Consider the following 72,089-nt stretch of genomic DNA (forward strand, 5'->3'; position numbering starts at 1 on the left):
GAGATAAAAGAAATAGAGAGAAGAGAGCTGGACGAGAGACACAGAGAAAAGAGAGAGAAAGACAGACAGAGAAAAGTGATGAGTGAGAGAGAGAAAGAGAAGAGTGACAGAGACACAGAGAGAAAGAGAGAGACGGACAGACAGAGAAGAGTGACGAGTGAGAGAAAGAGAGAGAGAGAGAGAGAGACAGAGAGAGATAGAAAAGAGAGACAGAGACACATAGAGAAAGGAAGAGACAGACAGACAGAGAAGAGTGATGAGTAAGAGAGGGAAAGAGAAGAGAGACAGAGACAAAGAGATAGGAAGATGAAAAAATGGGTGAAAAGAGAAATGTTCAAAAGAGTAAGGCGACGTCGTTTATAATAGATCGATAAATCGAGAATGAGCTCGATAAATAGAGAAGATTGGAGTAAGAGAACGAGCAAGACGAACATAATGAGGGAGAAATAGACAAATAGACAAGTAGACAGAGAGAGAGAAGAGTGATGAGTGAGAGAGAGACAGAGAGAGAGAGAGAGATAGAAAAAGAGAGAGAAACAAGAGATGAGCGAGAGATAGACAAAAAGAGAGAGAAATAGAATGAAAAGAGATGAGCGAGAGAGAGACACAGAAAAAGAGAGAGACAGAGAGAGAAGAGAAATGAGCGAGAGAGATAGAGAGAGATAGAAAGATAAGAGAGAGAGAAAAGAAATGAGAGAGATAGAGAGAATAAAGATGAACGAGAGAAAACAGATGTGAGAGATAGAGAGAAGAGAGATAGACGAGAGACACAGAGAGAAAATGAGAGAGAGAAACAGACAGACAGAGAAAAAAGAGTGATGAGTGAAAAAGATAAAGATAAGAGATAGAGATAGAGACAGAGAGACAAGAAGATGAAAAAATGAATGAAAAGAGAAATGTTATATCAAAAGAGTAAGACGATATTGTTTTTTTTAATTTTTTTTTGCGATAGAAAAAAGTACTAGAATTTATTCAAACCGTTTTGTGACTGTATATATATGAAGCTGTCTCAAAACCACAATCACTATGCTAGGTTAGAGTTTTCCAAAAACTCTTTTGAGAAAATTATATTTTCTTGTTTTCCGTGTTATATTGTTTTTATTGAATTTTTTAAATATTTTAAGTATTTTTTTTAATTTTTAGACACACCTAACATAAATACACCTAAAAATTTTAAAAATTGTAAAAAAATCTTTTAAAAATTTCACTAAATACCAAAAATACAATAATTCAATACATTTTTTTTTGTATTTTTATATATTTATTAATTTTTAAAAATATTTTTCATAATTTTTTTTTAGATACATCTAAGTAAGGTGTATCTAAAAAAAATATTTAAAAATTTAAAATATTCACTAAAAACAAAAAAAAAAACACAAAAGTCACTTTTTGCGACGGCAGAAAATGCCGTCTCAAAAAAGCAGAACATTTGTGACGGCACAATTTGTCGTCTCAAAAAATGAGAGTATTTGCGACGGTATTTTCTGCCGTCGCAAATACTCTCATTTTTTGAGACGGCAAATTGTGCCGTCGCAAATGCTCTGCTTTTTTGAGACGGCAAATGGTGCCGTCGCAAATACTCTGCTTTTTTGAGACGACATTTTTTGCCATCGCAAAAAGTGACTTTTTGAGACGGCAAGTGTGCCGTCGCAAATAGTTCCGTCTCATAAACCCACTTTTCTTGTAGTGTTTTATTGGTTTCAATTTAGCTTTCATTGTTGATTTTGGTGTGATTGCTGTGAATGTTCTCAAATTCTTAGACAAATTGAGTAAAGAAACCTTAGTGAATCATATTCTCTTGGTTTCAATTTGGGTTTCAATCTGAATCAATTTGAATAAAAAACCCTAGTTAATCATATCCTATTGCTTTCAATTTAGGTTTCAATGTTAAGTGTGGTACCATTACTGTCAATGTTCTCATATTTTCAATCAATTTGAGTGAAAACCCTTAGTAAATCATATTCTCTTGGTTTCAATTTAGCTTTCATTGTTGATTTTGGCACGATTCCTGTGAATGTTCTCAAATTCTTAGATAATTTGAGTAAAAAACCTTAGTGAATCATATTCTCTAGTTTCAATTTAGCTTTCAATGTTGATTTTTGTACGATTCCTGTGAATGTTCTCAGATTCTTAGAAAATTTGAGTAAAAAACCTTAGTGAATCATATCCTCTTGGTTCAATTTGGGTTTCAATGTTGATTTTCGTACTATTGTTGTTAATGTTCTCAGATTCTTAGTCAATTTGAGTGAAAACCCGGACTTAATCATTTTTCTTGATTTCAGTTTAGGTTTCAATATTGAGTTTGACATGATTGTTGTGAATTTTCTCAAGTTTTCAATCAATTAGACTGAAAACCCTAGTTAATCATGTTCTCTTGCTTCCAATTTAAGTTTCAATGTTGATTTTTGCTGCGATTGCTGTGAATGTTCTCATATTCTGAATCAATTTCATTGAAAAACCCTAGTTAATAATCTTCTCTTGCTTTCAATTTAACTTTCAATGTTGATTTTGTTTTTATAGCCATGAATGTCATCAAATTTAGACTTCATGAGAATGACATTGGATTGATTCTTTTAGGGCACATTCTCAATATTTATATCTTGTCTATGTTGATTTTCCGTGCAGGAAAGCAACTTATGAAAACCCCAAGACTAAAAGTAATGCAAAGAAAATGATAAGAAAGTATAAAAAATCAACTTCAACGGATAAAAAGCAAAAGGGAAAGCGTAGAGAATGGAGATTAACTTTCAGATCAAACATGGGGACAATAGTGAAGCTATTACAGCACATCAAACTCAGGAATGAGCATATTAATGGCTTGAAGAAAATATGATGACAGTGCCTTGAAAATAATTCAAACATACCAGCCAGGCAGCAGTGGTTCTTTCCAGTTAGGACCAGAAACTGTAAATCTAACAACAGAAGACATCAAGTCCATCTTCGGTATATCTTGTGGAGATGAGTCGATATATCTTGGTTATGGAAATAAAAGCAGATCATCATTTCTGACAAGAAGATGCATACAAACTGAAAGGCTATCGAGCACAACCATCACCAACTTGTTGCAAAAAGCATTGAAAAGCAAGAAGAAAGAAGACAATGAAGATGTGATAAGGATGCTGTGTATGTATACTTGTTTGAAGCTTTTTTCTCTACATTAGGAACAACAGTTGGATGGGTATTTCTTAATTACATGGAAGACACAAACTCAATGAGAAAATACAATTGGGCAGAAGCAATAAGGAACACACTGATGTCTTCAATTAAAAAATACCACAAAAATCCAGCAAAAGTCACAGGATGTGTTGTGGCTCTCTTAGTAAGTACATCTTTACTCTATTCTATTAGTTTGTTGTTAATAACCAATAGTATTACTTCTTATTCAAATGACAAAAATTCTTTACATTTGCTTTGCAGTATTGGTTGTGTGAGCACACATTGATCATCCACCCTGAAGTTAGCAAAGCATGCCCAAGGGTGATCAAGTGGAATCTTACCAAATTACATAAACGTATGAAAGTCATATCACTACATCAGCTGACAACAACACAGGTCACATCCTCATCTCATTTTAAATTCAATTCAAGTTGGGAAAAATCCCTATTTTTATACACTGAATTATTACTGAGAAACTTTTTAGTTTCCTAAACTTCAATTATTTCAAAAACTAATATCTATTGTATGTTGACCTACAGGTAACTAGTGCTCAATTGAATGAGGAAAGTGATGAAGAACTTGATGACACTGAAGAAGAAGAAAAAGATGATGCTGAAAATGCTGAAGATGAAGAACAAGAAGATACTGAAGAAGAAGAACAAGAAGTACAAGAACAAGAACAACAAAAACAAGATGCTGAAAATACTGAAGAAGAAGAAGAAGATTCTGAAGAAGATGGTCAATATGCTGAAGAGTGCCACCAAGAACAAAAGCCAGCAAATGAAGACTTTAATGACTTCTGCAACATTATACTCAATGATGCACCTGAGGGAGAAGAACAAATTCATCAACAAACACTTGAGAAACTTTAAACTGAGAACAACAATTTGCAACTAGACAACACAATGAAGACCATCTACATAAATAAACTTGAAGAGGATAACAGGCTACTCACAGCACAAATATAACAATTGAAAGATGAAAATTCTCGATTGCATAACCAATTGGCTGAAAAAGAGGTCCATGAGATAACCCAAGAAGTTTGTGTAGTAAAACATTCTGGGACAGATGCAAAGAATGAAGGTCATACAATAAACGATGAAAATTCTCAAGTGCTGTAGAAAGAGGTCCATGAAAATTCTAAAGTGGTGGACAAAGAGCTCCATCAGAAAGAGGTCCATGAAAATTCTGAAGTTGTGGACAAAGAACTCCATCAGAAAGAGGTCCATGAGATAACGCAACAACCTTTTACAACAAAACATTGTGAGACAAATACAAATGTGAAAGATTGTCAAAATTCTCAGTTGTAGAATCAGTTACTGGAGGAAAAAGTCCATGACTTAACCCAACAAGTTTGTGCAATAAAAGCCGATGATCTGACAGAATCAAGACAAACAAATCTACAGAATTCCATGATTAAAAATATCAAAGCTAAAGCAAGGAAGACTACTGAGGTGTCAGATTATGAGTATAGAGGCAAGAAAGTTAAAGTTGAGAAAGAGAAGGAACACAAAGATGAGGCAATTTCAAACAAGTATGCTGTGGCTCAATTGCTACCTCCTGAAGATAATTATAAACTACAAATTCTTTAGAAAGAAAAGCAAACAGAATCAAGGTATAATCTTACATAAATCTTTCAATTTTTCATGTAGTACAAATATAAGAAATGAAACTGAGAAATAGCTCTGTTTTCTAAAAATATTCTGACTTAATTATTAACACATTTTTTATTGTTTTGTAGTGCTTGTATATGGTTTGGCGCAAGATATGAAAATTGTGTGTTTATTAATGATATCAAGAACTTGGTAAAAGGGATAGACATATCCAGCTGTGTACGTATAATATTTGTAATATTTTAACACTGAAAAACTTCTCATTAATTTGTTAACATCACTTTTGTGTTTCAATTTGATAGACAATTGGTGCATATGCTGAGATTCTTCAAAGAGAACCATAAGCATAGAATTCTAGTGATGGAGCAGAGCATAATGGCAAGTCTTTCATACTGTCAAGTCTATATTGGGTAAGGAATCAATGTGCATGTGCCAATTCTATACTTTATCTTCCGTTCAATTTTGGTTTTAAAGTAGATTTTTTGTGTTTGTTATCATTCTTGTGAATATTCTCAAATTTTGATTTTGGTATTATTGCTGGGAATATACTCAGATTTCAAAACAATTTGAGTGACAAATCATAGTTAATCATGTTTTGTTGCTTTTTATCAACATATAAATATTGAGTTCGTACCATTACTGTGAATATTCACATTTTTTTTTTTGTAAAAAACAGCCAATGTTGAAAAAGAAAACTTCAAAACAAAGGAAAAAGATTTTTAAAAATACTTTGCAAGAATCCCTCCCATGTCGATACATCTATATCCCCATCCACAATTTCAATCATTGGACATTATTTGTTATCGACAAACACTTGGGGACTTGGAAACATTTCAACTCTTTGAGACCAAGAAAAGGAAAGGACAAGCACTACAACGTTGCAAATCAACTGGTAAGAACAATCTCAGATTAGCATTACAATAATCAGATGTACATCATTACATACTTTATGTTGATGTTTTTTACAGCAAAAAATCATCCATCAATACATGAAGGATACACCTTGTCAAGCAGAAAAAGCCTGGAATCTTAATGTCAAGATTGAATCAGTCAAAGACAGCCCTCAACAAGAAGCAATGACGTATGTTAATTTATTCTAACTAACAAATTTTAATATCTTTTTCAAAAAAATTTCTTTTTTCCCTAACTGTGTCAAAAATGATTTCTGTAGGAATGACTGTGGAATTATTGTTTGCTACATCATAAGACAATACATGAGGCATTAACCAATTCCAAACACATTACCACCAGGCACATCCACAAGACTCAGAGCAGACATGGTACATGAGTTCCTTAGTGATCCACAAAGATCAATCAAAGTCAAGTAGAGTCAAGATTGCAACCTTCAATGAAATCTTTTTGACGTGTAACTCAATGAACTATTTTTTGTAACACTCTGATACAATGACTAATGTTTTTGTTAATAGTTCCAAGCATATTACCTAACAAACATATTACAATTTCTAGGATGTGTAATGGAATATTTTGTCATACTCTCAAAGGTATATGCACCCGAGCTTTGTTGATGTTCTTGTCCATCTTCTCAGTTTCTATTATCCTGTTCCTCACACTACTATATGGCAAAAGCGAAAATAGTATTACATGTGAAAATAGTGGACACAAGACTTTACTGCATCACAATCAGTGCTTTGTTGATGTTTTTGTTTATATTTTTAGTTTTTATGCAGTGTTTTGTTGCCTCACAAAACACTGCATAAAACTAAAATTGAGAATATTTTCAAACTTATTGTTGTTTCAATCACTTATTTTCAAACTTAGAAACTTTAAAACTGAGAATATTTTCAGTTTTATACAGATCACTCAATTTTCAAACAACAATATTATCACAACAATTTATTTGCTGCCTCACAATATTATGACAACTTGAAAAACTAAAATTTGAAACAAAGAATATTTTCACTTAACAGTCCACTGTTACTCTAATCAAAACATAAAGCATTGACCACATCTATTTAGAATATTAATTCACATTCATTCAATTGATCACATTTATAACTAGTTCCAATTTATAACAAGAGCCTCACACTATTATCACAAAATCAGCTATTTTGAACTAAAAACTTAAACTGAGAATATGTTCACTTTTTATACAATATTCACATAATCTGCAAAACAAACATTCAACAGTCAAGTTTATTTCCGAAAGCCAACCAAACAATGTTATCACAACAATTTATTTGCTGCCTCACAATAATATGACAATTTGAAAAACTAAAATTCGAAACAAAAAATATTTTCACTTACAATCCACTGTTACTTTAATCAAAACATAAAGCATTGACCACATCTATTTAGAATATTAATTCACATTCATTCAATTCATCACATTTATAACTAGTTTCAATTCATAACAAGAGCCTCACACTATTATCACAAAATCAACTATTTTGAACTAAAAACTTAAATAGAGAATATGTTCACTTTTTATACAATATTCACATAATCTGCAAAACAAACATTCAACAGTCACGTTTATTTCCGAAAGCCAACCAAACAATATTATCACAAACAATTTCAAAAATTAAAATCTGAAACTAAGAATATTTTCACTTTCAATTCAATGTCACTTTATTAAAAAACATAGAAGATTATTACTCAGCGCTCAATAGCACAAACTGTTACTTCAAGAAATTTATGAATACGAAATTTTTACAATCACAAAGCAACTACAAAAAATCACAAAGCCTCCTTACACGATTTCTTATTGTGATTGCCAACCTTCCCATATCTACTACAAGTAATTTGCCTCACTTTCTCACCATTTGAACGAATCCTCTTCTTATTTGGCCTTCCTGGTTGCGTCTTAGACAAAGGAGGAAGAACAACTTCACTATCACCATCAACATTACAATCTGGTTTCCAAATTAAAGGAACATAATATATGGGAAAAGAATATGACTCTTGATAACTTTGAACATAGAAGTATTGATCAACAAATAAACTCAAATCATGTCCACTCTTTTGTATAGCACCAACTGCATGTGCACATGGAAACCCTTTCAACTGCCACTCGCCACAAGAACATATTCGTCTACTAATGTTAATTGAAACAGATGGATGTGAATGCACCTCATAGACATCATTTCCAGATGAACTAACAATCCATGGCCTCGAAGTATTAAAACCATCATGCAACTTGGACTCCATTTTAGGGCAAATCAAACCATTCCATTTATTAACAAGTTCCCTCCTCTTAGCAAATTAATTCCTGACCCACCTTCAGTCTTTAACTCAACCAAACATTGATGAAATGTTTCTTCAGTTGGAGCATATGCACATTTCCCAAACAAAGTGATCAGCTTTTCTTTCAATCCATGAAACATACCACGTAAATGATGCCTCAAGTTCATCTTCAAATGATATAAACAATAAACATGGAAAGCCATTGGGAAAACCTTTGGCAACATTTCAACTAATCCAAGGTTACGATCTGACACAAATGTAATATTTCATTTTGGTGAAACAATTCTACTCAAATGCTCCAAAAACCAGTGCCAATTATCTTGATTCTTTGAGCCAACAATTGCAAAACAAACAGGAAAGAACCCTGCATGTACAAAACAGAAAAAATGAAAATATTATATTATTCTTAGAAAATGGTAACACTTTAACATTCAAAATATCAAACACCAAAATGAATAACTGAAAAAATAAAAAATGCATATACAACAACAATATTATATACAATTTAAAACATTCAATCATATTTCTAAACTGAGAACTTTCTCAATTTCAGAACAGAGGAAACAAATTTCTTATGTACCTTGATTTCCATCTTTTCCTGTAGCAGCAAGTAAATTTCCTCTAAATCTTTCCTTAAAAAATGTGCCATCAAGGAATAAGAGAGGTCGACAATAATCAAATCCACTAATGGAACCATGAAAAGAAACAAATAATCTCTTAAACCGTTTAGTATCGTCGTCACACTCAAACTCAATGTAACTCCCTGGATTGCAACTCTTTGCAACATCCACATGCCATCTTAACTGGTCAAATGACATTAAGCAGTCTCCAAAAATCTCACCTTTTGCTTTCTCTACCCCCAACCAAGCTTGACGATAACTAACTCTCAGCCCATACCTCAACTTAAAATCCCGAACAACATGAATTTGACGTGTCAATGGATTATCACGAACACCTTCAATAAGCAAATCAGCAACTAAATCAGAACTCATACGAGAATGAGTCATCGTACGTACTTCAGCGCCACATGTGTGGACATTGTTCAACTTCCTTATATAAAAGAACCCATTAGCATTCTCCACTCTACCATGAACATTCCACATACAACCTTTTGTCTCTCTAAACAAACATTGTGTAGTAACACGAACTTTATCATTCTTAACAAATATGAACTCAAATCCACACTCAATAGAAAACTTCGACATTGCATTACGAAATTCAATAATTCTACCTTCAAATTTCTGTCCTACATGTGTAATACTAACTGCCCAACCAGCAGACAACAGTACTTTTCCCTTGTGTCGACAAAATGATGATAACATATCAACCTCTTCTTAAACCTCCAACCTCGAATTCCTTTTGGAGGATGTAGATGCTCTGTTTGACAAGTTCACAGACTTACTACTGTCATGAGACAATGTAATATCACAAACTTCAAGATCCAACATTGACTCTCTTATTCTCATTATTATGTCTTAATGATGGCTTAAAAATGCCTAGGTGTAGACACCTCATTTTTGACCGTCCTCGAGACTTGGTTGTGCTTGCAGGTACACCCAACAACTAGTTCGATTGCTCGCTGAGTACTCGACTGTCGCGGCGGAACGTCACCGGTTCGAGCTTCCCGGACCCTGTATCCTTTTTGCCTTTTTTTTTGGACCTTGACTAGGTCCTTTCAAAGTGACCTTCTTGGTGCACTGACAGCCATGGCATGGAACTGCCGGCCATTGCCTTGTTCCTGCCGACCAATGGTGATGCCCTGCCGGCCATCAGTGAGCCACTGCTGGCCATTGATGATGGCCGACACCCCCCCTGTCTCAGCTGATTTTCCTCCAGATCTTTTGAGCCAGCTGGTTTGTTGTTTGCTCCCATCCATACACATATATGGAGGGATAAAGCCCTTGTAAAGCTTCTTGAAGAAGCTTTGGCTTTGCCTTCCTCTATACACAAACCCATCCATACACTGGCTTTGGCTTTGCCTTCCCATCCATACACAAACCCCGATTTTACCGGGGCACCCCTTTTGACCATTCAACCTAGTGCATATTCGGAATCCATAGTGACTAATTCAAACTAGGACAGGTTGCTTACCTGATATAGGTTGTTTGAAACTACTGAGTGCGTAGTGAAACCCTAGCTCCTGACAAAATAGGACAGGGAAACCCTACCCCAACATAGGGGTGTTTTGGCTCTCACTTGTTTGTTATGTGCTTTAGAGTTAGCATCTACAGGGAATGCACGTATCAGTTTGCAAATCTGAGAACCAGGCCTGAGGGCACCACTATCAGTATCTAGGAATCAGTTATATCTGCGGGTATCAGATTCAGTTTTGGGGCAGCGACTTTGCAGAACAGTGATCAGTAGTAGAGTACAGTGATTTAGCTATGCTTATGTCTGTTTTACTTGGGCTGAAATGCCGTGTGTTTTCTCTTTCAGGAGGGGTTCAGAGAGTTAGTTCAGAATAGCTAGTATTCCCCCTTGCTGAGGCAAGACAAGTATCTGATCCGTCAGTCACCAGTTGCACCACCTCCGTTCAGTTCAGCAGATCTATGATGACGCAAAATTCAGAGGAAATCGTGGTTATGTCAGCCGCATTAGACCAAGGAATCATACTGCAAAGCGAGACCAATGTTGATGTGCCACATCCACCTAGGTCGCCCGTTGCCCGCCCAATCTGGGAGCCCCAGTTGTTTCAGGCCCATGAACCTACCACGTTTGAATTAATGGGAATGATTGGTGACCTTCAGAGGTCCGTGGTGGATCTCGCTTATGGAATGTCAGCTTCGCCATCAACTGCATTAAATGCCAGAAATTTTGTACCGCAGGAGCCCCCGCTATTGGGGCGAATTGTGATCGAGCTCAGCCAACCTGAGGTTGTCCCGAGCTATTGCAATGACATGTCAACAGCAACCCAAACCCTTGATCAGGCTGAGGCCAGAGGTAAGAACAAAATGAAGGCAGACACCGATCCCATTGAACAACTGCTGTGGGCAGTCGAGGCTTTAAAAGCCGGGGGGATGAATAAGCAGCAGGTATTCGCAGTTGTGGCCAAGACTATAGATGATGCTTTCCCCACTCCAATCGAGGGCAGTTCAAGCCAGATGGAAAACCGGGATAAGCCCCGTCATGCCAGAACAGTTCCTTCCACTCATAACCTTGCACCTGGAAAAGATCAGAAAGCCAAGGCAGTGCCTGCTGACCCTTTCGCTAGTGCGTCTAGCAAGAATCCGCAGACTTCGAAGTATTTGCCTCGAGGGCGCAGACTTTTTCACGCCCTCTACATGCCTCTGTCTAAGGCACTTCAAATCCTGGCTGAAAAGGGGCATCTTAAACCCCTCGAGCCTAGGCCTCTCCCTAGTCATCTTCTAGCAGGCCATAACGCTACTCAGTACTGCGCGTACCATCAGCAAACCGGTCATGCCACCGACAACTACTTCCGTCTTCGCCATGAAGTACAGGACTTGATCGACAATGAGGTCATCCTCCCACCTACCTCAGCAAAGTCTGTCATCACTGAGCTTTTGGACTTCAAGGATACCACGAGTATGTGATCAGGGGTTGGACCACCTGCGGGCGGCGCTCGGTATATTTCAGATGTGGCGTGTGGCACGCATTGTTTTGAGCATTTACGAATGCTGGTTTTTGTAGCCTCTGACTTGGGTGTTGAGTCAGTTCTGTGGTTTTGTTTTGAGTCTGTCTCTTTGTTTTGAGTCAGTCTTTTTGATTAAGGGTCTGTCTTGTTGTATCAAGTCAGTCTTGTTGTACAGAAGTCGGGTGATTCCGGGGGTGTTACTTCAGATATCACTATTTTGTTTTGTGTTTGTCCTTTTGTTTTCTTTTGAGTCTGTTACTGCCGGGGAGCCAGTTGTGCCAACAGATCTGAATGAAACAACAGTGATTTCCATACTCTTGTGTTTGCTTCTGCCTTGCGCCAGTTGTGCCAAAAAGTTTGAACGGAACGGCAGTGCTTTTCACCTGCTTTTTCTGTGCCTTGAAGTCATTGCATTGACCTAAGTTTTTTAAAACTTTTCGAACACTATGATGAAAACGAAGAGGGAGGAATTCCTCGGGATTTGTAAAAATTGGATCAATTGAGAGAAATAGAGGCATGCTAAGCCCTTAATGAATGAGATCATGTTTGTTAATGTGAGTACTGAGAAGGATCCTGGCTTGATCCAGATTAGTTTTACATTGTCTTCAGCGCGAGCGATTGGTTGCTTTCTTAAAAGATTTCAAAAAATGTTTTGCGCCATCCTGCGAAGACCTGTGTGGAATCGCTCTTGAGATTGTGTAGCCTAGGATCGCTTTCAGCCTCGAGACTCGACCCCTCATTTTCAAACCTTGGACTTAAATTCAGAGTGTTCAATGATCAACCATCAAAGGAAGCCCATGTGGCCAAATTTGAAGCAGCCCTCGAACAAGAGGCACGGAAGTTAGATCAAGAAGGTTAGACGTCGTCAAAAGAAGCTTGCAAAACTAGATCAAAAGCACCCCTCGAACTAGGGGCAAAAAATATTAGACGTGCTCGAAGTGCCGAAGATGGATCATTCTGCAAATCAATGAAGACTGGCAAGAATGCCAAATCCCAAAAGGGAGGAAAGAAGAAAGTTTATGCTGAAAGACAACTGAGTTCCTATCCACAACACTAGGGGCAAATTCAGTCCCCATTGGATGGACTTCTACATTATCAGTGAACATCAGCCATTCTCCTGGATTTAGATGACTTCAGGATCTCAAAACCATTTGACATGGACAAAGCTACACTTTTACCCTTCAAAGGCTCGCTGGGCCGAAAACCCGGAAGGGCGACCCAGGCAAAAGTTAGAGCAAGAAAAAAGATGAAAAAGAAAAAGAGAAGAAAAGAAATGAAAAAGAATTGAAGAACATAGCTCGCAAGGTTGAAAACCCACAAAGGGCGGCCTTGGCAAAAGTTAGAGCGCAAAAGGAGAGGTTAATACCCGAGTATACCTTAACCCCGAACTACGTAAGGCTTGATTCCCATGTTTGGGATACGTAGGCAACTTCATTCTGAAGTCCAGCAATAAACACTTCCAATTCAACTGTGTCCATGTGATGGTTTTGACCATCTTTGCCTTCTCTGTATCCGAGAATTTGGTTGTGTTCGTCACTCTGAGGACTGACTACAATGCGCTGCGGTGCCATTCAGACAAGGGGCAACTTTCCATTGCCATTCAATGCGCTGCGGTGCCATTCAAACAAGGGACAACTTTCCGTTGCCATGCAGTGTCCTTCAGACAAGGGGCAGTGTTCCTTCTGATCTGAGGTTGTGCATCTCAAGTGTAGGTTCCGTGCTCGTTGAGCATTGGCTATTTGCAAAAATAGTTTTTGAGAATTTTTACTAAGGTTGACTGATTCTCTCGAAAATTATTCCATTTTTCTTAAAGCTAGACCATTTCTTGGACCTGAAAAAGGAAAATTTTCAGTGCTCATAACCTGACTTACATGATTTCAAATCAAAAAGTTGAACAAGCATGTTAATCTAACTCTCATATTAGTCAAAATGTTTTAGTAGAAAACAAAAACAAAAAAATGGTCAAAATGATGAATTAGGGGCACGGTTGAGTCAGGTTTTCTGTCTTTTCCCCTTTATCAACGCACTTGCCAGAAAGGGCACCGTATTCGCCAGAAAGGGCACAGCGGAAGCTAACAACAAAGGGCTGAAAGCTCTCACATCCTCCGAGCAACGAGGTATTAAATCAAGTGTGAAGCACGAACTAGAATAGATCAAGATATTCCACTCCTTCATTTGGATAGATCTGATCACGTCCAAACTCCCTAGCAGAGCATCGTCAACCAATGTCGGTTGCAGATTTGCTATACACCCAGTTGTAGCGCAACTCCTCTGTGGAAAAGTTCACTGTTGTGAACAGAAGAAGAGAATCTAGCAGCATGCTAGGGGCAAGAGCCCGCAACTTCTTGTTTATCCATCAACCACCCTGGGGAGGGATAAAAAATGAGAGATTAAAGAATAGAGAGATGTGCGCTAAGAGGAAAAGCGAGGAAAAGGTTTTGTGAGAAAAGCCAAGCCTGAGGGCCGAGTGATGTAAGAATCACAAATAAGAAAGGGTGGGAAACAATACCCGGAGAAACTGGCTCCTCGTGCACTGAGAGGTCTCTTGCCATTGAAACACGTCTGTGTGTCGTGTCAGTCGTTTTGTTTGTCTCGATTCTTACTTTGAGTTGTTCCAAGCGTGTCTCGATGTGTTTAGGCTATTTACCTTTCGTTTTCCATTGATGAGTCATTTTGACTGTGGTCAGTTGTAGGCTCAATACCCGGCTGAGACCCCTTTTCTCAATTTCAAAAATAAATCGTTTTATGCTTAGAGTGCTGTGCCATTCTCCATATTTGTGCAAAATAGAATTTGTTCTTTCATAAAGCCGCAGGGTTCAACCCAGGTCATGTCAGAATAGTAAAACAAGGACCTATCTGAAGCTATTTAGGTTCCAGACTACAAAACAAAAGAAAAGAGGGAAAATTTGGAGCATCTTAGCATGTTTCAACTTCGGCAATTCTGAGACTGCATTCCAGGTGCACCTTCTCAAGCCTCGCCGTTTCTCTAGAGTATGAGTGTATCTCAACCCCAAGTGTAAGCCTGCTTCAAGTCAGAATGGCAATTAAAGCAGCAGCAGATGTTATCTTTCGCCAATATAGACAGGGTGTCCCCTTTTGAGCTGAGCGTGTTGCCAAGTCCTTCGAGAGATAAATCGGAGGCACCAGAGTACATATTTAATGCTCCTCTATTGCATAGAATGTCAACTTTCATATATACTTCTGTTGCATGCGTGTTGCGCATTGTTATGATTCATGCATAGAATATGCTTGCTTTCAATTCTGCATAGAATATGCTTGCTTTCAATATTGCATAGAATATGCTCCTGTTTCATACATGGAAAATGCCCCCATACTTGCATAGAAGATGCATTTTATCGCACTTTCTTGTGCATTTTATCTCACTCGCACTGTCTTGTGCACTTACACTTTGTATCTCACTAGCACTGTCTTGTGCATCTTGTGGTTGTATCTCCACTCGCACTGTTTTGTGCACTTTTAGTTCGCACTGTCTTGTGCACTATCTGGTCTAGGAGACCTTAAATCCTTTAAAGGTGCAATTCCTTTGGTGTTTGTCGTGCCCGAACGACTTCCGGTGGTCTGGTATAGCCACTTGCCTCTGTTTGTGGTGAGTTCCTAGGAGACCAACTGAGACGGTGAAAACTAGAGTCCGAATGGCTTACGCTTAGAACGCAAAGGTTCGGGATTTTCGAGACTAAAGTTTGGTTTAAATACCCAGGGGTATATCCTCGGCTTAAAATCTGTATGCCCTATAGATTGAGATAGCATATGTATGCGCCTCAATTCTGGATACCGAATCAACCTAGTTTGTCACCCTGTTGGAGAATAGGGAAAGCTGCGACCATGGCTAGGGAGAAAAGTAGTACCTGTGGTTCAACCAAGAAGAAGTGAAAGATCCCTAGCGGCATGAGGTGAGTCATCGTCAATTGCCCCTGCAAGGTACTTTCACTTCCCAGCTACATTGCATTTTGTTATCTATTATGTCTATTACATTGCATATAGAATCTATCGCATGCATTTACTGCATTATCCACCTATGGTTTGTACCTTTCCATGTTGAGCTTGGTCTGGTATGTGCCCATACTTTTCACGTTAACGCACGGTTATGATATTATGTGTACGCACCCAGTGCTGAGGGTGATGACACCGTTTCCGTGTTAAACGTGGTCTGTATGTGTCCATGCCTTTCCTAGGCAAGATAAGGTTTGGCCGTGGGCCTTATCCATTCCATCCATTGCATTTAGCTATTACATTGCATTTGTACATAGGTTATATTGCATGCATTTACTGCATTATCCACCTATGGTTTGCACTTTTCCATGTTGAGCTTGGTCTGGTATGTGCCCATACTTTTCACGTTGACGCACGGTTATGATGTTATGTGTACGCACCCAGTGTTGAGGGCGATGGCACCATTTCTGTGTTAAACATGGTTTGTATGTGTCCATGCCTTTTCTAGGCAAGATACGGTTTGGCCGCATGCCTTATCTGCTCCATCCATTGCATATAGAATATATATTGCATTATAGTTTGCATGCATTTACTGTATTATCCACCTATGGTTTGCACCTTTCCATGTTGAGCTTGGTCTGGTATGTGCCCATACTTTTCATGTTGAAACACGGTTATGATATTATGTGTACGCACCTAGTGTTGAGGGTGACAGCACCGTTTTTGTGTTAAACGTGGTTTGTTTGTGTCCATGCCTTTCCTAGGCAAGATATGTTTTGGTCGCGCGCCATATCCATTCCATTCATTACATTGTAGTGTAGTGTTTTGCATCCAGCATTTAGGATCACGATCTCTCCTGAGCAGAGCATTCCCCACTTATATCATCCCACCCAATTACTTGTATCTTGTGTTTCGTCTACACACTCATAGTTCTGCATGTGTACGCGCCTATTCCACTGCTGGTATTGTGGTTTGAGGGTGTCGGCACCTTTTCTATGGTAGACGGACTTTGCATCTCCATCATCTTTATGATATTTGTGTGGTTTTGAACTGCTTATGGTTTGATCATGTTTCAATTGCATTGCATATCATTTGCATTATATTATACATAGTTTTGTAAATATTGCATATCATTTTGCATCTTACCCCTGAATTACGTTGGTTTGATTCCTTGCAAAGGGATACGTAGGTAGCCTATGGGCGTAACCATTTATTTATCCGTATTTTTGTTTGTTTGTTTGTTTGTCCAAGTCTTCGACCTTGTCAAAAATGGGTCGTCTCTGGGCTTTGACATTCACTCCCGTCACTTCTTGACTTCCGAGTTCTGTCAAAGAGGGGCAACTGTAGACACCCCATTTTTGACCGTCCTCGAGACTTGGTTATGCTTGCAGGTACACCCAACAACTAGTTCAATTGCTCGCTGAGTACTTGACTGTCGCGGCGGAACGTCACCGGTTCGAGCTTCTCGGACCCTGTATCCTTTCTGTCTTTTTTTTTGGACCTTGACTAGGTTCTTTTAAAGTGACCTTCTTGGTGCACTGCCGGCCATGGCATGGAACTGCCAGCCATTGTCTTGTTCCTGTCGGCCATTGGTGATGCCCTGCCGGCCATCAGTGAGCCACTGCCGGCCATTGATGATGGTCGGCACCCTCCCTGTCTTAGCTAGTTTTCCTCCAGATTTTTTGAGCCAGCTGGTTTTTTGTTTGCTCCCCTCCATACACGTGTATGGAGGGATGAAGCCCTTGTAAAGCTTCTTGAAGAAGCTTTGGCTTTGCATTCCTCTATATAAGCAAGAGACCCCCCTCTTTGCCAGGGGTTCTGCAACTTTGGAAGAAAAAACCTCTCTTTCTCTCTATATTGTTTGTGTCTTGTGCTTTAGAGTTGGATTCCTTGCACTTTTACACTACAACACCTAGATATACACCACCACCATTGGACAAAGCTTTTTGGGAGGTCTTCTTGAGGTCTGAAAGTGGGTTTCTACCCCCTGAAGTTGCTGGTTTCGAAGAGGGTCTTCAAGGGTAAGTATTTTTCCCATTTTTGCACTTTCTTGTACCTTGCTTTAGCCCTCTTTGCATATTGATTTAGGCTTTTCTTATAACTGAAAAAAGTCTTGTATTTAAGTCCTTTTAAAGTTTATTTAAGGTCATTTTGCTGTTAGGGGTGTGTAGCCCTCTTGCATGGTTTGTTTGGCTTTGTTTTAAGCCATATCTTGGAACCTCTGAGCTAGCCTTGGTTTGGCCTTCCTACCACTAAAATTCAGCGGATTTTCAGTGGTAAAGGTGTGGTTTTGAGGTCCTTAATCAGAGGGGGTGGCCCCCTCTCTTTTGGTTCCTCTTTGCTTGCATTTTTGGCCTTCCAAAGGACCGTCCTTCTATGTATTTTTAAGGCTTGGTTCAGGCCTATTTTTGTGACTTTTAGGACCTGCCTTGGCCCTGTCCATGGCTGGTTTGGTCATATTTTGCATGCATATAGTATGTGTAGTGTAACTCCATCCATAGCTCATCAAAGTAGCATGTGTGCTTAGCTTGTGTTGAGTCCATTTCAGTGGATTTTTGGTGATGTTTTACCATGCCATGAACCTGTTTTGGGTTGGTTTTGTTACTCCATGCTTGCATGATACACTTGTAGTGTAAATCCCCTAAACTAGCTTCATATGCTCTATGCTTTGCCATGTCATGTTAGCTTGTTTGGTTTACATTTCAGCATGCATTTGGTCATCATTTAGCATGTCATGACTCTATCCACAGTTGGTTTGATCATCCTTTGCATGCTCCATATAGGTGTGTAACAAATCTTGTTTACTAGCCTCTTGTGCATGATGTTTTGACTCATCATACTAGCATATTTTGGCTTTGCACTAACATGATTTTATGCTTATTTTGGGCTGTCCTAGGACTGTTTTGGGCTGCCATGGCCATATCACTCATGCTTTGTATAGTTATAGTGTAAATGCTTAGGCTAGTTTTGGGTTTTGAGGCCCCTATCATGCCATACATGTGATGTTTGCATGCTTTGCCCTCATTCTATATGCTATTTCAGTCCATGAAATGTTGTCATACACTTGCATTTGACATGCCTTGAATGCTTTATAGAGCTTGTGCTTTATGCCTCAAGAATGAGCTTTTGTGCATGCCATTAAGCTTAAGCCTTTGGCTCATCATTTCAGTGCATTTTGGGTCCTATTATACCATGATGTAACTCTGTTTTATGTCGCCCAAGTCATGCCATGTTTGGTTTCAATAGGTGTAGTGCATTGCCTTTTTAAAGCCTTGCATGCTCCATGTTTTTGGCTTTGTGTTCTAGCCTTTGTTGGCTAGCTTTGAGCTTTTTTGGTCTTGTTTGGACCTACCCTAGGACTGTTTTAGGTCCCCTCGGCCCCTTGGGGCTTGCCTTGTATGGCCGTGGCTTAAGTCCCTTTGCTTACCTTGAGCTTTGAGCATCATGACATGCTATGCTTGCATGGTTGATTTGATTTGGCATCACTTTACATGAAATTTCAGAGCTTACCTCATTGTCATACATCCGTGTTTGTTGCTCCTTAAGGCCCCGTTTGTTTTGGGTGAAAGAGAGGGTATTGGGATTGCTAATACCAAGGTATTAGTATTAGCCTTGTTTGTTTTGGGAGAAGGCCTTGGGACTATTAGTCCCTTGGTATTACTAATACCCTTGGAGAGGGGATTGGTAAGGAGGAGGTAGAGATGGTATTAGAAAAATAGTGAGGGGATTAGAAATTTTTTTATTTTTTTTATTTTTTATATATGGGAAATTTTTTTAAAAATATAATTTTTAATTTTTTATATTTTGTTATTTGTTTTATTATTTTATATAAAAATAATTTAACAATTCCTCACTACTAATCCCCTCACTATCAATCCCCTTACTACTAATCCCCTCACTATCAATCCCCTCACTAATAATCCCCTCATTATTAATCCCCTCACTATCAATCCCCTCCATTCTATCTCCCAAAACAAACGGGGCCTAAGTGTGCTTAAGAGTTGTCCTCTTTGTGCCTTAATACTTGAGCCACTTGGCATACATGTTTGCCTTGCCATTTCATGCTTTTCATGCCATCAATTCATCACTTATGGCTACTGATTTGGACCTATTTGAGAGCTGTCCATCTTTGGTGTAAGCCCATCTTACCATGTTGTCGCATGCTTGTTTCATCTTGTATGTTATTGCATACTTGTCCACCTTTGCGTGCCTTGCATGTTTGCATATCCATGTTGCATTTTGCCATGTTGTTCAAGGTTGTCACCTGACATCATGCCTATGTGCTTGTTGCATGTCATTAGCCTTGTTAGGTTATTCATATTGCATGTTTGCCATCCTTACGCGTTGCATTGTTTGGATTAAGTGTTAATCCGAACACGAGGAACGAGGGGCGTTTCATACTCCGAGTGATGGAACGTGTCTCAATTCTCGGTCATCGAAGCTCTTGATGATTCATCATAGAGTTCTAGGCTTTACTTGCTTTATTTGTGCATTCATTTTCATATTGATTTGCACAAGTTGGATCTTTGGCCATCATGCATCGAGATGCGTGATTGATGGTCGTGGATCCGACTAGGCCTCTCCCTTGATGTTTTGAGGTGATTTGGGGTGGCATAGTGCGTATATACCCTTGGGAGACCCTCCCATTCCTCTATTTTGTGCTTTGTTGCAGTTTGGTGTCACAGCACACCAGTGGCCGGCAGTGTCACACCCTTGGCCAGCAGTGCCCTGTTGTTGGCCGGCATCTCTCTTTTCATGGCTAGCAGGCCACTGGTGTATCCCTCCAGCAGTGTTTTGGTAAGTTCCATCAATAAGCACTGGAAGACACCTTGCCAGCAAAGCCTCTAGAGAACAACCGGAAGGCGTTTCGAGGCGAGGAACCGAAGTGAGCATGCATACCCTCCTCTTCTTCAAACAGAGCTGGAGCAATTCTCTTTTACTGCTTACTAGTTAGTTAGCATTTGTTATTTGTAATAATTAATTTGTTGATTAATTAAGTTGTGTAATAATTAGTTGTAACCAGTTATTCATAGGGTTTTGTAATAATTAAGTAGCTTGTTAGCTAGTTAATTAGGCTGCTTGTATTATTTATTCGGACCCTTTGAGCGAGGGCACAATTGTAATAAGTGTGCGTGCGTGTGATGTATGTCTTCCAACCCCACGTCTTTCTCCCTTTTATTTACCCGCTTATGATGGTTAAATTAGAGCATGTTTTGATTAGCATACTTATGCTTGCATGTTTGCATCATTCATCTGTATTGCATGCACCGGGCTCGGCGCATCATACTAACTGCATTGTATTTCAATTCCAAGTTGAATACTTGTTAGTTGTAGCATTTCACATGCCATCCTTAGAGTAGCCGAGCCTACTATAGTTGCATTTTGCATGTGTTGCATTAAGCATTTTTGTATATTTAGGATCATGCATGATTTCTAATCAGCTTCTGTTTTGGCTTGGAATACTTGGTAAGTCTTATGCTTTAGCATCCTTGCATGCGTATGAGTGATTGCCATGATAGCATGCTTGCCATGAGGCTAACTGCTTATGTGATATAACTGCCTGAATGCCTGTGGGTGAAGGTTGGGTTATTTGGATTGGAACAATTCATCGATTGTGAGTTTTAAGCCCACTTGAGAGTGGCAAATCATCTTGTTTTCTAAGCCCACCCGAGGGTGGCAAATCCACGTCTTAGCCTACTTACGAGTAGCACCATCAAACCATTTTCAAATAAACAAACATGAGATGTTTTGTTCCAATTCAGGCAATCCGGTCTATATTTGTATGCAGTGCGCATCACATAGTAAATCTAGGCTAATAATCGGAATAAGAACGCATAATGTTTTCAAAACTAGATATCATGGTTAGTAGAGGCCGATCTTTGATCAGGCGAGTGGGGGTGCTCACGAAGTGACCTTCCCCAATCGTACCCAAGTTCCCGAGCCGAGGCAACTTTGGTGATGACGGACACGTGGCCTTAGGCAACGAGTCAGGGTTTCCTAAATTCCCCAAAATAAAATATCGAAAATGGCTAGTAGCTCGAAAGTGAAGGGTCGAATGGGTCGAAAATATTCTCTTACCGGTAAGAGAATACAAAAAAAGCCTAAAACGACGTCTTTTTAGGATTTCGAGCCATTCGACCCTCTGATATTTCGAGCTATCAATTGGAGTTGATAAAATATTTAGGTCGCGACTCTGTATCTGGCAAAGCAGTCTATGTTTGGCACTTCTTTAAAAAAATCTGTTTTCAAAAACGATTTGCCAGATTTGGACTCTTTGATGATTTCATCGGTCTTGCATTGCACTCTGCGAGATTAGATACAGGGCCGTGACATTGAGTCCTGAACTGTAATGAGCCCATACGAACAAAACGGGGGGGATTTCCCTCCCGGGACGTTCGGGGATGTCTACACTAGGATGCAATGAAGATGCCAAAATGTGATTCAAAACACTTAGTCAAATTTGCTGAAAACAGGGGTCTTGCTCGAGCGCAACTTCCTTCGATCGAGCAGATGTTCAAACATGTTAGTGGTCACTTGAGTGCAACTTTTTTTGCTCGAGCAGTCTATAAACTCTACAAAAGTACTAGTTGTATGGTTTTTCCACTCGACGCACGCTCGAGCGTGAGACTAAGGTCTTTACTCGAATGCAACTCTAGTCGCTCGAACGGTTTGCAAAATGTATAAACTTCTGGTAGCATGCATTTTACGTTCCAGCCAACTTTTAGTCGCTCGAGCGGAGGTGCAAAAACACAGAGTGGTCGCTCGAGCGCAAGATCCGTCGCTCGAGCGGAGGAGTAGAATTCTGGAATTTCCAGATTTGCTTCACAAGTTCAAAACTCATCTTCAACCTCCTAAAACACATCCTTTTGAGCCCAAAGTTAGGAAAACATATATAAACTCATAATTGAAAACAATTTCGCAGAATCAAAGCCTCAAAAGCATGTGAATTGCTCAAACTCAAACTTGAAATGTTGAAAACATAACATGTACAAAATGGTTTGGCTCTAAAGCTTCCAAAACATGATCAATTAGTATAAAACAAGATGAATTCTCAACAGTAAGGTAAAATGATAACATGCATGGGAGAATTCTTTGAAAACTTCCTCAAAATGCCATGATATATACATGCATGCATGGTTTGAGTTACAATCCTTTAATTCTAGCTTAATTCTCATGTCAATCCATCTCTTTCACTTGAATTTTTACATGTACTAGCTCAATTACACAACTAAGGGTTTGATTTCTTACCTTAGATGCTTAATGGTGTTCTAAAGGTTTAATTGCTTGAGTTCCTACAATTCTTCTACCATCTCTTGAGCTCAAACTCTCCCTCTAGGCTTTCATCTTTCTCTCTCCCACATTTTTGCTCTCAAGGAAATGAAGTGAGAGTGTAAAAATGTATTCTAGAGCCCATATATGCCTTATATAGGCTCAATTAAGAAAGCTTAATTAAACTTGGCTTAAACTAAGCAAATTGGCATTAATTATTCTAATTTAATTCATTTCGAATCGAATTTTGATCAAACATACCATAAAATTGTAAAAATCCCAAATAACACATAAATCAAGTCAATTCCGTGTTCCGATGCCGATAAGGCCTTTAATTCGCAAGACAGAATAGAAACACAAACAAATATTCCTATGCAAAACAAATAGAATCTCATATAGCATATAACACATGCAATTAATACAAAATTTCACCTTAATTACTTATTAGGCATTCTAAATCATGGTTTAATAGTTAATCATAGGTCGGGGTTGTTACATAAATGATTGTTGTGGAGAGATCTAAAACCCTAGAGGGGAGAATGAGAGAGAGAGAGAGAGAGAGAGAGAGAGAGAGAGAGAGAGAGTGTGTGTGTGTGTGTGTGTGTGTGTGTGAGTGCGATATATACGTGTAGATGTAGGGGTGAGGGACCTTAGGCTACAAAAAAAAAAAGTATTGTGAATCTCTCCTATTACTAAAAATTTGAGAGGGATGGTAGACTAAATATCCATTTTTTTGTGATTATTTTTAATCTTTTAAGCAATTTTTTTTACTTTTTAGATATACTCAATATAAATATAATTAAAAAGTACAATATTTATGAAAAAAATGTTTAAAAATTCACCAAATACCAAAAATATTAATAAATATTATGAAAATTCAATACATTTTTTGGGAGAAATTTCAAAACACAGAGAAAATTTCAAAATTTCTTTGGTTTGCTCAATTTTTATGATTTAAAACACAGAAAAAATAATAAAAATTGAGCAAATCAAGGAAATTTTGAAATTTTCTCTGTGTTTTGAAATTTTCCTGGGTTGAATTTTTTTTGATTTGCTCACGATTTTCTTTGTGTTTCGATCAATTTTCTCTGGTTTACTCATAATTTTCTCTGTGTTTTAACCAAACAAGAGAAAATTGTGTCTTTTCACGAAGAAATTTCAAGCAACCTTCAACAAATACATATACAAAAAGAGATTGAGAATTGAAAATGATCTTTATCAAATTTATGCTTGAATTTGAGTTTATCTATTGAGTAGTCAAATTGAGTACAATAACAAACTCATAAATTAGTCACCATAGTGAGATAAGAGCAAATCAAAATCAAAATAAAAAATCATATTCTTTTTTCTTCACCCATTCACACCTTATCTTCTCAGCACCCTTTTCTGTTCTTTCTTATTCTTTCACACCAATCTGTGGAACAACTAGACTTGGATTCTCTCCAGAACACTACACAAGGCAAGGGAAGTCAAGATCACGCTTGCTCTTGGTAATTGTCAATTCTCAAATACTATTGGAAAATTAGTAGATATGAAAATTGGAAAGGGCTTTAAGTGATCATGAAAAATTTGTTGTTTTGTTAGAAGATGTTGATTTTGCTGATACTCAATTCTTGAAATTTCTTGCTGATGGATTCAAAACTAGAAAAATCAAAGAGAATCAAGCAATAATCATTATAACAAAGGGTGATTCAAATTGTACATGCCATGGAGATGATGCAAAAGAGGACCCGAATTTTGTAACCTAGATCAAATTGGAGTTGATTCCCACGTGGCGGTGTGGTCAGCGACGTTGATTCGTCGGAGACCAGTCACGATCCAATAGGCTCAAACTACAATGGCCCGACGTCTAAATAAGTTGAGCAGGCTTCGATGACTTTTGGATCTTCGATGACAGTTGTGGTAGAGGAGGAGGAGAGATAAATGATTGCTATGGAGAGATTTGAAACTTTAGAGGAGAGAGGAAGATAGATGAGAGAGAATGAGAGTGTAGCTGTAATATATAGGTGTGGGTGTGAGAAACCTTACGCTACAAAAAAAATATTATGAATTTCTTCCATTACAAAAAGTTAGAGAGGGATGGTAGACTAAATATCCCTAACTTAACACTAAGACCTATTTTAGGAAATAGGAAAAAAATCAATTTTTGATTTTATTTTTTACTTTTTTTTAAAAAAACGTATAAAAAAATAGGGAGGTGATGTGACACAAATAAACCAATAAGTCAATAAACTGAGTAGTTGTCAAAATAGGCCTAAGTTAATATGTGGTTTAATATTTATTAAATTTTAAAGAAACAAAAATTGTTAGTCATATTTTTTATTTTTCAAAAATTTAGTGAAATAAACCTTTCTTTTAATATTTGACATGAAATCACCAAAAATATCATTTTGTAGATAATTACTATATGATTTAATTTTTGTCATAAACATGATCATGTGTATTTAATTACAATATTTAAAAATTTTTAAAAAAAGAGAGAACATATTCATAAATTTTAAATATAAAAACAATCAATTAAAGTTATCACATATAGTAAATGTGGAATTTTGACATAAATCATTCTTTTTGTAAAACTATCTAATATGAATCAAACTAAAATAGGTTGGTTCCAACTTTTTGAATTTAAATTTTTGAAAATTGAATTTTTTATTTTTTGTATTTTTTTTGGGAATATTTAGTCTACCATCTCTCTCCAACTTTAGATAATAGGAGAGGTCCACAATATTTTTTTTGTAGCCTAAGGTCCCTTACCCCCACACCCACACTCTCATTCTCTCTTTATCTCTCTCTCTCTCTCTCCTCTAGGGTTTCAGATCTCTTCGTAACAATCATATCTCTCTCTTCCTTCACGACTATTGTTTCCAAAGATCCAGAAGTCCTTGAAGCCTGCTCAACCTGTTCGAATGTCAGGCCACTGTGGTTCAGGCCTGTTGGATCGTGCTCGGTCTCCAACGAATCAACGCCACTGACCACACCGCCACGTGAGAATCACCTCCAATTTGATATGAGTTACAAAATTCGAGTCTTCCTTTGCATCATCTGCGTGGCATGTAGAATTTGAATCACCCTTTGTTAGGATGATTATTGCTTGATTCTCTTCGATTTTTCCAATTTCGAACCCATCAACAAGAAATTTCAAGGATTGAATATCAGCAAAATCAACATCTTCTAACAAAACAACAATTTTTTCATGATCACTTAAAGCCCTTTCCAATTTTCCTATCGGCTAATTTTTTAATAAGATATGAGAATTGACAATTACCAAGAGCAAGCGTGATCTTAACTTCCTTGCCTTGTGTAGTGTTCTGGAGAGAGTCAAAGTTTGGTTGTTCCACAGATTGGTGTGAAAGAAAAAGAAAGAAGAGAAAGAGTGGTGTGAAAATAAGGTTTGAATGGGTGAAAAAAAAAAGAATATGATTTTTTATTTTGATTTTGAGTTGCTCCTACCTTACTATGGTGACTGATTTATAAGTTTGTTATTGTACTCAATTTGACTACTCAATGGACAAACTCAGATTCAAGTATAAATTTGAGTAAGAGCATTTTTAATTTTCAATCTTCTTTTGTGTATGTATTTGTTGAAGGTTGTTTGAAATTTCTCTGTGAAAAGACACAATTTTCTCTAATTTGGTTAAAATACAAAGAAAATTATGAACAAACCAAAGAAAATTGTAAGGAAATCACAGAAAAATTTGTGAGCAAACCAGAGAAAATTTAAAACAGAAAAATTTCAAAACACAGAGAAAATTTTAAAATTTCTCTGGTTTGATCAGTTTTTATGATTTTCTCTATATTTTGAAACTTTCTCTGTGTTTTAAATTATAGAAATTGAGTAAATCAGAGAAATTTTGAAATTTTCTTTGTATTTTGGAATTTCTCAAGTTTGAAATTTCTCTAAAAAAATGTTGAGGGACTCTAACTACTATGAAAATATTATATGTCATTTATCTTATAAAATCTTAATAGCAGGAACCTTTAAAAATTTCCTATACAAAAAATAAAAAAATTAATTTTTAAAAAATTAAAACCTTGGTTGGCAAAGGTTTTTTTTTTTTCTTTTTGGGCTAAAATTCATAAAAAGACAAAAATAAGTTTAAAAAGTTAATAAGACAAAATGTCACATTAAACCTATAATTATTTTACTGTTTCCTTACAAATATCACATTCAATTACAAAAAATCTTACTATTTTTTCAAACACAAATATTTTAGCCTATTAAAATATTTAAAAAATTAAAATAATCTATTAAAATAGTCAACATCCCAACTGTAGGTTGGTTGACAATTTAATTGCGGGTCGAACAAAAAGCCCGCATCGAAGAGCAGCAGGGGTGTAAATCTGGCCTGGCCCGACCTGGTCCATGTCAGGCCTCGCGGGCTCCCGCCAAAATTAGGGCAAGGCTGGCTCGCGGGCCAAAAAATTAAGCTCAGGCCCAAGCCAAAGCCCATGGATATTCAAGCCTTGTGCGGGCCAGTGGGCCGGGCCTAATTATTTTTTTTTTGTTTTTTAAATTTTTTTTCTTCTAAAATTTTATTATTTTTTATTGAAAATACACTGGGCCTTGGCACAGGACGGGCTTCGGGCCAGGTCCTAAGTGAGCCTTAAACGAGCCGATGGACTGGGCCGCGAGTCGGGCTAGGTTTCAAAATAATGGCCCAAGCCCTAGTCCTAACCCAGAGACTCAGGCCTGGGCCCAAGCAGTCTAAACAGGCTGGGCCTATCTCGGGCTGCCCACGGCCGTGGACTATTTTTACAACCCTAAAGAGCAGTGATAACATAACCCGATCGTCATTCGCACGCGCACCATATTACCAGCCGAGTTCATGCACAACGCCAAATGGACGTGAAAACAGTTTGCAAATCTCATTACATTCTGCTCTTCAGATCCAATAAACTATAAAAATCCAACAAAACAGAGCACAATTTTCACCTCTTTTTTTTTTTTTTCATTTCTTTAACCGTTTTATTATTCGTTTCCGCCATTGACGACCTCGGAGAAATTGATAAAAAAGTCATCTTTACTTCACGTTAGCAAAGGTAACATTAATTGCTATATCTATATTTGTAGCTTCTTTTTTATTTTTTATTTTTTATTTTATAACTATGTTGAGTTTCAAATCTTTGAGTGCGTTCTTTGATTACACAATTTGGGTTTAATTCAACGAAAGGGGATGAAATTTCATGTTCAATACTTTCGTTTTCTTTCTTTCTCTGTAATCTGTTGTGAATGGTGAAGTATTGGGGACATTCAACAATAAGTTATTATGGGCATTGCTTTATGGGTTGCAAGTTGTTGTAACTATGAATTGGACCTGAAATGCCTCATGTTCCAATTCCTGTGTTCTGTTAGAAAGTCTATTTTCAGAAACAATTTGAACTCTATTTTTTTTTTCTCTTCCCATTTGGGTTTAATTCAAAGATTAGTGTTGAATAAGAAACCTTAGGGTCCTTCAAGTTGGGTTTTTTGCAATAAGATTTGCCACTAAATAGCGGATTCTAACATTTTTCATAGACGACTCCACTTGAGTGAGACACAAGGCTTAGTTTGATTTGGTTCTCCTATATATATATTTTGGGTACAGATGGGATTTACTTACATACTTGTCCTCATGGACTTTATTGAAATTTGGGTATTTCTTTTGTAATTTTAGTTATAATTTTATTTTTCTCTTCTTGGTGTGAATTGTTTTAAAACACAATTTAGTGCATTAGAAGTTACGCCCTTATAAAATAAGTGCTCCTACTCTAGTGCAGATTAGTCACAAATGTTTTCCATTTCTGATTTTCATAAATTTGAGAGTGCTGCAAAATCCCAAGCCACTCCTACATTCTTCATCCCATTCTATTCTGTACTCTTTCCGAAAATTTTGAGACGAAAAGAATTTTGGAAGTCGAACTTACCAGCACTGTTTTGCCTTTTTCATATCAATGCAAGAAATTATAGATTACATGATTGCATAGACATATTTAAACGAATTGAATATAAGTATGAATGTAGGCACTTTTAAGGCTCTGTGATTACGAGGAATTGTACAAAGTTGAAGCATTCAAGAAACTTAGTTGTGATAATTTCTTCTAAAACTGTATTGAGAAATGTAAGCAAGATAAAAGCATGCACCTCCTGAATCTGTCTTTCCATACATGTTTTCTACCAACAATATAGTTGGAGCATCTTTAAGGTCTGTCACAAATGTTTATATTTTTTAAGTTTTGGATATGGATTTTATGTGAATGCCTTCTTCGGAGGGGTTAATTTTAAAGATGTTTGATTCACTGTGTGGTTAAGGTGTTTTATATAGAAGAGGATGCTTCATTGCAAGTTTTGAGGGAATAGTGGTTGTTTAGGCAAACTATATTATTGTGATAGTGATTACAAATGCACTGAGATATACTCATTGGTCAAGTATATAAGCCTTATATATATATATATATAAATTTCCTTCAATGCATGCATATGATCTAATGAGGAATGTAGTATTCTGTTTTAGATTTGATTGATTTCTGGGGATTGCAATGTGGCAGTGTAGAGAGTTTATTTGTGTTCTGCCCTATTCATAGCTTTTGTTCCAAGGATATGTTCTTAATTTGTTTCTTCGTCATTTTGATTATTGCAGGGATATATGTCAGTTCCCCTGAGAAAGGACTAGAAGGAATGAGTCATTTTCAGAAGGAACAGAGCCCTTCTTTTGTTGAAGAATTTGACATAAATTTTGTGCTAAATCACAAAGAAAACGCTGAAGATTATATATATGAAAACTTAGCAAAAGGTAATGAACTTGACGTAGATAATGAACAAGGGCAAGATTGTTCCCCCTCATTGCCTTCTGATTCCAGATATACTGATATTTCTGCATCTCCTTGTGAAAAGTTACATTCACCTGCGCAGACAACTTATAATGATGATGTTTTTATGAGCAAAACGAGAATCATCTATGATCAAGAGAGTTTGCATTCTCCATCTAATGGTAACCATTACCAACTAGAGGCTGAGGAGTTACGTGGCACTAATCTTTGTAAGCCCTCTCAACTAGACGTAGAATGTTTACATCATGAAAATGAAACTGAAGTTCCTACATGTGCATGGGAATCTTATTCAATGGAGGATGCAAATCAAGGAGAAGACATGGAGGATAGCGTAACCTCTCCTTCCCATGACAACATAGTGAAAGAAACCCTTTCAGAGACATTGCTATATGAGTCGACTAAATCTGAATCTGTGTTCAAAGAATTAGAAGAGAAAGTTTCAACTATTCATACAAAAAAGTTGTTTTCGTCTCCAAGGTCACACAGGAGCAGTGATGGAACCAAGAGTGAGAACATTTGCTATTCAAGAAACTCCCCAACTGAAAGGAATCCTGAACTACCTGAATCACCGGCAACAGCAAGACAAAAAACAGTTTCACCGGAAAGGTCTCCTTGTATGTTCCAGTCTCCTAGGGATAAAAGACAATTTGGTTCCGGGAAAGATCTTAAAGATCAGTCATATTCTTCTAGATCACAGAGAGTGAAACATTCTGCTTCACCTGAGAATTCTGGTCTGGGGAAAGAAATTTGTTCCAATGACCATTCACCACGTTCTAATAGGCAGGATTTAGGTTCTCCATTAGAGTCTCGTCAAAGGTCCCGTCTTGTGGATGGTGGTTCATTGAAATGTGTATCTACGTCACCAAGAAATCGTTACTCACCCAAAAAGGACAGGAGAAGGGACAGGTTGGAGTCACCTTCGCCTGTCAGGCGAAGGGATTCTTCTTTTGGATACAAGAGAGATTCCAGTAACAGATCTCGATCAAGGTCCCCACATACAAGAAATCATCACAAAAGGTCCCCGTATACAAGAAATCAGTACAGAAGATTCCCAAGGTGATATTATTAAAATATTTGTTTTTTATTTTATTTCTTGTTTGGTGTTTAAATTTGTTATTTATCAGAATTTCTATGTTCTTATCAATCTTTTGATTCCTTATACCCATGGGTACACAAGGAAAGTTAATAATTTTTATGGCAAAGTTTTAGCTAACTTTTAGAAACTTACTTCCAAGTAATCTCTTATTCATTGAAGACATATGGTGCTTGAGGGACTTTATACGAGGCTTTTATCCTTGAAATCGATGTTTATGCTTAGTATTATTGAAATATTCTATTTCGTCTTGAACTCTTTCTCCCACTCTCTGTTGGATTTTGTTGATGAGGTATCCTTCGTTCTTTTTCTGGTTGTGTGATGGAATTTCAAAATGTGCACTCTCTTCTATTTGGTTTTTGGTAATTGAAATATACATTTTTTTATTCCTCTGCATTCAGGAGGAGGGATTCTCCGAGGCACAAATCTTCCCCTTCACGCTATCCATCTTACCGTAGGTTTCCTAAAAGGAGACCATGGTCACCACCTCATAATAGGAGCACTGGAGTAGGGAAACCTGGGAGAAACCTATTCGTTGCAGGCTTTAGTTTTTTGACTACAGAGAGAGATTTGGAAAAGAAGTTCTCTAGATATGGCCGTGTACGAGATGTTCGCATTGTCCGGGATAAGAGGTAACTGTGCCATGCACTTTTTACTTTCTCTGATCATTTAATAGACACTGTTACTGAGGTCTTATTCTTGTACTAGTCAACTTTATGCTTATATGAAACATGGAACTACAGAACTAGAGCGAATCAGCAAATTTGTTAGAGGAACTTGTTTCTCTTCTCTCTTTTTTTTTATTGCCCTGATTGTTAAAGCATAGTATTTGTTGTTGATATGCAAGGTCGGGTGATTCTCGTGGGTTCGGCTTTCTATCTTTGGAGAGGGATGAAGAAGCTAATGCGGCGATTAGAGCTCTTGACAAGACTGAGTGGAATGGACGGATTGTTCTCGTGGAGAAATCAAAATCTCATTAAAGTTTTATCGATCCTCTAATTAACCCCTTAATTGAACTAGTTACTGATCAATGTGAACAAAACTTTCTTCAGCTGCTCAATTTTGTTCCTTGTTCTCTTAAGAGAACATAGTCCAAGTAAAAGGAATTGACAAATATTACCCGAAGTCTTGAGCACCTCTCCTCTCTCTGGGCTACATTTTGTTGCCCATTATTTATACAAGGTTGTGGGATGCTCATAAATAAATGTGAGATCCACTTTTGTCTAGGGTACTAGGAGGATGCGGCAAGAAAACTGGGATGCTAGAATTCTTCATGCTTTTTGAGTAAAGATTAATGTATGATTGATTTGGGCATTGTTAACGAACAGCCAGTAATTTCTCCTGGTTGTTAGCTTAAATAATCTACATATAGTTTATTTTAATGAATATTTGAGATTCGATTTTTTTACTAATTTTTCTGTTGATTTGTTTGTCCTTGCTGAATTTTTTATATGAAAAAATTTAGAACTTTACATTTTGACTTCATTGACTAGACGGGTCGTGAAAAAAAAATGGTTACAAGCTTTTTTATTAGTCTTTTTTTCTAATAATCTTTTGTAAATTTTTTTTTTTTTTTGTCGAATATTTGTTACTTTTTGCATTCATTTATACGAGACGGATTCGAAAAGACAAAAATAAAATAAAAATTGACATGATTGAAAAATATATCATTAAAGACAAAAAAATTTAGTTATATGCCAAGTGCCCCCATATTTTGTGAATCTATGCGAAATTGTTTGATATAATTTTTAATTACACATTATTAAATAGAAATAATTTAAATAAATTCAAAAAATTAAAGTTAAAAAATGGATGTTTTTACTAATCTTGGAGTATCTCTATATGATATTTCAAATATGATGTGATACTTCAACAGTTATATTTTAACATTAAGGTCAAGTTTGGTATCTCTCCAAAAAGACAAAAAGTCAAAAAATTATTCAAAAAGTTAAAAAAGTATCACTATTTACCAAAAAAAAAATTAAAAATTAATTTTCCACACATCCATACAACTCAGCAATCATGTATATTGTACGGTTGTGCAGTGTTTATTAAGAAAAGTAGCACATTTTGGGTGTAATTTTCACACACAGTTGTTCGGCCCGTGGAGGCCCATCACGGGTCCCGTTTTGATAATCTGAACCGTTCAATGTATAAAACTCGTCGAGTAATATGTTTGTATAAAATCACATTGATCGAATATCGATAACTACATGATTAAATCAGTTTTGTATAAAAAAATGAATGGTGTTATAATTAACGATTGAAAAAAAAACTAATCTGATCAGATAACTATCGATATCCGATCAACGCGATTTTTTATAAGCATATAGTACTCGACGAGTTCTACACATTGAACGGTTCAGATTATCAAAATGAGACCTGTGAGGGCCCCCACGGGCCGAACAAAACCTTTCAGTGCAATGCCCGAAAAATAACCAATAATTTCTTACCATCAATTCAACCCCTCGGATTGTATGGCTATACAACATACATTTCTAATATTCTTCTACACATATCTTTATACAATTTTTTAATACACATTTTTCCATAAAAAGTCAAAAAATTAACCCAAATATTCATATTTTTTTCCTAACTTTTTAATCTAAAAAGACAAAAAGTACACTTATTTAAGACACCCCAAACAACCCCTAAGTATCAATTCCACTCGGTGTGCCAAAAGTTGATGTGACATCTGATATCACATTTTCATGCCAATTTTGACATGTTCCTGTTTCATACTTTCTTTTTTTAAAAAAAAAAAAAAAAATTTATGTGAAATAAAAGAGTTCAAATTTAAAAAATAATAAAATAATAGATTTAACAAATCAGGTGAAGAAATTCCCTGTCAAATTGACATATGCCAATTTACCACTTGAGCCTTCAAAATAAATTATCTTATCAAATTCAAAAATTTGGATGGAGATGCTCTCAGATCACATTTTAGCCACATTTTAAAAAAATAATAAATAAAAACAAGTCTCATGCATGCTAAAGGCGAGTCTTGTTATTTATTTCTCCAAAATAAATATATTAAAAAAAAAACAGTTTCTCACAAACAACATATTATAAAATTCTTTTACTCGACAATTAAGCACCAGTTGGATAACTTGGTTTCTCTTTCAATAGACAATGATATATCATGTGAAAAATAAAAATAGTGTCTGATATTCCAGTTGGGATACATGCATGTGAAAATAAATAACAGGCATGTCTTACCAATAGATATATCATGAACTACATACATTACACAAAATCAAAAAAATGTTTTTAAAAAATGGCGATATCCATTAATTACTTCAGCCATGATACAGCAAAACATAATTTTTAAATGTAGCAGCTAATAGAATGATAACATTTAGGTACTTGGGTGATCTGGCAATCCTTTTAGGTCCATTTCAACTTGGCGAATCGTCCATTGCATATTTTCCAATTTCTGTTTGTGACAAAATGAAATCAGAGTTAAACCCAATATCTGAATAAGAATGATCTAAATACAAAACAATATTACCTTTACTATGTCATGGTACTGCCTTGCAATCGTATCAAAGTGGGTATCAACACCTTGGTATTCATGAAGGCGGGTGACCTAGTTAAAACTCGAAGCATTAGAAGTGTTATAACAACACACATGAGTGCACACACACAGCATGCCTTACAGTAAATGTAATTAAAATAGTACTGTCTCTATAAAATATTGATCAGCATTTGTAGCCATAGCACAGAAGTTTGAATTGAAAAGAAAAGAAAAGAGGGAAAGATTGTAACTGGGGTAACTCAAAGCAACAGTAAAATCCTGAAAGTGGTATGGATTTTCTCATTTACTAGAAGCAAAAACAATAAAAAGTCAAAAGAAATGAAGTTTAACATGGCTAAGCATAAAAAAAATGACATGGGATAATTGGCCGATTGGAAAATTGTCAACCATTGTTTCCAGATCCAAACCAGGCAAGTAATGTGATTAAAGTACAGAGGAAAAAACATAATACTTCCACCATCACTGCCTTAAGATACTACCATTTAAATGTTCCATATACACCCATTAACTATCATCAAATAAAAAATCACACAAAGACAGAAAGAAAAAAAGAAAAAAAGAGAAAAGAAGAGAAACATAACACAGTTGGTACGCAAGAATGCTATGATATATAAGAAAACATACGGCTTTATTGTATGCAAGTGAAGCTTCCTCTATAGCCTCAACCAGATATTTCCTGAAACAAACGATAAACCAATCAAAAACCCTTTTTGAACAATTAACTTGATACAAATTTGATACGATCATTTGTTACCTTACTTTACAGAGAGCTGGAATTGATTCTCGAGTATAAGTCTCAAGCAAAAGAATATGCTCTAGAACCCTAAGTCAACAATGTAACATATCAGAGGCCACAGAATATAGTGAGCAAAATTTTCCATCAGATATAAATTGTCCAGGATTTACTACAAGGTTTAAAAATGAGGCAACTGACAAGAGGTTTAATTGCTAGTGGTAAGAGAAAATACTATAACATTTGCAAAAAAATAACAATGAGAACAATTCGTGGCTGTGTGTTCTACAAAGGAAAAACATACTATAAAGGATCATCATGTGCAACTCTCACAAAAAATGATAGAAGACTTGCTTCAATTCAGAACTATAACAACGGCTTCAAAAATTAACCAAATTGAACTGCAATATCTCACAATAATAACCCATTCTGCATAGCATGATCCAACAACTGTTGTTTGGAATTCATAATCACTAAAATTTGGTCACTTGAAATGCACACAAAACAAAACATAATACGAATAAGGAGAAAAAAAAACAGCGACCTTCACACATACAAGAAGTTACCAGGCTACCATAAATATATAAATTTGTGTATGAGTAGAATGATGAGAGCGCAGTGTATTAATTCACAACTCTAGCACCAAGTAAAATGGACATTAAAGTTAAGAATGGACAGTCTGCATTAGTAGACAATTTAAAGTTAATAATTGGAGTTTTGAAAGATTAAGGGTGTGTTTGGTTTGGTTTTGGGAGACAAAATTTTTTTAAAAAATCTTGGGGAAAGAGTTTAGAAAATTTTTTGGTTTGTTTAGTCATATATTTTGGAAATAGTTTTGGAGTATGAGAGTTTGGAATAATTTGATATTTTGTTGTAGTTGAGTAGATGTGTGTGAGAGAAAAAGTGATTGAGAAGGAGAGAGGAGAAAGAAAAAGTGATTGATTGATGTGTAGGGGAGAGAGTGATTTTAGAAAATTTTTTCAAAAAGTTTCCAACCAAACAAAATTTTGGAATTTTTTTTTTCAAAAATTGGTGTTTTGAGAGTTAAACCAAACAAGGCCTAAAACTCCAAACTTCAACATTTTCTGTTTTTCCACTGCAACGTGCTGCTTGTCATGCTAGCCCTAGAAGAATCTCCTTGAGTTGTTCTTAATGTTCTCTAAACTCAGTGTGAATGATTCAAAGGCTAAGCAGCATTAATGGTTTAAAGAAAGAAGCAGAAAACAGTAGTAGGTGAGACAAACCTCAATTTTGCATTCATTGTCTCACACCTTTTGCACAACCAAGTTTTTTGCAGTTCATCCTATTAAACATTTAAATAAATTAGTTCAAATATACTCCCAAGAAGGAAAAGAACATTATTGCATGGAAAGGGAATTAACATAATACTGTTGCATACATTTATTCAGTAAAATGTTTCAAATAACCAAGAAATAGCGAGCTTACATATTTATGTTGATGTTGCAACTTCAAATCTTTAACAAGCTTGATGAGCACACCAAGTATCTGCTCCAAGACCTTGCGAAGACAAAATGGTTTACAAGTCACGTATGCATAGTATAGAGCACATGCTCCATACTTGTGACAATGGAATTGTAGTAGAAGGTAAAACTTTGATAATAACAAAAATAAGAATTAGAACAGTCGAAAGTTATAATACAAAACTCATATTCACATACACTGTAATATTCTGCAAATTTTCTGTCTGCAGAATACAAATCCTCCCTCAGAGCTGCCTCTTCCCTCTCAATCTCCTCAATAATTAACTTTACCCTGTTTAGATGATCAGAGAGAAGCACACAAGCTACAGGGAAATGAACTCCTCAGAAAGTCGTTTCTGATTATTAAAGTACACACAAAGCAATTGATATATGGCTGCTTTAGGTAGTTTGGAAAAGTAGGTATAGACAGTTTCAAGAAAGAATAACCACCTCGACATCTGAAGAAAACTTTCATAGTTCATGTTTTTAAGAAGAAAAATAAGAAAGGGGGAAAAAATCTCTTCCATCTTGAAGGGTAAGATTTGAGACTCATGAGTCTATGAGTATCCATTTTGCACTGAAATGACAGAATAGGAAAAACAGTAGTAACCGTTTCCAGAACAAGAAGATCTGAGTGAATAAAATTCAAGAACAATTTTTGTAATGCTCTCCACTCAAATGAAAAACTTGAAAAAGAGAAAATAATTGGTAAAAGAAGGATAAAAAAATGAAGAAACAACTTTAAAGCCTAAAATTTTTAAAGTGTCACTTTGCACAAACTGATATACAAAAGTTTCAAATCATGTTCAGCTAAATGGCAACAAGCATACACAACATGGTACCATCATGACAAGCATATAGACCATACCACTTTGTATTGAAATTCCAAACAATAAAAAAAAAGTATATCATCATCGCCTTGACATTCAGAACAGACCTTGCACCATTAATAATGACACAAAATGAAAAAATAACACAAACCTTTCTGGAAGCCGAGCACTTGAATTTTGATTACCAGATGACATGTCTGCAACACCAAACAAGGGGTAATATTATGCACATAATATCTCTTCATCTGTGCACAGAGAGAATAGAGAGTATTTACGACTAACCAATATCATCCATCACAAAGGCATCTGCTAACTTATCACATTTAGCTTTTAAACGACCATCAATTTCACGGAAAAGTGGCATCTGGTACTCGGCCATGCCCTACAATTAAAAGGAAACTATAAGATATATATAGTTTTTCTATATCAACATTATTAAAGGGTTTACTCATAAGAACCGGAAGAGAGAAATAAAAATTGATATAAATATGGATCATAACTGTGAACAACAATCTAAACCACAACACATACATTTTGTATTAAAAAAAAAACAAATATCTTTTAAAAATACATGATAATTTGTCTAAAACATGTTTTATCCTATCACCATATAAAGAATTATACTATGGATAATGGTGCTTGTTGGAGCTGAGTTTGCCATAAATAAGCAGGCGTTATTCCAAGGTATCTACAAGGAACACCACCAACTCCAGGTTCAGCTGCATCGGTAGTGCTGCTAGAGAGTGCATTAGTTGCACCACCAGTGGTGCTAATTGCAGAAATATTTGTGTAATTTGTAGAGTTTGAGCTTGAGGTAATTGTGACACTGGTACTGGTACTGGTACTATCAAGGGAGCTTCTTGACTTTATACTCCATTTTTCAATTTCTTCTTCATGAATCTCACCATCTTTGGAAATCAGAGGTAGCCTCAATTTTTGAGCTGCTTCTGCAACAACGAGCCGGTGCTCAAGTGCCTCGTAAACCTGAAATATCTTGTCAACTTAAGACAACTAAAATTCCAAAAGAACAAGATCAACACTGCATTCAGCAAGAAAGCAACATTTTATTTTCAAATTCCTATTAAAGCATAGTTTTATGCAATTTGTTCTGATAACTATATGTTTTAACAAAACCCTAATAATCAGTCTCTTTATAATCAAATACCAAGACAAGGATTCTGCTTGAGCTTAGCCTGTGAATCTATTATTACACACATACATTGTAAGACACAACCAAAATTCAAAATGTGATTATGTACTTCAAAACCAATTTGTTCGGATGCAAGAATATGTAAAATGATACCACAAAATTACCATTCTATTCCACAAAACCCTAATTAAGGCAAAAGACCACAAACTACTTGAAATGTGAAATTTTGAAACCTGAGGAGAGTTCTTCAAACCAAGTTGAGGGTACAGACCGTGGACGTCTCGAATACCTACAAGTGAAGCCACTGAAACAGCCTGTTGATAATCTTCCACCATTGCAATTGCCTCACAGTAAATAGCCTAAAAATATACATGAACAAACATAAGAATCTCTTAAATTCCCCGATTCACACTTACATATATAAAACCCTAGACAACATCTCAATTCCAAAGAAATCTATTTAAACAAATTAATAAAATACCGTGGCTTCCAAGTAACGCAATCTCTCTCTCGACATTTCCTCTCTCGCCTGCAACACCAATCAGCCCATAAATGTGTGTGTATATATACATACATACAGATAAACATGATATGAGAGAGAGAGAGAGAGTACGAGTTGGAGATCGTCGTAGGAAGATTTGGAGAGGAGAGCTCCATCGGGAGACAAGCAATGGCGGTCCAATTGATCGATGAGTTGAGTCACGTCTGCAGGAAGGTTTTGGCCACCCCCAACTGTTGTTCCTTTCGCCATTTTTGTATCTTTGAATTTTGAAGAGAGAAATTTCTCTCTCTCTCTCTCTCACTGGAATTCAAAATTTGCTCGAAGACGAAGAAGACATTTTTGCTTGCCCAATGCCCAGTTCGCTGGCACAGAAAGGGTAGTCGGTCGGTGGTGGTGAGTTAAAATTAAAATTATGTAAAAAAATATATTAATATTAAAAAATAAAAAAATAAAAGAAAATTTGTTTTCGGAAAACATCCTATTTTAGAAAGAGCAAATTTCACTATACCCTCTTATGATTTTAGCCATTTACAGATTACCTCCGTGACATTTGAATATCACCACATAACCGTTCTGTAATTGATGGATTAAAACGCACACGGCCTCGTTTGGGAACATGCTAATTTAGTAACTTTTTGGCTATTTGGCTAAAATATGAGCTAAAAAAAATTAGCATGTTTGTGATGACTTTTTGGTTTTTTACGAAAAGATGTGCAAAAAGTAAAGAGAAAAGAGAATCTTTGACTTTTTGGTATGGGTTGTTAACTTTTTGGCTAATTTAGTAACTTTTTGACTTTTTGGCTAAAATGGAGGGTTCCCAAACGAGGCCTAACTTTTGTTAACTGAAGTTGTAAATTGACAATTATACCTTCTGTATGGGGAGCAACTATTCCGCAGAGCCCGTACTCCTTTCGTCCAAGCTCCTTGTCTATCCGATCGACCTGCGAGCACAACGGCGGTGAGCGACTCGGCGGTGTGTGGCCAAAAAACCCCTCTGACAGTCAAGTTAGTACACACACTTAGAGAGAGAGAGAGAAGCTGAATGAATGTAAGTTTATCTCCCCAAATGATATTCCATCCTCAGCATGGGAGGCGCAGTCATGCTTTTATACTTTCTGCGCTCAACTCTACACCCATGAGTCTCTTTATATGTGGAGCTGCTCTCCCATATGTCAGCACAAATCCAGCGAACACCACCTAACCAAACTGCCAGACAACATTAGCGGGAACTCGGCAGCCCGACGGCATCATCCGGGCCTCCTTCGACAGAGCTACTTAACGAGTCTAACAGTGCCACTCGCCGAGCTCCATCACAACCGAGCTCGGTAGCATTCCAGTACGGCTGAGCTCCAGACAGGTTAGGCTGGTCCGTGAGAGACCTTTCTGTCGAGCTACATGCGCGAACAATAAGCTTGGGTTGACAGACGATCATCTCAGCCGAATGGGCCCTGGACCTCAACCGAGCGATCCACTCTAGCTTAGCCAACGTTAGCTCAGCCCAAACACACTCGGACCTCTTTTTAGCCAGGTCATTACCACGACCCAAAGCTAGATTATAAAATCTCACTCACAATTGCCCCTTAATTCTGTCCGCATTTGCGTGACCGGAATTACATTACAAGGCCGGGCTAAACTTTTCGCTCGGTGGTTCACTTTGCTCGGTCAGCGAGCAAGGTCAGCTTAGCGACTTTCTTCTTGGTGAGCAAGATCAGATTGGCAAGGAACTCCAAGGTCGGCGAGCAAGGTCTGCTTGGCGACTTGCTTCTTGGCAAGCAAGATCAGATCGGCAAGGAACTCAAAGGTCGACGAGCAAGGTCCGCTCGGTGACTTGCTTCTTGGCGAGCAAGATCAGCTCGGCATGAAACTCCATAGTCGCCGAGCAAGGTCCGCTCGGCGACTTGCCTCTTGGCGAGCAAGATCAGCTCGACAAGAAACTCCATGGTCGACGAACAAGGTTCGCTCCGCGACTTATGACTTGGCGAGCAAGATCAGCTCAGCAAGGAACTCCAAGGTCGGCGAGCAACGTTCGCTCGGCGACTTGCGTCTTGGCGAGCAAGATCAGCTCGACAAGGAACTCAAAGGTCGGTGAGCAAGGTCTACTCGGCGATTTGCTTCTTGGCGAGCAAGATCAGCTCGGCAAAGAACTCTAAGGTCGGCGAGCAGGGTCTGCTCAGCGACTTACGTCTTGGTGAGCAAGATTAGCTTGGCAAGGAACTCCATGGTCGCCGAGCAAGGTCTGCTTGGTGACTTGCCTCTTGGCGAGCAAGATCTGCTCGGCAAAGAACTCCATGGTCGACGAGCAAGGTCCGCTCCGCGACTTCTGTCTTGGCGAGCAAGATCAGCTTGGCAAGGAACTCCAAGGTCGGCGAGCAAGGTCCACTCGGCGACTTACGTCTTGGCGAGTAAGATCAGCTCGGCAAGGAACTCCAAGGTCGGCGAGCAAGGTCCACTCGGCGACTTACGTCTTGGCGAGTAAGATCAGCTCGGCAAGGAACTCCAAGGTCGGCGAGCAAGGTCCACTCGGCGACTTACGTCTTGGCGAGTAAGATCAGCTCGGCAAGGAACTCCAAGGTCGGCGAGCAAGGTCCGCTCGGTGACTTGCTTCTTGGCGAGCAAGATCAGCTCGACAAGGAACTCAAAGGTCGGCGAGCAAGGTCCGCTCGACGACTTGTTTCTTGGCGAGCAAGATCAGCTTGGCAAGGAAATCAAGGGTCGACGCGCAAGGTCCGCTCGGCGACTTGCGTCTTGGCGAGCAAAATCAGCTCGGTAAGGAACTCCATGGTCGCCGAGCAAGGTCCGCTCAGCGACTTGCCTCTTGGCCAACAAGATCAGCTCGGCAAGGAACTCAAAGGTCGGCGAGCAAGGTCCGCTCAATGACTTGCTTATTGGCGAGCAAGATCAGCTCGGCAAGGAACTCAAAGGTCGGCGAGCAAGGTCCGCTCGGTGACTTGCTTCTTGGCGAGCAAGATCAGCATGGCAAGGAACTCAAATGTTGGCGAGCAAGGTCCGCTCGACGACTTACTTCTTGGTGAGTAAGATCAGCTCGGCAAGGAACTCAAAGGTTGGTGAGCAAGGTCCGCTCAGCGACTTATTTCTTGGCGAGCAAGATCAGCTCGGCAAGGAACTCCAATGTCGGCGAGCAAGGTCCACTTGGCGACTTGCTTCTTGGCGAGCAAGATCAGCTCGGCAAGGAACTTCATGGTCGCAGAGCAAGGTCCGCTCGGCGACTTGCCTCTTGGCGAGCAAGATCAGCTCCGCAAGGAACTCCATGGTCGACGAGCAAGGTCTGCTTGGTGACTTACGTCTTAGCGAGCAAGATCAACTCAGCAAGGAACTCCAAGGTCGGCGAGCAAGGTCCGCTCGGCGACTTACCTCTTGGCGAGCAAGATCAGCTCGGCAAGGAACTCCAAGGTCGGTGAGCAAGGTCCGCTCGGCGACTTACCTCTTGGCGAGCAAGATCAGCTCAGCAAGAAACTCCAAGGTCGGCGAGCAAGGTCCGTTCGGCGACTTACTTCTTGACGAGCAAGATCAGTTCGGCAAGGAACTCAAAGGTAGGCGAGCAAGGTCCGCTCGGCGACTTACTTCTTGGCGAGCAAGATCAGCTCGGCAAGGAACTCCAAGGTCAGCGAGCAAGGTCCGCTCGGTGACTTACTTCTTGGCGAGCAAGATCAGCTCGGCAAAGAACTCCAAGGTCGGCGAGCAAGGTCCACTCGGTGACTTGCCTCTTGGCGAGTAAGATCAACTCGGCAAGGAACTCCAAGGTCAGCGAGCAAGGTCCGCTCGGTGACTTGCTTCTTGGCGAGCAAGATCAGCTCGGCAAGGAACTCCAAAGTTGATTAAAACCATCAACAAACCTCTTGCCGAGTAAAATCCATCCGGTAAGGAATTCCAAAGTTCATAAAATCATCAACAGACCTCTTGCCGAGTAAAACCTGTCTGGCAAGGAATTCCAAAGTTGATAAAAGCCATCAACAAACCTCTTGCCGAGCAAAATTCTCCCGGCAAGGAATTTAGATCTTTCCATCCAAATGATTGTTAGTTGCCCCTTGGACAGCACTAAATCCGCTTGGCGAGGCAAAAATACAACAATTTTCAAGAAAATAGTCTACTTGTTTCATTGCGCCATTGGCATACAAAAACAGAACTAAGAACAAAACTTTAGATTGGTAGAGTTCGATGTTCTGGAAATGGATCGGCCATTCACATTCCGCTAGTTTTATGCCCCTTTTCCTCGGCCTTCTTATAGACGTCTTCCTAAAACCGAACTCCCTATATCTCTTCCATGGCAGTTTGCATGGCCATCATCTTGTCCAACTGCGTGAACCTTTCGCACTACTCTCTTATTCTCTACTACCGGACTTGTCGTCACGGTAGCTGCGGCTGCATCGTCTTCGACTCGGATGTGGTCATTGATGCGCTGCATTAGTTGGCCCATGGATGTCGTCTGGTTCTTGGTAAGCGAGTCCCGCAGCCTATGTCCGACCAGGAGACCGCGCTTATATTGGGTGACTGCCAGGTTGATCGGGCAATCTAAAATCTCATTGAAGGTTTCCCAGTATCTGGAGTTGTATGCCTTGAGTGTGTCGCTCGACTCCATTTTGACACTGAGAAGGTGGTCCACCTCCTTTGGCGTTTTAGTGTTGGTCTTGAAACAAGTCACAAAGGCTTCCGCCAACTGCTGCCACCTTTCGATGCTTCCCTTCGGCAGCCTCTCAAACCATTTCAAGTCCAGCTCGGCCAAACTCGACGGGAAGATAAGGCACATGAGAGCGTCATTGCATCTATGTCCGGCCATGACCTGCCAGAAGTGGCTTACGTGCATTTATGGATCGGTCTTTCCGTCGTAGAGCATAAACTTGGGCTGGTGAAAGCCCGCGGGGAGTGGTGTGGTTTCTATCTCAAGGGAGAAGGGGGTAACGTTCAGCCTCACCAAATCTGTGTCTAGAGGGACAGGCATGGCCGAGCGGGGTGGCGGCATTATGACCTCCTCACTGGCGTGACCCCCGTAAGATAGCCGCTGGAGCGCCAGCACCCTTTCGCCCTCCCGTCAGTGAGCTCGCTCCTTTAGGACATCCCTTAAGTCCCCTAAACGGAGGGATTAAGAATATCCCGAAGTGGTCGCCGGACGTAAGGGATGATAGGTACTATCTTGCGCGCTAAACTTCTCCGCAGGCGTGTCTAGGTCTTCACTCCTATAGCTTCTGGTGATAGAAAGGGAGGAAGTGCGCCACTGGCTCTAGCTGCCTGAACGGCGGGGTTGGATGCGCTCACTGTGGTCTCCCACCCTAGCAACACCCTTCCCTTTGACCTGGCGTTTGAGAGCTTCCATCTCAGCCGCCATTCTCTGGATGACAGTGTCTTGGTCCCTTAACTTGTGCTCCAAACGTCTAGCGTGCGATTCTCTTCGCCGCCAGTGTCCGTCTGGGCTCCGTGAATGACCAAAACTTCTACCGTGCTTGTCTCGCGCATCTCTTGAATATCCAGGTCCGCTATGTTCTGAACGGCGGGAAGTTCGTCTCTCTGTCTGGTTGATTCCGGGGTAACACCGTCAATGGCAGACAATGGTATTTCGTCGTTGTTCGCCATTGAAGGCGATCGGATGAGCTTGGAAGACAAGGTTTTGTTTGTTGAACTCTTCCCACGGACGACGCCAATTGTATGTAGAGCAAATATTCTGTGGAGCCCGTACTCCTTTCGTCCAAGCTCCTTGTCTATTTGATCGACTTGCGAGCACAACGGCGGTGAGCTACCCGGCGGTGTGTGGTCGGAAAACCCCTTCGACGGTCAAGTTAGCACACACACTTAGAGAGAGAGAGAGAAGCTGAATGAATGCAAGTTTATCTTACCAAATAATGTTCCATCCTCAGCATGGGGGGCGCAGTCGTGCTTATATACTTTCCGCGCTCAGCTCTACACCCATTAGTCTCTTTACACGTGGAGCTGCTCTCTCATCTGTCAGCATAAATCTAGCGAACACCACCTAACCAAACCGCCAGACAACATTAGCGAGAACTCGGTAGCCCGGCGGCATCATCCTGGCCTCCTTCGACCGAGCTACTTAACGAGTCCAACAGTGCCATTTGCCGAGCTCCATCACAACCGAGCTCGGTAGCATTCCAATATGGCCGAGCTCCAGACAGGTTAGGCTGGTCCGTGAGAGACCTTTCTGCCGAGCTACATGCGCGAAAAATAAGCCTGGGTTGACAGACGATCATCTCGGCCGAATGGGCCTTGGACCTCAACCGAGCAATCCACTCTAGTTCAGCCAACGTTAGCTCGGCCCAAACACGCTCGAACCTCTTTTTAGCTCGGTCATTACCACAGCCTAAAGCTAGATTATGAAATCTCCCTTACACCTTCATCTTCATTTTGTTCTTATTTCTCTCTCCATTTCAGGGAAAATCCAATTCTCTCTCTCTCCATCTTGATCTTTTTCTTTTCTCTCTCTTTATTTCAAACTTTATATGTGTACATACATATACATATACAATCTTATCTTCATTTTTTTTTCTCTCTCTCTCTCAATTTCAAACTTTATTCCTTATTCTGTTTCGATTCAGACTTGAGTTTCTTCTTTAACACCTTTACTTGCACTTTGGCAACTTCAAGCTCCACAACGACTTTTGCATAATCAGCAACTTGGGACTCTAATCTTCTATTATTATTTTTTTTAGTCAATAATAATCATCTCTGAATCAACACAGAAAACATGAAAGAAATCAGAAGGCTAATCAAAATACTATTAATTTGAAAGAAATCATGAAAAAAATCCCTAAATCAAAAGCCTAATTTTTTACCTAAAAATAGATTTGAATAAATCATGATTTGAATAAATCAATAATAGATGGCTCTGAAATGGTTGGGGTTATAGATGAAGTTCTCCCCTTCGTTGGAGATCGACAAGCCACCATACGGGAGGAATTTTAGTTCTCTTCAATCAAAAAAAAAAAAAAATAATAAAATAAAATAAAATGGGTTTGGATTTGTATATGAATACAAATATATATATATGTGTGTGTGTGTGTGTGTGTGTGTGTATGAGAGGAATTTCAATTCTCTTCAATCAAAAAAATAAAATAAATTAAAATGGGTTTGGATTTTTATATGTATACAAATATGTGTGTGTGTGTGTGTGTGTGTATATGTATGGAAGGAATTTCAGTTCAAAAAAAAAAAGAAAAATTAAAATGGGTTTGGATTTTGTATATGTATACAAATATATGTATATATATATGTATATGCACATGATCAAGAAAAATATATATATGTATATATATGTACACATGATCAAAAATGTGTTTGTTCAGAGATGTGTTTGTTAAATTGATCAGAGATGTGTTTGTTCATTCTGTGAGAGATGATGGATATAGGTGGTGGTTTGAGGGGAGGAGAGAGAGAGAGAGAGAAAGAGAGAGAGAGAGAGAGTGAGTGAAAATAGATGAAGAAAAAGAAGGTTGAAAATAGAATGACATCTTTTGTAAATTTGAAGAGGTGGAAAGGGTATTTTCGTCATAAAAACGGACTTACTCCCTATAAAAACGCATGACTTTCACATTTTGTTATATTAGACAGAAAAACTAACTGTGTGTTTTAATCCATTAACCACAAGGGGGGTTATGTGGTGATTTCCGAATGTCAGGGGGTAAACCGCACCCGGCCAAAACCACAAGGGGGTAAAGTAAAGTTTGCCCTTTTAGAAAATACTTTTAAATTAGAGTTTAAAATTAAACATTTGGATGATAAATTCACTTTCAATTTTTTTGTACTAAAAAATTCAAGTGCTAAAATATTATATCAGTTATCCTAGGTAGGCAACCTAAGAGGGGGTGAATTGGGTCATTAAAAAAATTTACAATATTAAAATTAACACAATATTTAGAATTAAAAAAAATAGAATAATAATTATCAATATAAAAGAAAGAGAGATAGAGAGAGAAAATCAAATATTAAGATTTATAGTGGTTTAGCACGACAGGCCTACGTCCACTTTCCAAGGAACCTCTGTGAGAATTTCTTTACTATCAACTGAATAAATGCACAACCAAACTTGTGGATTTGGCACATAACTTACTCTTATCTATTGAGCCTCACTCAACAATAAATGCCTTATCCTTACAAAATCTCTCATAAAAATAATGAATAAAAATAAGTGATACTTAAACCATTTTTTACAATAATTCTCTCACAAAGAGTAGATATGAAAGTGTAAGAACAAAGATTACACTTAGATCTGAAAGTAAAATAGCATAATACAATATACTCAAAATTTTAGAGCATATAGAAATTTTTCTCTTCAAGTTCTTGATTTTTTTCCACACACAACACTTCTATTTATACCAAAAAATATACATGTTGGAAGTACAATGCTCCTTGCTGACGTCATGGATTACATGGGCAAGCTCCTTGATTCAAATAGACAACAAATGATAATGTTTGAAAAAATGATAAAAGTAAAACTATCTTTTTTCTTTTTCTTTTTTTGTTTTTTCAAACATGGAGCCACCGTTTGAAAGCAAATTGAATAATATAATACAATTATCACATCTTTGAATTCAAATAAGCAAATGATTTTGCTCCATCATTATGGGTTCCTTGAAGTCAAAAGTTACATGAAAATTGTGTCTATTTTGTAACTTTTTCTTTTTCTTTTTCTTTTTGCAAGCAAATTTAAACCAACTTACAATTTTTTCTTTTTCATTCTACAGGCAAAACATCTTTAAGGATTTGTTTAGAATAAAAAATTAAATAAGTCTTCTCCTGCAATTATTATAGTATATCAATTTCAAAATTTTAACTATATATATATATTGATATAATAAAAAATACTCAAGTTTGAATTTGTGTGGTGCATCACTAATAAATATATATATATATATATATATGTAAAAAGTGTATCACATGACACCGTCCGCACCCCATACTTATAATTAATATATTATAAACAACATAAAAGTAATCTATATAATAAAGCACAAAGGTTTTTGAAAAATGTATCAAAATGTATGTGAGATACATTTTGATCCAATGACCAAGATCAGTTCTAAGAATATATTAATGGTACAGATCATAATAAAGGACAATGTGATTCCCGCTTAAACATCTCTCCCTTAGCCTTCCACCTACCCACGTCTCTCTCTTTCTCTCTCTCTCTCTCCCACTCTGTTCTCAGCCACGTCTTCTCCCCATTTCCTCTTTACCTCTCTCGCCCTCTCTGATCTTCTTCTTCCCTCTTCATACTGACGCTGCTCACTCCTCCCCTTACAACCCTCCCTCATCGCTCGGCTTGCAAGGTAAGATTTCCTCGATTTCTATCTCTCCACTCTCCCTCTGTTTCGATTTCTTTTTCCCTGTTCGATGCTTTGGCACTGCTCTCGAACTCTCTCTCTATCGGGTGAAGGAGATTTCACATTTGTGATCGATTTAGTGAGATGTATGATTGTTGTTGATAGATTTATCGGAGAGTGACTCCGAACCACCAGAAAAGATAGAGAAATCAAAAGAATGGTGATGATGGCTGCTACCGCCATGGAGGGTGCGGCCTCGACGGCTCTGCGAGCGGTGCTCCACCGAATCCGCCAGGCTGCTGAGAGATCAGGCCGCATAGCCGATGATGTGAGGGTGGTTGCAGTGAGCAAAACCAAGCCCATCTCTCTCATCCGCCAAGTCTACGACTCTGGTCATCACTGTTTCGGCGAGAACTATGTCCAAGAGATCATCGAAAAAGCACCTCAGGTTCTCTCTCTCTCTCTCTCTCTCTCTCTCTCTAGAAGTTTGTTTTGGAATTGAGATTGTGTGGAGTAAGAAGATGCTTGATATTGAAATTGTTGAACATTTTACAGCTTCCTGAGGACATTGAGTGGCATTTTGTTGGGCATTTGCAGAGCAATAAAGTGAAATAACTTTTGGGTGTGGATCTCTTTTGATTGTTCAGTTAACATTCTTTTCATTATGTTTGGAGTTTCTATTATAAATTATCATTGTTGCAAGATTATTGAATTATTATTCCCTCAAATCAAATGTGTGGAACTTTTCTTGATTCTTCATCAAAGTAAGGAATCTTGATTTTATGATTTCTGAATTATTGCTCCCCTGAATAATGCGCAAGTTAGTTGCTACTAATTGTTTGAATACATAACTAAAACCTCGAACTCTCTCTCTATCGTGAATGAATTTCTTGAATCCGTAAGTGTAACTCCCACAGCTTCTGTGGTAGATTGGGGTAAATAGGTATTTAATCAGTGGAACATATTTTTATATCCTATTTTTGTCATTCAATTTTAGCTTCTGTGATAGATTGGGGAAAATAGGTATTTAATCGTTTGGTTGATATTGAAGCAGTTTTTACTTCTTCATCCCCACCCCCTAGCAGACATGCAGTGAGTTGCATATTTCACTAATCATAGAAAACATGGTTTGGCTACCATTGTGAATATAGTTTGCATGTGTAATTTTCTTTGTATTATATTCTTGATTTGTTGAGTTATATATGAGTGTCTCACATGTATTTTTTATAGTGTTCTTAATATAAGTTTGTATCTGATTTGTATTTCAGGATGATCGCTTTACGTCCTTGATTTTCCTTTGTAACAGCCAAAGATTGCGTCCCACAATTCACGACATTATCACTGGCAAGATCAAAGGTTATGCAGAGCACTTTAGTTGCTGAAGGGCTGGCATTGGTCAGGCCGCATTATTTGAAAGGGCATTTGGAGAGCTACCAGTTGCCAATTGGCTGGAATATCATTGGATGCTGGAACGCTATTGGAGAGCGGCAGAATATGAGTGTCTCACAGTGCTACTATTTGGAGAGCGACATAATTTGATTTGTTGAGTTATATGAGTGTCTCACAGAGCTACTATTTGGAGAGCGACAGAATGGAATATCATTGGCTGGAACGCTATTAGCTGTCAGCCCTGTCTCACCTGTGATGGCTCCCATTGGAACAACACAGGCTGTAGCAAAGGAACTTCTTAATTCGATTTTGGATGCTGTTGTTCGGATATTCGGTGAGATATAATTATGTAATACTTAGTTTTGGGTATTCTTTTCCCTTTTGTTGAATTTAATTTTGACCATATAAATGTTCAGAGAAACATGTTATTGTTGGAGAGCTTCTAGAATCAAAATCCTCACAACAAAGTGACATGAACACACCAAAGTCAATGGCAGAGATAAATTGGAACCCTGATTCTGATGCATCTCATGATACTGGAGGCTACAGTATCGGCTTTTCATTGACAGTATTGGCTATAGTGTTCTTAATATAAGTTTCTTAATATAATCTGATTTGAATCGAATGAATGCAGATAATGTTACATGTAATCTCATTTGTTATCTTATTTTCTCACTTGAGACCCAATTACTGTGTTTAGAGATGAGAAAATACGATAAGAAATCTATATAATAAAGCACAAAGGTTTTTGAAAAATGTATCAAAATGTATGTGAGATACATTTTGATCCAATGGTTTAAATTGTCTCATCTCAACTTCAATGGTTGAGATGTCTTTATTTCCCGCCCAAATGCTCTTTGAGCATCAACCGAGATCTAACGGTCCAAAATGTAAATTGAAGAGAATCTCTCATCTTTGATTCAACAAACCATTATACTTCTATAATTAGGTCTCTATACGAGTCGGAAGATCTAAGAACACACACACATGGATAACATATTAGCCAAAAACAAGAACAAGCTAAGCTAAGAGTTATTAGAGTTATTAGTATACTGGTATAGAGTTATTAGTATACTGGTATAAGACAGTCATGTCATAAAATATTAGCCAAAAGCAAGCTAAGCTTCTATATAATCCTTGAAGCATATTGATATTAACTATCCCTGTTTGGCTCCCATTTTTTTGGTATTTTTCTTCTGTTTTTAATTTTAGTAAATTTCATATACAAACATATATATAGGTTGCTAATATAACTGGCTCTTTGTAATACTTCTGCAAGTGTTCCTTATAGACATATGTTTTGATGCTTCTTCTATCTATTTCCTGCAATATAAAAGACCCTGTAATTTTTGAGTTAAAAGTTGCATTATTTGTGCTAGGAAAAAAAATTAGGCAAAGAGTACATTGTAACTACTATATTCGACAGAATTGAAATTGCACTTGCTGAAATTACAGATCTACTAACTAAATCTCATGTTCCAATCATTGGTTCTGGTAGCAGTCAGCCTTAGTGACTCCTTTGTAAACTTTGGTTCTCATATGTTATCCATGTGTGTGTGTTCATATGTATTTGTATTAGAAAATATTCAACGGACCACTATACTTCTATAATTAGGTCTCTATACGAGTCGGAAGATCTAAGAACACACACACATGGATAACATATTAGTCAAAAACAAGAACAATCTAAGCCAAGAGTTATTAGAGTTATTAGTATACTGGTATAGAGTTATTAGTATACTGGTATAAGACAGTCATGTCCTAAAATATTAGCCAAAAACAAGCTAAGCTTCTATATAATCCTTGAAGCATATTGATATTAACTACCCCTGTTTGGCTCCCATTTTTTTGGTATTTTTCTTCTGTTTTTAATTTTAGTAAATTTTATATGCAAACATATATATAGGTTGCTAATATAACAGGTATGGATCCAAATTCATTAAAGAACTTAAATAACATCTACATTTCAAGCTCCGACTTGATCATCCCAAATAAATAGATATCTTTTATCTATCTATTCTGCATTTATACTTGATCATCCATAATAAATCTGTGTATACTACATTTATATCTGCAGTATACTTGATCATCCATATTCTGCATTTATATCTGTGTATACTACAATTTCTGGAGGGATTGTAAGACTGATACACATATAGCACTTTGTACAAACTTCATTTCCTTCCATCATCAATCTACTTAGTGACAAGTAACAAAGGGTGTAATAGAGATTTGATTTTTTATTTAACATCTTTTCCCCTCCCCTTATTAGACTACATTTTCATGTCCTAATTTCAATCTGACATCATAATAAATATATGGATACCAAATTGGTAATAGTAAATATTCACACTCACTTTTTTGTCTAATAGATATTCATTTTCCTACCTCAACAAAAAGAAAAGATGTTGTTAAAAAAATAAAAAAATAAAAAGCAAATTGGCTGTTAACACTAAAATGTAGAGCACATATGTAGAGCACTAAAATATACTACATTTGAATATAGATTTAGATATTCTACACCGTGCCTTTAACAGCCAATTTGCTTTAGTGCTCTACATTTTAGTATGTAGAGCACTTACTGATGTGCTTTAGTGCTCTACATTTTAAATGTGAAATAGATATTCTTCTCTTTCTATTCACGTTTATGTATTTGCTATATTAGGATTTCATGCTTTAGGATCGTGTTTTGTGAAATGTGATTCGAGGTTTTTGCAAATAGGGCGAGTGATAAGTGTCAGAAAGAGAAGAGGAAGACGATCAATGGTGATGATTTGCTTTGTGCAATGGCTACTTTTGGGTTTGAAGATTACATTGCTTCGCTTTAAGTGTATCTAACTAGGTACCGGGAGGTATAATTGTCTCTATCTTTGATTTTGTATTGGTTCTGCATATGTTTAGAATCATGATTTCTAAACATTTTAAGAACTCAATTCTCTGAAGCCATTTATTGTAATAGCCACTGTCGGCTGGAGGTTTTGTTTGTTTAATTTTCTCTGCAATTGAACCAAGGATTAGCTTATATTCTTATCTGATTTTCTATTACTTTGCATAATCATTAGAATTTAAACTGACACCATTTTTTTTTTCTTTTCTATTTTGCTCGGTTGATTTTGGGAAATAATTGTGGTTTCTCAGTTGGAGGTATTTGAGCCAATTTCTTGCCGGAATTACTATTGTTCCTTATTTTGTTCATTACTAATTCAGGCAATAAGTTGTAATTTTTTGACATAGTGACCCAAAAGGATCTGCTAGCGGAGGTGATCGATCCTCTAAAAGAGATATAGTTGGTGCTCAGATTGATCCAAATGCATTGGTAAGGCAGCAAATAGCCTCTTTTTTATTTTTCCACATGAGTGTGTAAGTTTAAATGTAATTGTCCTTTTGATCCGGTGGAATGAACTTCAAATAACAATTTCATTTTGTTGTCTTCTGTTTGCATCTGTGGTGGATAAATTTGGCAATTTGCTCATCAACAGTCCTTCACACAAGGCATGAACTATTTGAATTCCGAAGTGTGAATTCCAAGTAAGTCTGTTTGTGTCTGTGTGATTAGCCTAATCCAAATGTAATTCTTGCTAAGTGAGCATCAACTTAGAAGTGGAGCAATTATGTGGAGATTTTTGGATACCCATGGGAGGTCACATTTTACATTACCATTTCACGCATTTCCAGCCCTCCCCACTTAAACAGTAAAGAAAATAATCAGGGAACCTCTTCATAGTGGCCCTCTAACTTCATGTTAAATTGCTTGCTTTGAATTTTCTCATTATCCACTGACCCACTAATAACTTATCAGAGTAGCAAAGGTTTGTAATTATATGATTTTTATCATATTTGTTTTAAAAAAAAAAAGTGATAAGCATAATTTTATAATAGACTCTTCATTTCTTAACGATAAACATGATGAAATTAATTAACTTATTTTATCAAATTCAAACCAGTGGTAAACCCTACTAATCAGATTACGCCTATCCAGTTAATACCAGGACTGAAGTGAGCTGCTATGGGTGTAATTTTGTGTTGTGACCTTGAAGGAACATCTTAAATAATTGATTATTAGGCATATACAATTATGTCATATTTTATCAAATTGAAACCAGTGGTAAACCCTACAAATCAAATTACACCTTTCCAGTTAATACCATGACTGAAGTGAGCTGCTATGGGTGTAATTTTGTGTTGTTACCTTCAAGGAACATCTCAAATAATTGGTTGTTATGCAGATACAATTGTGTCATATGGCTTGCTTGCATAATGTTTAAAGGGCCACCACTTTCATGGTCCCAAATTGAGAGCTTAACTCAGAAATTTTATATTTTTATCATTGAACAAAATTGTTTTCATTATCTAGAACAAAATTATTTTGTTTTCATAATTTATGTATGCTTGACAGATTTGATTCAATATCTACAGATTTTATTTCCATACAATGTATGTATGGTCGACAAATTATTTAGTATAGAGCATAAATTTTTTTTCTTAATAGTCTCTACCATTTCTACATCAAAAAACTACTCTCTTGATAGTATGGTCGACCATACATACATCCAAAAACTAGAGTGAATTTGTTTTTTAACATCAAAATAACTGTCAAAAATAAAAATTTGACCTAATTCTGTTGTATGTGTATTTTTTATTTTTATTTATTTATTTATTTTTGTTCTAATTTTGTTTCCACATTATGTCATTTAGTTTTCACTACTCATGAATTGCAATGTGCGACATGGAAATTGCTCTCATTGTTGTCATTATTATTGTTTTATTTCATTTCAAGTGTCATCTTTCAATCGCAATCTGAATTCTGCAAAGTTTCAATCAAGCATTTTTGGTACTGTTGTTCCTGGTAAGCCATTTTCCTTATAGTTGAGTAATCCACTGTTTCCTCTTTGTGCAGTTGATATTGATGTTATTTAGACTCTTTCCATTGTTATTTTGATGTCCTAAAATGCTTAACAAAGCCAAGATAGTTAGGTTTGTGTGAATGCATTTAACAGAGGGACAACGTTAAAACTTCTTAATATATTGAACGTTAAAACTTCTTAATATATTGAAAGTCAAGTTACTTATGTGTTTATGGGATATTTATGTGTTTCTTTGAATTGAATTAAGTGAATTGAATAGTATAGCATATTGCTCCATGCACCAGTTCATTTTTACACTGCCATAGCCCTATGAATAGAGCTTCAAGCCCATGACCCTTGCTTTGAAAGGTTGGGTCTCTACCAACTGTTATTATACCCAGTGTGTTAGTGTTCCCCTTCAATTACTATGCATTTGTCTACACCATTAACATTTATTGTATATAGTTTTTATTTATTTATTTTTATTTTTATTATTATTATTATTTTATGGTTAATTGATGGAATGCTTGCAATATATTTCAGGGAGGAATTTAAGGATGAGGAGATGGTTGATGTGAAGTCATTACACATCCAAAACTTTCTCTGAAGTTGAGTTTGTTGGTTGGTACTTTGCTTTGCATTTAACAATTGTTAGGATACTCATATCCAACAATTGTTTCTCTATCTTCTTTGATTGAAATTCATTGATTACCTAGGGACCTGTCTTAAAAAGAGATGTAATCCAATATTTAATAGTAAACCACTTGATTATCTTTTCGTCTATTGTTATTGGCTAGTTTCCAGACAAAAGAAATTTAAAAGCTATGCCAATATATTGTAAGAATGTGATGGATCGCAGCCCTCTAAATCTCCATTCTCAAATTTTCACAAAATCTTAAAAAAGGGTAAATTATAAATATGCCCCTGATGTTTGTAAAATATTCTCACTCTCTCTATGGGAGCTTGCATTTTAAGATTAGTATCCAGAGTTTGGTAATGAGGTGCGGTGTTCCCTTTGAGTCAAACTTGGTTCTAAATCATGACACGATGCAATTATACAATTGGATTTGTTGATTGGGATTTTATTTTATTTATTTATTTTTATTTTTTGTCAGTCAAACTTGGTTCTTATGTAGTTATAATTTGATTAGCAGCAGTAGCACTAACTGGTGTGCATTTAAGTTTTAATTTCTTTTAAATTGCAGAGCACTGGCTGGTGTGCATTATTTGATATTTTAATTTTTTTATATTTGATTTGTTTGGAATTGTAGAGTACAGTCTGTTAAATATATTTTTATAACCGCATTTTAATCTTAATATTATTTACACCGTGCCTTTAGGCACGGGCATACGCTAGTCTATATAATAAGGGAAGAGGGTTTTTGAATTTGTCTTAGAGACAATTGTCCTATTAGGACATTTTAATGGTCAGGATTCATTTTAATGGACGGCTGAGATGACCTTTAACTTTCATTTGTCACCCACGTTCTCTCTTTGCCAACCCAAGACAAAGGCTTACAAACCACAGTTTCATCTCATCATCATCAGGCATCAGTAGCCCCATTCACTACCCCACGAAGCAACGCAACCTTCGGCAACGTTGCATGAGAGAGCAAACATCGGATGTTTGTTCTCTCTCTCTTCAAACTTCTCAGGTCTCAAACTCTCTCCATAGCCGCCCCGCTTTACGTCGCCTCCATCACTGCGTCACCTCCATCACTGCGTTACCTCCGATCTCCACCGACAGCACCTCTTCATCTCTTCTCCCGCCACAGCGCCTCCTTCCTCCACCGTCAAAATAATCAATTGGTTTTGAAATGGGTTTGGACTTGTGTGTGTTTGGATTTGTTAAAATAATCAATTGGTTTTGAATTGGACATGGGCGGTTTGGACTACTTTTTTCCCTATGGGCAGCACTGTTGTGAAAGGTGATTTCAATGAATAAAGCTTATTTTTTCCTCCTCAAACTATCTCCATAGCCACTAATTGGACATGTGGATTGATTTTTAAAATTTAATTTCTTTGGTTATTTTGTGGATTGATTTTTATTTTGTTGTTTGGGATGTGAATTGATTTTTAAAATTTAATTTTTCTGGTTATTTTGTGGATTGATTTTTATTTTGCTGTTTGAGATGTGGATTGATTTTTAAATTTTTAATTTTTTTGGTTATTTTGTGGATTGATTTTTATTTTGTTGTTTGGGATGTGTATTGATTTTTAAATTTTTAATTTTTTTGGTTATTTGATGGATTGATTTTTATTTTGTTGTTTGGGATGTGGATTGATTTTTAAAATTTAATTTTTTTTGGTTATTTTGTGGATTGATTTTTATTTTGCTGTTTGGAATGTGGATTGATTTTTAAATTTTTAATTTCTTTGGTTATTTTGGTCTGGGCAAAAAGCCTCCTTTTGTGCCCCCACAGGGCATGGATGTTTGAGAATTTAAATTTTGGGGGATGTTTGGGTTTGTGTTCAAGGTTTGAATCTTTACTTCTTTTTTTCCTATGGACAGCACTGTTGTGAAAGGTAATTTCAATGAATAAAGCTTATTTTTTCCTCCTCAGACCATCTCCATAGCCACTGTTTGGACATGTGGATTGATTTTTAAAATTTAATTTTTTTTGTTATTTTTTGGATTGATTTTTATTTTGCTGTTTGGGATGTGAATTGATTTTTAAAATTTAATTTTTTGGATTATTTTGTGGATTGATTTTTATTTTGCTGTTTGGATGTGTATTGATTTTTAAATTTTTAATTTTTTTGGTTATTTTGTGGATTGATTTTTATTTTTCTATTTGGGATGTGGATTGATTTTTAAAATTTAATTTTTTTGGTTATTTTGTAGATTGATTTTTATTTTGCTGTTTGGGATGTGGATTGATTTTTAAATTTTTAATTTCTTGGTTATTTTGGTCCGGGCTAAAAGCCTCCTTTTGGCAACCGACGAGGCATGGATGTTTGAGAATTTCGATTTTGGGGGATGTTTGGGTTTGTGTTTCTAAGATTTGAGTTTATATTTGTTTTTCTAAGATTTGTTTTTAAAACGTTAAAACTGAGAAAGAGACGAGAGAATGAGAAAGAGAGAGAACGGGTGTTGATTAAAAGGAGAGAATGAGAAAAAAGACCTTTCTGGAGAGATTAGAGAGAGAAAGGGCGGAAGATGGAGAGGAAGAATGAGTGGGAGACAGTGAAGAGAGGTTAGGGGGTCACTCGGTACAACACCACACAAAAAAAAAGTGGGTTTAAATTTTTTAATTTTTTTTAAATCCACTATTTTTGAAAAATATTTGTAAAAAATGTTTGTTTTTTTTTTTTTGGTGGATTAATTTATACTCAAAATTTAAATAGAGTTTAAATTGAGTTCTGTTTAAAAAAAATGGTGAATTTAAATTTGTATGAAAATTGAGTTTAAATTGAGTTTTGAGTTATGTTTATGTAGAATTTTTTTTTTAAAAACTCAAAATTTAAATTAGGTTTAGATTGGGTTATGTTAAAAAAATGATCATAAAAGTGAATTTTGAGAAAGAGAATAGAAATAATGATAGTAGTGTGATTTGTTCAAAAACTGAAAAGAAGAGTTTTTCTTATAAGAAATTATATTTTTCAATTTTTACTTCAATTTTATTGGGGTGTATTTATGTTGAGTACTTTTACAAAATTCATTTCAAAGTCAATAAATTTGATAAATTACATTTTAAATCAATACTTTTAAATTTAATTATATTTTAATCTTATAATTAATTTAGACACGGATGTACACTAGGTGACTCATTACTTTTATGGGTGATGCGTTTTTAAACCTTCAAACCAACCCTGGGGACTTGCTTGATTAGAAACTACCTTACTATAATTCAAAATTTTAAACTCATCAAACTCACCATAAATTAGAATTGTATTATTTATCAACCCATAACTCAGTAGTTTGAAGGTGTTAAAATCTGAATGTGTTAGAATCTATTGCCAGATAAATTATGGTTGTTGCCAAGGATAGTTAAACTTTTTAAGCACTTTCAAGATGTTATAAGCTTTGAAGGCTCTAGAAATTGGTTCATCAAAACGAAGACTATGCGGACAGAATGTCATTGGCTGGATGGAAAAAGCAAGCAAGAAAAGTGATAGAGAGTGAAGTCTAAAGAAAAAAAAAATAAGAAAAAAAAAAGCTTTGGGTGACCCATTACCAACAAGGGAAGGGGGGTCTGAAAATTCCACAATTTTTGGGAAATTACAATACTGTATTCATTATTATTTTTATTTTTAGAATCTTAATTTATTTAGCTTTTATTGTTTGATGGATAAACTACTAAATTGAAATTCTTAAACAACATAATAATTATTTATTTTGGTAGTATTATATATATTAATGGGTATAAACAACAGAATAATTATTTGTTTGTTGGCAGTGGGAGTATTTCGATGCTTTTTTGTGGGCTGCATCACCAGAGTTTTGGGCTATTTTGCTGTTATTTTATTCGAGTTTTATAAAGCGTGTGATACAAGTAAAATTGTTACAATTTTTTAAAAAGAATAGTATTTTTTTTTATATTTTTTCAATATTTTTGTCAAAAAATATTACGGACTTTATAAATTTTAATATGATACGTATGATTTACAACTGTATTTTGATCACAATATTATTTACACCGTGCCTTTAGGCACGGGCATACTCTAGTGTATATATATTTGAATAAAAAGTCTAATTTGCTATCAAACACCACTTGAGTATGTTACACAAATCAAATATTTTTTTGATTGCTATATAGATTTTAAATATATCAACCATCCCATGTGAGTATATTAAATTTGTCAAAAGATGACAACTCACTAAAATTACATTTGTCAAAATGATATAACTAATTAATTTTAAATTTGTCAAAAGATGAATAGTGATCAGCCTAATTTTTCAAAAAGTGAATAGTAAAAAAATATATTTATTTAAATAATATTTCACAAATGTATCATATAATATATATTTTAAACAGATAATATTTTGTGTCAAATAATATATATGTTAAAAATCTAAATTTTTGCAAATAATATTTTAGACATCATCAAAATTAAACAATATGATTAACAATCTCTCCCTTTTTGATAATGGCAATATTTGTATGGATTTGACATAAAATGAAATTAACAAAATAACTCTGCAACAATATAATTTTCAATATCTTTCAAAATCATTATTTTTCTCCTCCTTTGATATCATCAAAATAAAATATGAAGAGATGAAACAAACACATTTGATAAAATAATCTAAGAGGCCAAAAATATAATAATGGTCCTTCTGTCTTGTCGGAATCATTGTGGGGATTTGGGAGTATCTCGTGTGCACAAAATGTTGAAAAACAAAATATTTGAGCAGATATGCATTGAGTATTGGATCGATGGAGTGTATAAAAATGACAAGGATGATAGGCAAAGAGACAAAATTATCAAATGTTGGAGAGAATTTTTTTTTTACCTTCTGCTGTCATTCCTTACCTTGGCCATCAATGGTTTGGACATGCATGAGGTGCCTGTAATGCAGGCAAATAAGAGGGTACCAGTGGTGCAGGCACATGCTATTCCTGTAAATGAGGGTCCTAGTGCTATTAGTAATCGGAATGATATCGATGCTATTAATAACACTATGGCTCTGAGTACACAGGCAATGACTATAGTTTGTAATATAGCTCGACGATTACAAGCATGAGTACAAGAAAATCAGCAATGGAGAGATGATGTGTGCTTATTAAAACAACAATTGGCTAATATTCGTAAGGAGAAGAGAGAGCTAGAAAGGAAAAATGTGCAGTTGGAGAATGCGGTGCAATATTATGCAACAATTATAATGCCAAGACTCACAGAAGTTGAAAATAAAGAGAGGCATGTAAAGGAGGTTCATGAAAAGTTGTTGAGAGAAGTGAAATGAAAAAAAAAAAATTGTAAAGCCTTCTGAAAATGTACATGTAATCGAGTAATATTTTCTCATTCTGAAATAAAATTGTAAGCATTTTCCTTCTTCTTTTTCTTTTTTTTTTAATATAAAAAAAATTATATATATTCCCCTTAAAATTATGCACAGGATATACAAACGCCTTTATATATATATATATATATATTATTAATCTCAAAATATTACATAATATGAGTTTCCCCCTAAATTAGTGCACTAAAAAAATTATATAAATTGGAAGAAACAGATTACTAATCTATAATACCAAGGGCTATTAAGATCTGGCCATAAACAACTACAACAAGTGCACTAGCACAAAAAGAGAAAATACAAATAAAAACAATTTCTTCAGACAAAGTAGAAGCAATCATTATTAAATCCAAGAGAGTTCGGAGCATATACAACAAGATAAAAAATATAATACATTGCAAAAATAATTTTAGCATGTTGATCGGCGATGACCTTGATAATCGGAAAGAATGGAGAAGATCGTGTAGATCAGTGATGAATTTTTGTAGATCGACAATGGATCTTGATGGATCAGTCATGGATCTTAATGGATCAGCACGGATCTTGATGGATCGGTGATGGAACTTGATGAATCGGTAATGATGGTGATGCAGATTTTGAGTAAAGTAGTGATGAAAGTGATGGATGGTGTTGTGGATGGTGAAGTTGGTTGTGAACGATGGTGAGGATGAAAATGGTGTCGTTTGAGGATGAGAGGAAGAAAAGGAGAGCGAGAGAAAGAGAGAAAGAGAAAACAGAGAGTGAGGAAGAGAGTGGGTGAGAGATAGAGACATAGTGAGTGAGTGAGTGAGTGAGAGAATATAAATATATGTATATAATTTATTTTATTTATTTATAAAAAAATTATTTTTAATATAAACATTATATTGGAGTATTCATCATATCAAGTTCAGTTCTAACATAAAAAAATTGTTCTTCATTCAGAGGCTTGGTAAATATGTCAGCTAATTGACGATTTGTAGGCACAAATTCGAGTTGAATGTCACCTTTGAGTACATGATCGCTTAGAAAATGATGCCTTATTTCAACGTGTTTAGTATGTGAGTGCTGAATAGGATTTTTTGAAAGGTTAATGGCACTTGTGTTGTCACATTTTATAGGAATACGATCATAGTGAAGTCCAAAATCTTGAAGTTATTGTTTCATCTAAAGCAATTGTACACAACACCCAGCGACAGCAATGTATTCTGCTTCGGCAATTGACAGAGCCACTGAGTTTTGTTTTTTGCAAAACCAAGAAGTAAGAAAGTGTCCAAGAAAATGATAGGTGCCACTGGTGCTTTTTCGATCAAGTCTACATCTCGCAAAGTTGGCATCTGAGTAACCAAAATGTTCAAAAGTGGTTCCCTTAGGATACCATAATCCCAAATTTGGAGTGCCAACAAGATATCTAAAAATACGTTTGACTGCGGTGATATGTGACTCTTTCGGTGCGGATTAAAAATGTGCACACACACAAACACTAAATATTATATCAGGTCTACTTGCAGTAAGATAGAGTAAGGAACCAATCATACCTCGATATTTCTTTTTATCTACAGGTTTACCTTGCTCATCTTTGTCGATTTTTATTGATGTGCTCATTGGAGTAGCTGTAGGCTTTGATGATTCCATTTCAAACATTTTGAGTAGATTCTTGATATATTTGGTTTGATTTAAATGGATTCTATCATTAGTTTGTTTAATTTGTAGACCATATCATACTCATTTCAAATTCACCTTGCATATCTTTTGCAAACTCTTTGCACAAATTTTCATTAGTAGCACCAAAAATAATATCATCAACATAAATTTGAACAATTAGAATATCCTCCTTTTTTATTTTTATAAAAAGTGTTGAATCAATTTTCCTCTAGAAAATCCTTTGTCAAGTAAAAAATTATTTAATCTTTCATACCATGCTCTAGGAGCTTGTTTTAAACCATATGAAGCTTTTGAAAGTTTGAAAACATGATCTGGGTATTTATGATTTTCAAAACCGGGAGATTGTTCAACATAAACTTCCTCCGAAATGTACCCATTTAAGAAAGCACTTTTAACATCCATTTGATACAATTTGAAATCTTTAAAACATGCAAAAGCAAATAACATTCTAATAGCTTCAAGTCTAGCAACCGGTGCAAAAGTTTCATCAAAATCAATGCCTTCCTTTTAATTATAACCTGGACTACCAATCTAGCTTTATTTCTAGTAACAACTCCAAATTCATTCATTTTGTTTCGAAAAACCCATTTTGTTCTAATAACTGGATGATCCTTAGGTCGAGGAGTCAAAAACCAAACTTCATTTCTTTCAAATTGATTTAATTCTTCTTGCATTGCTAAAAGCCAACTTTCATCTTTTTCCGCATCTAAAAACGATTTTGGTTCAATTTGTGAAACAAATGCTAAGTTACCACAAACATTTATAATAGAGGAACGAGTTTTTATATCTTCTGCTGCATCATCTATAATAAGGTCTTTAGGGTGGCCATGAGCAAACTTCCAATCCTTTGGTAGATTTGATTTGTTTTCTGGACGAGCATATTCTTCTTGAAGATTTTTCATTGTAATTTCTTCTTTTTGTTCAGGAGATGGATTTTCTTCATTTGTTATGAAAATGCTTTCTTGTCACGACCCAAACTCGCCCCTGTACGTTTAGCATCACAACCGGCCAGTGATCCTGGGATTACCAAAGGCCTCATGACAGATTAACATATAATAAGGGGTTGCGGAAGTAAATATACAAAATAGACAAGGTCCAATGAGCTGTAATAACATACATGAGACAGTAAAGCTTGAAACTTTTATAAAATGCGGGCGAAGTCAACACACATGTTATATATACACAACACACTTAGGCGTTCAGGACAAAAATCTCGCCCACAACTTAGCAACAACATAGTCTAATATAGAGTACAAAAACAGCCACAAAACCGAACTTCCACAGGAACCTCCTTGGGAGGCGTAAGAGTTGGCTGACAAAATTGAAATGTGGGCCATCAACTCTGGCCCTGTTCACGCACCGGCTCACCTACATACATAATATAAATAGTGAGCGGAAGCCCAGTGAATAATAACGGAGTAAAGGGTTTTAATGAATGAGTCCATACAGATTCAGAAATCATAATTCGTTTTCATAACAAATTCATATTCATATTCTTGTCCAGATCATATACAGAAGTCATAAGTCTTGCTTAAGCATACGTGGTACATCCATTAGCGTTGACAGAACAGATACAGAGCAGATGCAGAACACGTGGGGGTTATAAATAACCAGTTCCATAAAGGAACTTCCGGATCCGGGTAATAGAGAATAAACATGCTGAACCCCATGATGGAACCTCCGGTACGGGTAACGGAGTGCAGACATATTGAGTTCCATAATGGAACCTCCGATACCGGGTAACAGCTAACACATATCACATGATGCTAAGGATGCCACGAATACATGTCAGAAATTGGACAATCATTCATTGTACAGAATATAGCACTTCAGAAAACAGATCTTACTTTATCATACGGAAAATAAATACAGTTGAACATAACTTTAGTAAGTTATTACTCACAGTTGGTTTCGAGGCAGATAGACGGAGCAGACTAGTCAAACGGTATACAGCATACATGACACATAACGGAAACATACCGGAAACACACGCTCGAATTGTACATAACTAACTTCGTCTCTCTTAGTGCGTTTCTAGTCTTTAATCCTCATTATGGAGCCTTAATCATGGCCTAGGAATGCCTAGGATGGAATGAGGATGCAAAAATGTATTGGAAAATATTTTTCAAAACTTGCTGAAAATAAGGTCCACGCTTGAGCGTGGATTTCCTCGCTCGAGCGGACATGCAGACAATAAAGCTCCGCTCAAGCGGGCTGCAAACTTTTGAAAAAGTACTGGTTGTATGTTTTTCACACTCGACGGCCGCTCGATCCCCGCTCGAGCGTGAGACTTAGACCCTCACTCGAGCGCAGATTCCCTCGCTCGAGCGGACTGCAAAACACACAAACTTCTGGGTATATGCATTTCACGCTCGAGCGTGACCATCGACGCTCGAGTAGAAGTGTATGTACTCAGAATGCACGCTCGAGCGTGAAGTTCCTCGCTCGAGCGTGGATCCAATTTCTGGAATTTCCAGATTTGATCGCCAAGCTCAAAATCAACCTCAAATGCATCAAACTCAATTTTCTGGGCCCTATACTTTGGAAAACACTTAGAGACTCATAAAACAACATGTTTAAAGCATCATAACAAGAAATCATGGCCCCAAAGCATGCCAATTGAACAAAACTTAATGTGAAACTCAAGGATAATTCATGTACATGATTTGTATGCACTTCTTTGAACCAAAGTTTCCCAAAACATGACCAAATGCAATGTTCAACTCAAAAACATGATCAACTATGACAATATGACATAGAACATGAAGAATTTCTAAAACAAAGCTAGGATTATGACATGCATGCAAGAATTCTTTAGGAAAACAACCTCAAATGCCAAGAATTACACATGCATGTATGCATTGAGCTTCAATTCTCCAATCTTAGCTTAATTGACCACCTAACTTTCTTGAGTTCAAATACTTAATGTCTTAAATACGAAGTTTAAGAGTATAGTTCTTACCTAAGGTTGATTTCAAGAATGATCCTAACCCAAAGCTTCAAATTGTTTTCAATCTCCTAGTCAATTTTTTATTTGAGCTCAACCTCCCTCTACTCTTCCTCTCTCACGTTTCCCCCCTTAGAATAGGCTCAAAGTGCTTTGAAATCAAGGAAAGGAGATGAGTGGACTTATAAAGGAATGATGCCCATTTAGTTAAAGTCATAGGCAATTAAGTGGGATTAAATTAATCTTATTTAATCGTTCCGTAACAAATTTTAAATCGAACCTACCATAAAATTCTATAAATTCCACATAACACATATATTAAATCAATCCCAGAATCGGATGCCGATAAGGCCTTCAATTCGCAAGCCGAAACTAAAACGTGAACAGATCTTTCTACGCTTAACAGATATAGACACAAACAATGCATCACACACATTCAGTTTAATTCAGAATTTCACCTTAATTGCTAATTAGGCATAATTGATCATGGATTAACATTAATCAGAGGTCGGTGTTGTTACATTTCTATTCTTGGATGTGTTTCTGCAATGACATCACTTACAATATTCTTGGAAACAATGTTAGATTTATCAAAGGCAATGTGTATAGATTCTTCAACAAGTAAAATTCTTTTATTGAATACTTTATATGCTTTACTAGAATTCGAATATCCAAGAAATACAGCTTCATCCGATTTTGCGTCAAATTTTCCTAAGTTATCTTTATTGTTATTTAATACATAATATTTACAACCAAAAGCACGCAAGTGGCTAATATTAGGCTTTCTACCTTTCCAAAGTTCATAAGGGGTTTTCTTAAGAATATGTCTAATCATGGCACGGTTTAAACATAACATGCAGTGAAAACGGCTTCAGCCCAAAAATATCTAGGTAAATTATTCTCACAAAGTATAGTACGAGCCATTTCTTCAAGAGTTCTATTTTTTCTTTCAACCACAACATTTTGTTGAGGAGTCCTAGGGGCTGAGAAATTATGATCTATTCCTAAGTCATCACAAAACATAATAAAATCATCATTTTCAAAATCTCTACCATGATCACTTCTAATACTAAAAATATTAAGATTTTTCTCATTTTGAATTCTTTTACAAGGGTTTGAAAAATTATAAAGAGCTTCATTTTTGTGTGCTAAAACTAATACCCATGTATATCTAGTATAATCATTAACACAAACAAGGGTATAAGATTTTCCTCATAAACTTAATGTTCTAGATGGTCAGAATAGATCAATATGCAAGAGTTGAAGCGGTCTAGTAGTTGAAATGATATTTTTGGATTCAAAAGAAATTCTAGTTTGTTTTTCAAATTGACATGCATCATAAAGTTTGTCTTTTTCAAAAATAATTTTTGGTAAACCAATGACTAACTCATTTTTTGAAAGTTTGAAAATTAAATCAAAATGAGCATGTCCTAATCTTCTATGCCAAAGTCAACCATTATCATTTATAGCAGATAAACATTTAATGTTAAAATGGAAAGACAAATCATGTAAATTAAACACATATACATTCTCATGTCTATAACCTACAAATAAGGTTTTGTTTTTTAGGGTGTTCTCAATAGTGCAATGAGTTTTCTCAAAAATAACTCTATAACCTTTATCACATAATTGACTAATGCTAAGCAAGTTATGTTTATTTTCAATAATAGGAGAATGATTTTTACCGATACTACCTACACCTATGATTTTACCCTTGCTATTGTCGTCGAAAGTCACATATCCGCCATCCTTTGGTTGGAGTGTGGTGAACACAGCTTTATTTTCCGGTCATGTGACTCGAACATGCACTGTTGAGATACCATCTATCGTTACTGGATTTTGTCTTGAAACATACCTACAAAAATTTGATTTTTCTATTGGTACCAATATTTTCTTAGGTCCATAGAAGTTAGAATTTTACACTCTCGAAATATCCTTAGGAACCTGCATCTTTTTTATTTTAGCAAAAGGATTTCTTTTAACAGGACATGAAGGTGAAATATGACCTTTTGTACCACAAAAATGACATGTGAGATGAGAGCGATTAGAAGATGCATGCACAAAACCATTTTTGACAGTTTTTACATTTGAAAAAGGTTTATATCCAATTTCGGCTCTACCAAAAATACTATTTTGATTTTTAAGAATTTTATCTAAAGTCTCTCTACCTTGCGTGAATTTGGAAATAGTATTTTTCAAGTCTTCGATATTTTCTTTCAAAACAATTTGTTCCTTTTTTAAACACCCATTTTCTTCTTGTAATACAACTAATGTTTTCTCAAAAATTGAAGACACTTTTCAAGTTAAAATATCATTTTCCTTTTCCATTTTCATGGTTTCATTTTCTAAATCATTTATTTTGGAAGTTAAGGATTCATTTTCTTTTGATAAACCTGAAATCAATTTATTTTGACAGTTACTTTTTAACTTAAGTTTCATAAATCCAGCATGTAATTCATCAAAAGCTGATTGTAATTTATTAAATGTAAAAGATTCGTCATTTACCTCATCTTCGTTTCCAAGTGCCATGAAGCATAGGTTAGCAACCTCATTTTTGCAAACTTCAATTTCTGAGTCGCTTTTATTGATATTTTCTCCCCATGCTGTAATCATGGCTTTCTTCTTGTCCTTCTTGAATTGTTTTTCAAGTTCCGGACATTCTGATTTGTAGTGTCCACGTTTGTTACAGTCATAGTAGGTAACTTCAATTTTTTTGAGATTTTCTCCCTTTTGAAAATCCCTATTGTTGAAATCTTTTCTGAAAAATTTTCGCACACCTTGTTTCTTTTTCACAAACCTTTTGAACTTCCTAGTGATGAATGCCATTTCCTCATCATCATCCGAATCATCTTCCTCATCCTCTTGATGTTTCGAGGTGGATTTGAAGGCTATTCCTTTCTTTTTGTTGTTGTCCTCTTCTTCTTTTCCTTCTTGCATTATGAGCTCGTGAGTTAAGAGAGATCCCATTAACTCATCTAGACTTAGCTTTGATAAATCCTTAGATTCGGTAATGGCAATGACTTTTGTCTCCCAACTTTTTGGCAATGACTTAAGCACTTTTCTTATAATTTCAGCATTAGTATATATTTTTCCAAGAGAATTAAACCATTAATAATATCAGTAAAGCGAGTAAATATTTGAGGAATAGTTTCGTCAGGTTTCATTTTAAAGAGTTCATAATTATGGACTAGCAAACTGACTCTAGATTCTTTAACTTGTTCAGTTCCCTCATGAGTCATTATAAGTTTGTCCCAAATTTCTTTGGCAGTTTTACATGTGAAAATTATGTTGAACTCATTGGCATCTAAGGCGTAGTACAACATGTTTGTGGCTTTGACATTAATTTGGGCCATTCTAGTATTTGATTCATTCCACTCATCTTCAAGTTTTGGTACCCTAAGTCCATCTACGATTTTGGTAAGAATTTTTAGACCATTGCAAATAATTTTCTAGCATTCATAATGTCACGACCCGAACCCGCCCTTATGGGTTAAGGCCATAACCGACCGGTAATCACGAGATTACCTACGGCCTCAAACCAAATAAGACAAAACTCATCAGAGTAAAGGGACCAAATGGAAGCAAATTTAAAACTTTGTCCATAGAGCCGTGCTTATATGCACATCATAACATTCCACATTTACATATGTTAATAACTCACAACAGAAAGTATAGTAGCATAAGGTTCTGTACAGACAGGATCATTCAAAACTAAGTCAGCCAAACAAAACTATACACAGACGTATACCGAAGTCCTCGCCAACATGACAAAATACACAGAAAGGCAAAAGGGTGAAGACGTGTCTCGTGCGTGAGACGCAAGGGCTGACTCTTCAAAACTTTGGGTGTTCCATACAGACTTCACTGAGGCTGGGTCTGGACCTCTTTTAGCTCATCTACAAACACATGAATGAGCGTGAGCGAAAGCTCAGCGAATAATATCAAATAAAAAATATACATTGGAACAATATACATCAAATGACCTTGGGCCCAATTTATATTTCTAACTAGTACATACATACATAGACATATGTAAGTTAAATAACTGCAGTTCTAAACACATCATACGGCCTCGGGCCCAATTCATTAGTATCATTCAGCCTTTGGCCCATTTGTACTTTCGTTCACATCGAATTGGCTTTTGGCCCATTCATTCATGTCGAACTGGCCTTTGGCCCATTCGTTTATGTCAAATTGGCATTTGGCCCATTCAAATGACAAACTGGCCTTCAACCCATCATTTCCTTCATGTCAAACTGGCCTCTGGCCCATTCAAATGACAAATTGTTATTCGTGTCAAACTATTATTCGTGTCAAACTGTTATTCGTGTCAAACTGGCCTTTGGCCCATTCATTTATTCATGTCAAAACGGCTTCTGGCCCATTCATTTATTCATGTCGAAACGGCCTCTGGCCCATTCATTCATGTCGAAACGGCGCCTGGCCCATTCATTCATGTCAAAACGGCCTCTGGCCCATCCATTCACTCTTGTCAAAACGGCCTCTGGCCCATCCATTCATTCTTGTCAAAACGGCCTCTGGCCCATTCACTTGGTATAGCAAACATTGTCCACCAATCGAATCAACGAATCTTATAAAACTTACATGGACGTAAGTAATTGGACAATAACATATTTCGGATATCTTCGTTAGATATTACTTACAGTGATCGGCTGATTAATTTGCCCTGGAGCTTGACCCTACACATCACATAACACATATGGGTCACAACCAATTCAATCCGTTCTTAATTCACATATTCCTCTTTAGGCTTAATTTTTATTCTTTTAACTCATTTATAATGCTCAATGTATGCCTAAGAGGACTTAGAAGTGAAAGGGAACGGAAAACGGAACACAGAATGCATTTTCAAAATCTCAGAAAATAGGGTCCTCGCTCGAGCGTGGACTTCCCCGCTCGAGCGGACCCACGAGGCCTGCACAAGTACTGGATATGTCGAATTTACGCTCGATCGTGAACTCTGGCGCTCGAGAGGAAGGCCTCTTTACATGGCTCCCCGCTCGAGCGTGAACTTACCCGCTCGAGCGGACACCATGTCTGTAGAAAATACTGGGAACACGATTTTCACGCTCAAGTGGCGGTTTCCCCCCTCGAGTGGACATCAAAATTCTGGAAAATCCAGAACATGTTCTTGAGCTTCAATTTGATGTTCAAAGGTTCCAAATGCATGATTTTAGCTCAAACTTCACATATACATATTCTAACATGGTATAAACACCAAATTACAACACAATGAAGCTTAATTTCACAAATCATTTACATGCATGTTCCAATTTACCCCAAACTTGCTACCATGACAACAATTCCATGTATTTCAAATTCATTCCTCATAAATTGTACATGCATGTGGGATATCACTCCCATTTCAACTTACATGGTGCAATTGGTGATTACAAACATGAGCTTCAACCAAAATTCTTCATGGATCATGTATTTTAAACTTAAACATGCAAATCCAAGTAATTACATACATGCATGCACATATTGGCTTTCAATACAACAAAATCAATTCAATTTCCTCATAATCAAACCAATCCATGTCCTTGACCATTATTCAAACTTGAATTCACAAGATGATAACTCAAAATTCATGAATTACTCACCTAGAGGCTTAATTCTTCCAATCTATAGCAAATTCTTGAGTTTAATCCTCCAATTCTTCACAAACTTGAGCCAAACCTTCAATTCCCTACACTATCTCCCTCGAATTCGGCTCTCTCACACTCAGGAGCCCAAAATCAGCCAAAATGAATCCAAAGGAGAGAGATTGAGTGCATATGGCCCTTTATATAGCCCCACTAGTCAAAATTATTAATATTAAATAATTGGGCACTTAATTAATCGTTTTGAATCTAATTATTTTGATCTGAATTAATTTTCAATTAAATTTCACTGTAGGCTCTAAAAATTATGCCAATCACGATGGCGCAATCAATTTCCAGTTCTGTGGCCGATAAGGCCTTCAATTTAATTCCCAAAGCAGATAATCAAACAGATATTCCTACGGTGAACAGATAGAAATTCAAAACCACATATTTTCTCATAATGGCACACAAAATCATATTAAACACATAATCATACTCATATTAAGGACCAATTAACATATTACGGAACAGGGATATCACAGTCTTCCCCCCTTTAGGAACTTTGGTCCTCCAAACTTATTTTACCTTCAGTCGAAAACAATTCGGAATACCTCTTATTCAACGGTTCCAGTGCTATCCTTTAGATAGTTATTTGCTTGGCCTTAAAATCAAGTAACATTCTGTTCTTAGTCAATCAGAGGCTTACCTTTTCCGCAATACAAGGTTTTGCATGGTGCCACACCGATACTAGAGTGCAAGCTGTTGTTGTAAGTAGAGTCTGCCAACAACGAATAGACTTTCCAAATCCCCTGAAAGATCTACTGCATATATTTGGAGCATTTCTCCCAAAAGTTCTTTCTAATTATACATCAATTAGCGGATGGATGGTAGCGTTAACTTATAATCCAGTTCCCATCGCCTCTTAAAGGCTTGTCAGAATTCAAACACATTTTAGGATCCCTGTCCAAAACAATAGATACTAGGATCCCATGCAAACGAGCAATCTTGTCGATGTAAACAGTTGCTAGTCTATAAGCATCCTACGAAAATTTCACAGGGAGGAAATGAGCAAACTTAGTAATCCTATATACAATAACCCAAATGGGACTTATATCCTGGGTGTCCAAGGCAGCCCCACAATGAAATTCGTTATTTGGCTTTGACTTGTTGGTACCGAAAATATTTAGTCACAAATTCAACAATTTCCTTTTTCACAATAGGTCACCACATACTTATTTTAGATGCCAGCTAACTTTACCATAGAAGTTCAGTCTATTTCTTTGTCACAAAAGTTCAATTCATTCTTCAATAACTCCGCAATTCACAATCTGATTCGGTATTTAGTTCAGTGACTCATCACAGTTATCCAAGGTCAATCAAAAGTCTACAGGAATTTAAAGCGGATCCAGACACTGATTCCCGAGTCAACAAAGATAACAACGAAGCAATCAACCACATGACATACGTAACTCATATATCCCCATAGTACCAATC

The 72,089-nt window shown here is 36.6% G+C and overlaps 4 protein-coding genes across 6 annotated transcripts; 1 reads left to right on the forward strand and 3 right to left on the reverse strand.

The window, feature by feature from the left end:
* Positions 1–7,466: 7,466 nt before the first annotated feature.
* On the reverse strand, positions 7,467–7,937 carry LOC114263075 (uncharacterized). The gene has a single exon (XM_028203572.2). The coding sequence runs from the start codon at positions 7,935–7,937 to the stop codon at positions 7,467–7,469; it is 471 nt and encodes a 156-aa protein (XP_028059373.2).
* An 11-nt stretch (positions 7,938–7,948) lies between these two features.
* LOC114263074 (uncharacterized) lies at positions 7,949–9,178 on the reverse strand. The gene is made up of 3 exons (XM_028203571.2): positions 8,554–9,178; positions 8,255–8,337; positions 7,949–8,140 (listed from the first exon to the last, which is right to left on the reverse strand). Exons 1-3 carry the CDS (start codon positions 9,176–9,178, stop codon positions 7,949–7,951), a joined length of 900 nt encoding a protein of 299 aa, XP_028059372.2.
* Positions 9,179–27,623: 18,445 nt separating this feature from the next.
* Positions 27,624–32,071, forward strand: LOC114276115 (uncharacterized). Its single transcript, XM_028217882.2, has 4 exons — positions 27,624–27,825; positions 29,403–30,648; positions 31,087–31,317; positions 31,533–32,071. Exons 2-4 carry the CDS (start codon positions 29,441–29,443, stop codon positions 31,663–31,665), a joined length of 1,572 nt encoding a protein of 523 aa, XP_028073683.2. The 5' UTR covers positions 27,624–27,825; positions 29,403–29,440; the 3' UTR covers positions 31,666–32,071.
* A 1,715-nt stretch (positions 32,072–33,786) lies between these two features.
* LOC114276116 (AUGMIN subunit 4) lies at positions 33,787–39,319 on the reverse strand. Of its 3 annotated transcripts, none has more exons than XR_003634084.2 (13): positions 39,031–39,319; positions 38,899–38,946; positions 38,651–38,776; positions 37,892–38,251; positions 37,550–37,649; positions 37,419–37,464; positions 36,636–36,729; positions 36,403–36,474; positions 36,201–36,259; positions 34,983–35,046; positions 34,848–34,899; positions 34,197–34,274; positions 33,787–34,121 (listed from the first exon to the last, which is right to left on the reverse strand). XR_003634084.2 is itself a non-coding variant. In XM_028217884.2 (13 exons), the coding sequence occupies exons 1-13, from the start codon at positions 39,166–39,168 to the stop codon at positions 34,044–34,046; spliced, it is 1,320 nt and encodes a 439-aa protein (XP_028073685.1). In that variant the 5' UTR covers positions 39,169–39,319; the 3' UTR covers positions 33,787–34,043. The 3 variants fall into 3 exon arrangements, 2 of the variants coding, with proteins under 2 accessions (XP_028073685.1, XP_082740519.1); XM_028217884.2 differs by having other exon boundaries at positions 34,978–35,046; XM_082884393.1 differs by lacking the exon at positions 34,983–35,046.
* Positions 39,320–72,089: the final 32,770 nt, after the last annotated feature.

The sequence above is a fragment of the Camellia sinensis genome, chromosome 8, assembly GCF_055761805.1.
Source record: "Camellia sinensis isolate YWXY chromosome 8, ASM5576180v1, whole genome shotgun sequence".
In the NCBI taxonomy this organism is placed as follows: domain Eukaryota; kingdom Viridiplantae; phylum Streptophyta; class Magnoliopsida; order Ericales; family Theaceae; genus Camellia; species Camellia sinensis.

Coding starts and splice junctions, on each gene's coding strand:
- LOC114263075 (XM_028203572.2), bottom strand. CDS start 7,937: ATGGAGTCCAAGTTGCATGATGGTTTTAATACTTCGAGGCCATGGATT.
- LOC114263074 (XM_028203571.2), bottom strand. CDS start 9,178: ATGTCGAAGTTTTCTATTGAGTGTGGATTTGAGTTCATATTTGTTAAG. Junction 8,338..8,553: donor AGGAAAAGATGGAAATCAAG/GTACATAAGAAA, acceptor TTGTACATGCAG/GGTTCTTTCCTGTTTGTTTT. Junction 8,141..8,254: donor TGGAGCATTTGAGTAGAATT/GTTTCACCAAAA, acceptor TATCATTTGAAG/ATGAACTTGAGGCATCATTT.
- LOC114276115 (XM_028217882.2), top strand. CDS start 29,441: ATGAGTCATTTTCAGAAGGAACAGAGCCCTTCTTTTGTTGAAGAATTT. Junction 30,649..31,086: donor CAGTACAGAAGATTCCCAAG/GTGATATTATTA, acceptor CTCTGCATTCAG/GAGGAGGGATTCTCCGAGGC. Junction 31,318..31,532: donor CGCATTGTCCGGGATAAGAG/GTAACTGTGCCA, acceptor TTGATATGCAAG/GTCGGGTGATTCTCGTGGGT.
- LOC114276116 (XM_028217884.2), bottom strand. CDS start 39,168: ATGGCGAAAGGAACAACAGTTGGGGGTGGCCAAAACCTTCCTGCAGAC. Junction 38,252..38,650: donor GTTTGAAGAACTCTCCTCAG/GTTTCAAAATTT, acceptor AAGATATTTCAG/GTTTACGAGGCACTTGAGCA. Junction 36,260..36,402: donor TGCAACATCAACATAAATAT/GTAAGCTCGCTA, acceptor AATGTTTAATAG/GATGAACTGCAAAAAACTTG.